The following is a 70,896-nucleotide window of genomic DNA, read 5'->3' as shown; positions in this document are numbered from 1 at the left end:
CGCACAGCTTGGAACCCATTCACTGTTCTATGTAACTGTAGATTACTTAATATCTTTTGTTTTTAAGGTCCATTTTTCAATTACTGTACAAGATTTGTTTCAATTTGATATAGAACTAACTGGTAAAATCTATGTATATATTGATTTCACAGGGCATTAGTGAGGAAGAAAGGAAGGAACAATGTCACTGTGGATGACCTTATTAATGTCATCACCCCTAAGGGCAGAGGTGAATTTAATTTTATATTCCAGCTTTTATAGTTATAGTTTTATTTGCATGTTGAGTAGCACTCTGTTATTAGTCTTGCACCTAGTTACCTCTGATGTCTTGTTCAATGTGTTAAAATCCCTCTCTCTCTAATGGTTACAATATGTTATCCTAAGCATCACCTTTCTGTAGAAGTGGGCCACTGTACAACTTGGTGTTCTAAAATTTATATAAAAATCTAATAATAATATAACATTTTATGGTTGATAAGGTTGTTATGTGTCTGGTTCGTCTACTTGTTTTAAGTCCTCCTACCATTAGCCATGAAAGGGAGACACGGGCCGTTTACCACACTTGTCTACGACTAGTTTGCATGATGATTTGGCACGTAAAAGCCAAAAAAAAAAAAAAAAAGAGAGAGAGAGAGAGAGAGAGAGTAAGAAAAAGAAAAAAGAGAGTAAAATGTTGTATATTCCAGGGGCCTTTGTTCTATGTATTTTGAAAGTTTGAATGTGATGCTTTCATGGTTCTACTTTGAATCTTAGTTCTATTGTATATTTGTATTTTTCATTGGGAAATTCATACAGTTCCAAGCTAGGTTCAGTGGGTAATAGTATGACATGTCTCATAGGAATATAATAGGATATTTAAAGTTAGGTGTCTCAAGGTAAAAATCCTGACTGCTAAGGTGATATCAGCCCCAGTTGTAGCAGTCATATATTTCAATGAGTGAGACATGGATGCTTAATGGGAAAAGGTCAGTCCTTTTATAGTTCATGCAAGTAGGAGGAGCAAGTATTAGAATACATAAAGAGGTGCTTATGATCTATATGTCAGAAGCATCATCTTACTGATTTCTGGATTTTTCTTTATCCTAATAAATTTGAGTTATTAACTTGAGACGAATCCTATGTGTTGTTATGTCTGATATGGTGATGCGTACAAAAAAACTCTAATATAACGGATGGTGTCCGGAAAAATAATTGACCTTGAGATTTTTTATAATGTACACTTATTGCGTGCTTAGTTTCTCAAGTACCCCAAAATTTGCTTTATGGACTACCTCTGACTCCTAAAGATTGTTCAGGTAGAAGTACATAGAGTACGTGTGTTAAATTATTATTATTGTGCACACTGATGTTGTTGTAACAAGTTTAAAACTACCTGTACCACTGACTTCTCCTTGTGAAGTACAAAATAGTTTTATAATCATCCTTCAATTTATGTAAAATTTACATTATGATGTCTATGCAGCTTCTGTTCCTGATTCTGTAAAAGCCGAGCTGTTGCAGCGGATTAGATCTTTTCTTGCATCGGCTTCTCTTTGATTTCATCATGTAGCCGTTGGCAGTTAGCAGTCAACAGTCCTGGGACATGTGTGTGCAAAAATGCTTCTGCCAAGTGTGTCCGAGTTAGTCTGACTTATCAAAAAAAAAGTGTGTCCGAGTTAGTCTGATGTTTGTTTGGAGGATGTTCTCGAATGAATACTTTTGACGGAATGCATTTCAGAACTGTTGGAAAATGCATGTTGCATCTACATATGATGGGAACAGTCAGTCTTCTTCGGTGACAAAGAAAGCAAGATTTGGCATGTTAAGGTTTATTATCAACTTTGTTGACCTACATGGCTTTGAGACTTCAATTATGGCAGAGAAGTGTTATTCTGAATTTACTATTTTTAGTTTGTAAATAAATCATGATAGACATACTGGTTGATCTGTCTAGATATTCAAGGAATTGGATATAGAAGTTGTTGGCAAGGTTTTTGTTAAAATGCTAGTGAGAGTGGCATGAGCAATGAACTTTGGTGATTTATTTTGGTGGTATGAGGAATGAACTTGGGTTATTTATTTTGGGAGAATTTAATTGAAATAAATCAAATTATTTTCTCCAGTTTTGAGCCTTAAAATAGAGCATTTTACAGTTGAATGTGCGTGGCATTTTGCACATGTTTTTTATTCTATTAAAGCATTTTAATGGGCTTTAAATCTTCTGGCAATTATATAAGATTAAAGCCATGTGATGAAATTTACACATGCTAAATTTCACTTATGTGGCTTGCTCTGGAGTATCATGTATTGCTGCTAATAAAGCCTTGGGTCCTTGGAGCTCTATGTGCAGAGCAACTGACCATTTAAAACTCTGGAGCAGAAACTGATGACTTCGGCTTTTTTGATGATTCCTATCAAGAACTATGCTTACTGTTAAAATAAATAAATAAATAAATAAAAATCCACCTCCTCTCTGTGCAACTTTAACTTGGAATGGTTCGGATCATAATCAACTTTTAATAACATGATATTTAATGGTACAAATGTGGCAGCCATAAAAATTTGGAACTAAGATTCTTTTTGTTGGTCTAGTATCTTCAATTTAGTGGTTTTGTATCTTTGATTTAATATTTGTTATTTGGTGATGTGTTTTCCATTTAATTGTACTGAATTATATTATTTTTTATTTATATATATAATTATAGTATTTTTCTATTTTATTTATATATATTAAAAAAAAGTTATAAAAGTATACTCAATTGAGAGAAGATATTCGTTGTATCGTGTACCAGGCTACATACCCGCAATCCGCAAAAAACAAAACATGTTCTCTCAATTAAAGTGTCAAGTGCTTATATTGCACAAGAGTCTTTGATAAACACTATTTATTGAAAAAATATCTCTCTCTTTTTTTTTTTTGAATTCGGAATTTTGGACATTGTAGCATTATATTTGTTTTTAATTCTTTTTTAATTTTTAATGTCACGTCAATAGTAACATTACTCCGTCGCATGGGCCTATATGGTTGGAAAATAATAATAATAATAATAATAATAATATTATGACTATATGGCGAAAAAAATCTTAGGGCTGCATCTAAAATAGTCCCTACGTGCAATGACCATACACGTGTAGAGAAGGAAAGTTGGAAATTCTTAAATAGACCTAGTAGATACGCATACACCGCCTTCACCGCAGACAAGCTTCTCTATTCCTCCTCGGTGTGTGAAACAGAGAGAGACAGACAGAGACAGCGAGAGACAGGAGATGGATTCGGCGCAAAACGATCTAGAGCGGCTGATGCTATTCGAGCATACTCGTCGGACTGCTGAAGCCAGCTACGCTATTAACCCTAACGACGCCGATGTTAGTATCACTCCTCATCTTCTCTGATCTCTCTGTTTTTGTTTTTGTTTTATTTTTTCAATTTAGGTTTCATCTATTATATTCTCTATTATGATGTGCTTTGTAATTTATTTTTTCGCTGACTCTTACACTTTGTTACATTACATGTCTAAATATTTATTACTTCTATAAAAATTTGTGTGGGCACATATATATATATATATATATTATGACTGTTTTTATTTTTATGCTTGGCACTTCACCACTAATGCTCCGCTCTCAGAATACATTAGGTTTTTTTTTTTTTTTTTTTTTTTTTTTTTTCTATGTTTTTAAGTACGAATTTTGTTAGATTGATGATCGATGAGTTTATAAGTAAAACAGGTTGGCGGTACATTAGACATTTATAACAGTTCCTAAGTTGATGTCCCTTTGTATAACTCCACCTTTCTTGATTGGAATTTGGAAAATTTGGTGTCTTGATTATACATGTTATTTGCAGAACCTAACTAAATGGGGAGGGGCATTGCTCGAATTATCCCAATTTGGAGATATAAATGAGTCCAGGAAGATGATTAAAGGTATTTCTATCTGTTTCTCTCACAAAAGTTTTTACCGAGGGGCATGAATTGCAAAAAAATTGTTTGTGAAAATGCTTTCCAGTTTTAAAGGTGGATTCTTTAGTAAATAATGTTTGTGATCTCTGGTAGACTCGAAACGCTTACACTGATGATAGTGGTATATAATTATATATTTGGGTTTTATAATTCAATTCACAGAGTCCATTTCAAAGCTAGAGGAGGCATTGGTAATCAATCCCGCAAAGCATGATGCACTGTGGTGCCTAGGAAATGCCCACACTTCACATGCATTCTTGACTCCCGACCGCGATGCGGCACAGATCCAGTTCAAGAATGCGTCAGAATGTTTCCAAAAAGCAGTAGATGAGGTATCTCTTTTATTTATTTGTTTTTCCTTCTTCAAGTTTTGAATGTTCTACAGATATCATAATTTCTGCATAGTAGAATCTGAGATAATTTCAATGGTGAAATTGTTTACTGCAGCAACCAGGAAATGAGATCTATTGCAAGTCTTTGGAAGCCACAGCCAAGGTATTCACTTCAGCTATTTGCTTGTTTAAGCCTAACCAATTATATATGCTGCAATTTAAAATGGAATTCTGGAGGTCCTCAAACTATTGAATTGGTTTAAATATGTGAATATGGTTGATAGCGCTCTTACCTTTGCATGAAAGTGTTGTTTATTGATTTTCAGACAGACTTCATTTATTGCCAATTGGAAAGTGCAATCGGTCATTTGTCTAAGATTTTGTTTGTAAACATAATTCATTATTTCTTCATGTTTTTGTTGATGTGTAGTTAAGTACCTTCTTTGGCCTTTCGCAGTTTGATATCTGATACATGGGTCATTGACCCCATGTTATTAAAAGTAACTTTTCTATTCTTTTATCTTTTAAAAGAAACAAAGTGACCCATGATTAGATTCTTGTTGGAATTCCAATGGTTTCTTGTTTACTTGTATTTGGATTGGAAAGGGCCCTGATGTTATTAGGATGAGGTAGTTGGGGTGGCATGCATAATTTGAATGAATCAGGCTTGTTATGAGATATAAAAAAATGAATAAGGGTGGGCAATCACGGTTTATGGCTTAATGAGCAGTATAGGAATATTATTTAACATGCATGCATAGTTCACTTCATGCTTAAAATGTCCAACGTCTATTTTAGATTGCCAGTTTAATCCATGTAGGACGGGATGACACATTTGTTATTGATTAACATGGAAATGGGTTAGGGGTTGGGCTTGGGATTAGCTATGCTGATTTTGGTTTGGGGTAGAATATGAACAGCCTGCTGTTTAATTGGTTAAAATATGGTTGGGCCTGTAACAAATTGATTTGAGTGGTGAGGGATGATGGGTCGAAAAAAGTGTCCCGCATAAGCCATAACATTGGAATTTAGGAACGTAGATATAACCTTATATCTTGTGGGGAAGTGCCTGAAGGGTTGCAATTTTGTGTGAATGATGTAATGGAAAAAATGCAAGTTTTTTGTACTAATTTCCTTGACACTCGACGCTCAGATTTCCATCATTTTATAATATCAGCATTAAGCGATTAACTTATTTGATCTTCTTTGGTTTAAATTTGAATTACAATTAAACTATTGCTGATGTCCTTATTGATGCAATCTGCTAGGCTCCAGAATTGCACATGGAGCTACATAAACACGGGTTTGGTCAACAGGCTATGGGTGGAGCTTCTTCTGCTGCTACTAATGCAAAGGTGGGATGTTTTAAGTTTGCTTTTTCTCTTGTTGCAGACTTGCAACCTAATTACAACTTGCATGTTTGAGGATTGCCTTGTGGTTTGCTTGCTTTATGGGTTCCTCTATCCTTGAGGAGACCTATTATGTCTTTGTGATTTCCTTTTTAGGAATGGTGTCTGAACTGTAAGTCCCCTAGTTAATGTCAGAGCAACCATATATACGGACTTCTCAAACTTAATACTATATGGTTCTTTAACTGTCTAATCACTTGAAAATGTTACTGCTTTGCTTTTCTCCTCAAAAGGTTGTTAGATAGCAATAGCATATGCCTAATTCACAATTTGCTTCATGAAGCTTTTACTTCTGTCAAAATTTTCCTTAAAATTGATTGTTTTTGTTTCAGAAGGGGAAGAAGGGTAAGAATAGCGATCTAAAGTATGACATATTTGGGTGGATAATACTTGCTGCTGGAATTGTCGCATGGGTGGGAATGGCCAAGTCTCATGTTCCTCCACCTCCTCCAAGATAAGCCGAAAATTATTTTTTTGTCGTGCATGGATGTTAGTAACATCTGCTGAAGGATGCAATTTTTCAGAGACAGACCAAGCTGATACTTGTAGTGAATTGAAATTTGAGGCATACGTATGACGTCTATATATTAATTTTTACTTGGTAATGTTATTGTGGTGTTAAATTGGATGTTAAGGTTATCTTTAATATGAATTCCTGTTTTTGCTTTACTTGTCTCTTCTTCTTATAGGGCAATTTTGCTGGTTGTCCAGAATATATCTTAATATAAAGGATCTAAAAATTTTGTGAAGTTTCAAACAACACTAGAATGATTTTAGTATGGTGTGTTATCTGAGAAATGAGATTAGTTTGTTTGGAATACCTACTTCTCTTCGAAATAAATTGTTAATTTAAAAAAAAATATATATTATTAGGGGAGAAGCTTCTACCAAATTTCTGTCATGTCGTTGATATGGATCGGTGTGATTTTGTTTTGTTAACCATTTTTCTCCCTTGGTTGATACTTCATACTCACATACTTCCTCCAAGGAATTGTTTGCACCCAAGAGGAAGGATTTAAACCAGTAAAGGCTTTAGCTGGCTCTACCTCTCCAATCATTGCCTTCTTGTTTTCGACCTATTGGAAGAAACACTCCATTGCCTATAGGAGCTATCCACCAATCAATCGAAATTTCAATGATTATGTAAGAGAATCCATTTTTCATTGATTCTTCGATCTTTTTGTGTTCCTTGCTCAATAGCTATTTCCTTCCTTATTCATAGCTACCCAGCTCTAACAAAAGGTAAGCTCCAGAGTCGTCTTTGGGTCACCGACCTTAGACACTCCGCCTTGCGGTCTTTCACTTCCCCTTTTCTGTTGCTACCCAGCCTCTAAGAAATGGTTACAATCCCCGCTGATTGCACGAGCTAGCAGTTTTGTTCGATTTCTCATGTTCCAATTCGACCTAAACTTGCACCAGGGTCAAGTTCTTATCCACTTGAGCTGGTTGATTTTGTTAAAACATTTAAAGTTCAGAGGAAGTAAACTTTGAGAAGTATAATTGCAATGCCACATCATTTGTTGTGTGTGTGTTTTTTTTTTCTTTCCCGGAAGTTACCTTCGTTGTGTTTCGTTGCTAGGCTCCCCGTATAACTTTCGAGTTCTGGAATAAAATTTACCATTGAGAGGTTTCGAATTAGATCACAATCATCATTGAAACCTTGTTCCAGTTAGGATCCGATAGCACATATGTAGATATAAATTCAAACATGATCTCTCGGGAAAATTTCACAATTACAAGAATTTCTCCTAGTAAATCGAGTATGCACAATCTAACAATTATTCTGCCTGTGAAATTTAGATGTAAGCTTTCAAGGGAACATGTTACGACTATAAAACTACATTTGACAAAGGCATATAATGATTCGGATAAGAGGAGTCGTTGATGCAATTATGATACATTTTAGGGAAGGACACTCAAATTTATACAAATATAATATGCAAATGGAAAATAATTTTTGCACGGACTAATTGTTGTTAGACCTAGTTTTTTTAATTGGTCTAAATGTGACAAATAAAGACTTACTTGTATTTAGCATAAATTAAGAATAAAAAACCATCAGGTTAGACAATTCATTGCAAATCTTAGGTGTGTGTATCACTACTCTATAGGAGTGGCAATTTGTATTTGTAGGTCATAATTGTGTCGGGTCGATGTAAGGTATTATACTAAATAGGTAAACCTAAACCTAACTCATTTAATAATCGTGTCAAGAACCCTCAATACTAACCCAACCCGTTTATTAAGCAGGTAAATGTGTTAACCCATTTAATGACCTGTTTATCAAAACGAGACATTTAATATTTAATCAAATACTAAATAATAATAAAAAATTATCACAATTAATCCAAATATTCAAAATAAGAAGAAAAATAATAAAGCATAGACAAAGTTTATGTTGAAATGACTTAAGTATTCATAGTAATTGGGTTTAAATAGAAATATATTACATAGGTCATATTTCCGATTATAACATGTTGAGTTAAATGGGTCATAAACGGGATATACGGGTTGAATTCTTTAATCCTAACCCGACACGGTTAAGTAAACGGGATAATCGTATCGACCCTTTTATGACCCAAATCCGTTTATGCCAAATCCAAACTCTTTTAACTCGTATCGTGTTGTATTTCAGGGGCGACTCAATATAATTTGAGGCCTTAAGCGAAAATTTTAAAAGTGATCTAATATATATATATATAGTCAATCCAATTAATTTTTATTGTCACATAATTGATTTTAGAGTTATACAACTTATACTTAATGAAAAATGAGAGAAAATATGTCAGAAATAAGAAGGAAAAAAAAAAAGAAAAAAAAGGAAAAGAAAAAAAAGATAAAAGTTAAAATAAGAAAATAGCAAGTTAGCAAGTTTTAGGAGCAGATAGAGGGAGAGAGAGAAAAAAACAGAGGTAAGATAAAAGATAAAAATCTTTTGGCCCTATTAAATCTCTATTGATTAGGGTCTAATAAATACAAATAAAAATTTTAAGGAAGTTATAATATAAAAAAATAAAAAATTGAGGCCGGGTAAAGTTTAATTATAGGAAGGAAATAACATTTTAGTAAGGTTATAATATAAACAAATAATTTTTTTTGAAAGTTATAATATAAGGAAATACAAATATAAAACAAAAAATTTAAAATTTAAAATAATGATTTTATTTATAAAACATATTTATTGGAATCTATATGTTTCAATGTCAGCTTTACTAGTTGTAAAAGTCAAAACGTTATGACATCCAAAAGAAGGGTGCTGCTATGTTGCATTAACTCAGATGAGATGATTTATAAGGAAAAAAAAAAAAAAAGGGTTAGTGCACGAGCACTGTCATGGGTAATGCTGTTAGTCTCTGTGTGCATTGCTTAAACTTTTGACAAAAAATAATGGGTGAAATGGGGGGTAATTGAAAAAATAAAATTTCTAAACTACCCTTCCGGCCATTTAAGCCATTGTTTATTTGGACGTAAAAACCTAATTAAATTAACGAAATAATATCACTTACCTCTCACGAGATTAGGCCTAATTACAGATAATATCCCTAACATTTCAAAAATTACATAAACCTCCCTCAAAGTTAGCTCCGTTGTAACACTTCCCCCCTTTGGATGATAGTCAAAGCATCTCCAATGGTAAGATGTTAAATTCGGATGTCAAATCTATATTTTGACAGTACTACAGTATCAAAATGCTACATTTTAACAATTATGCTCCAATGATGCATTTTATGCAAAATGCTATTTTTTGACACAACCACTATTCTTTTTCAACTATCATTCCCACCATTTATATTTGTATCAATAATATTAATATTAAGCACATTCCAAGTCAAGTTGCAGACATTAGAAGGAAACTAAAATTAAACTTAATTAAAAAGAATCAAAAATCTAAAATATCTGGCCAAAAAAGGCCCCAAAAATATTTATATATATATGTATAAATTTATATATTTGATTATATTATTATATAATTTTTTTTTTCTATTTCAAAAATTTATATATATTATATATAGGTGATACCCCTCGAATCCGAGACATGGGTTGATCAAGCCCAAGCCCAAACCCGAGGGAAAATTAGACAATTAATATATAAACCAACACAGAATATAAAAAAAAAATTAAGAATTACATAATAAAGCTGAAAGAACTATTAAATACAAAATCCTCCAAAGTTAAAGATTAATTAAATCCAACTCTCCAAAACCTTCAAAAGTACAACTCGGGAATCCATCTAGTGGACCCCTCAATAAAATCCCAACTGAACATAAAATAATTGGAAATAAAACCAATTCTAAAACATGGAATGAAATCCTACGTCGTCGGTAGAATGAATGACCATCTCTGCTCAGCCCGAACGAGCCCTAAGACTAGAACCGTCCGATACCTGAAAAAAAATATAAGAGTGGGTTAGGCCCACGAACAAGTTCTAATCTAACTGTAATACATACAATGACCCGATACGCATATACATCCTAGATATCTCACAATATCTATCTAGTCCATAAATATATATAGATATCCACACTAAGGGACATTCACGGGACTACAAAGGGGTCTCAACCTGAATAGAAAGCAACATACAAAAACGCACCCAAAGGTGGGCATGAATACCTAGACCTAACAAGGTACACCTTAACCTATCATAGCCAGCTATGCATCCACTGCATACTCGCACCCTAACCAACGAGCCTAAAACTCAAGCTCATCTCGTGGTACCATAACCATATATCTAAAGTCCGTCTACATCCAGAGTATATCATTCAATTATATATTGATCTAACATACGATTTATAATCCAGTTAGTCACTCAACTTATTCAGTTAATATGACTTAACTACAAATAACAGTTAATCCATGTAGTCACTCAGGGCCCGTTTGGCATGCGTTTTGCTTTAGGCGTTTTGTTTTTGGCTAAAACAGAAACAATATTTTTACTATTGGAGTGTTTTGGCAAAAATTGAAAGCACGTTTGGGAACGATGTTTTATTGTGGAAATGTCGGAAACAGAAACATGAAAAACATGTTTGGTAAGCCATGCGTTTCCAGAATTTTGAAAACAAAACATGTTTGGTAACTCCAACGGTTGTAAAAAAAAAAAAAAAAAAAAAAAAAAAAAAACATGTTTGGTTATCATTGTTTTTTATTTATTTTTATAAATTTATTTCTATATAAATAGTCTATATATTTTTAATAAATGTATTAAAATTTGAACACACAAACATATATATATATATATATAACCAAAGTGTAATTACGGAAGCAACTGCTTCAGCGAAAATGTAGAATGTTAATTCTAATAATTGAACTAATAATTTCAACCATTTTGCATATTGTCTTGATCTGAAACTACACTTCAAGTTATTTGAAATTTCCTAGTATAATTTGTTCCTTTAGTGATGATTGTCCATAGGTTTGTGTTTCATTCATTTTGCGCATTAGCGAAAGAAAAAAAAAAAATTACTACATAGCTCTGATAAGAATTTTTGGCTCTTGTAAGTCTGCACTGGTGGATATTCAACTCCAAAATACAAACTCGTGCCTTCTTTTCTGTAAGGAAATGTAAACCCCCACCAAATTACAAACACATATTTTTTGCTACAAAAAAAAAGAAAAAAAAAAGAGACATAAATGAATGAAGAAACACTACAAGAAAAATGACTTTTTACCACGGTAGAAAAGGTTTTCTACCACGGTTTTGAACCGTGGTAGAAACAGCCATGGTAGTAAAGTACAAACTTTCTACCACGGTTTTGCACCGTCTTCTTTCTACTATGATTATGCACCATGGTAAAAAGTGTTATATATATATATATATATATATATATTTTAAAATAGTATAGCCCATTTAAAGTCCCCCCCCCCCCCCCCCCCCCCAGCCTTGCAAGGACCCATAAGCAAACCCTAAATAAATAAAAAATAGCATCATAACCAAAATAATTTACAACTAACTAATAACATCATATATATATAATCAATTTCAAATCATTGTTTTATACAAAAATTAGCCATTTACAAATTTCAAATAAGTACATGATCCACACCTTATATATTTACTTAACCAAAATAAAACAAAAATTCTTCATATCTTCTTGCAATTTCTTCTTGAGCTATACAAAAAATATAGCGGCAACAAAAAAAGTAACGGCAACCGCAACCCGCAATCCTAACTTTGACCTACAAAGATGTAATAGTTGAAGTAAGAGAATGTAAAACAACTTGTAAAGTTTTTAAAATTAAACCAAGCAAAGTAAACATTATAATAAAGGTACATTGAAATGCAAAGAGGCATATTAAAAGACTCATACACATATCAGTAATGTAAAGACTCCTACTCAAGCATTATGATCGTGTTAGGAATTTATTTCAAAAATGCTTAAACACAAACTATTTAGCTACTCATACTCTAGAAAGAGAGAGGCACAAACTATTGTAGTGAATAATTTGATCAAAAACTATTCAATTTATCCAAAGTATGATCCATACAGCATAGGCAGTAGTACTCCTCATATGTCCATTTCTACATAAAGCATGTGTACGCTATATTGACCTTCTTAATTGGTGATGAAAAAAGGGTAATATTGTCATATCCTAAATGCCTTACCAACACAAGTTTAGCTTAAATTTTTCTATTTTATAAAATCTGTTAGAAGTTTATATTGCATCAAATATGTAAATTCTCTTTTGACTAGTCTAAATGTGTCTATATATAGATTATTTGATGAAAAAGTACCACAACATCTCATAAAGAAACTGTGAAAGTTAAAAATTCATCTCATGATACTGTTTATTCGAGCTTAATTGCTTACTTAGAAATGAATCCATTCAATGGTTGGTACCAACTTAGTCCACTTCTCTCTTATTTATCAGCTATTCACTCATTTTAGGGTACATTATGTTAATATCTAGATAATAATTCCCATTTATAAAAAAAAAAAAAAAACAAATGTATTTAATTACAGTTATGAATTTTAGTTAGCCAAAGGTATTTTCTATAGGCCACACACATATGATGTGACCCAGTGACCAATCATTTCAAAATTTTCTGATCTAATATTAAGCATAAGACAAGTGATTTTCATATTTTATTTCTTTTTCTGCATATATATAACTGTACACTTTCTGAAGATTGCATCTTCTTCTCATGGATTTATGTCAAAATGAGTTGTGCTTTAAAAATAGGAGACAGAGTTCATGGCAATTAGCAAATTCGATCAAAAGCATTTTTGTGTAGAATGAAAATTTTGGAATGAGATTAACGAAATTGTAACATCTTTCAAAGATCAGTCAACAACTACCATCAATTTATCAAAATAAATGAATAGACAACCAGCATCAATCAATACCAAAATTACTCAAGTTGTCGAGACAAACTAAATTTCCAAGGATTATTCTTAAAATAAAATTTTCATAACACATAACTGAGTGATAAAAATTATAAAATCTAATTCAAACCACCAAGTTAAATAGAAAAATTAATGTTGGCTAAAAGTTGGAAGATTCCACACTTTTTATAGGGATATTTAGTTAGTTGGTTCCCACTTTCTTAATTCCTATAATACAAAAGTGGGTGTTCCAAACAAGAATATAAAATAAAAATAGAATACAAAAATCTGTAAGTAAAAGCAAAATGAAAGTGAAATCAAATGTGGTTTAGTAAATTCAATGATGTACAATAATTAAAAAAAAATGGTCATGTAACGACCCAAATCCATTAGATCCGGATCATTAAACGGGTCCTTACCCAACCCAGAATCATCCAAGGATATTATGATCATTTCACGTTAAATTTATATATTAGAGTCCAACAAGGACGAGATGGTCATTCATTACACTCTTATTGGTTTGGGACCTAAGGGTAAAATAGTCATTTACTTGAATCACATAATTAATAAAATAAGGTCCGAGCAATAAAGTCTTTTCTATGTTAAAAACATAATTATTTTATTTTAATTGGGTCATAAAGTAAATACCCACAACATTAATTGGGTGCTAAGGAGTAATTAAGGGAAACTAAATTAAAAATATATGGAAAAGGAACCGGTCGACGTGTATTCATCACACGTCAACTGGTTTGGGTCATGTACTGTAACATCACTCACTGCCAGGATACCGGTCGACGTCTGGGGGTATTCACGTCGACTAGTTTGGGACGTGTATAGTGAAAAACTCACTGGATACCGGTCGACGTGTGGAGGTATTCACGTCGACTGGTTTGGGACATAAAGAGTGAAAAACTCACTGTCAGGAAACCGGTCGACGTGTGGGAAACTACACGTCGACTGGTTCAAGCTATACGTCGACTGGTTCACGCTATACGTCAACTGGTTTTGGGTTATCCATACTTGAAATTTCCACTGTCCCATACCCACCAACTTTGGTAACCAATCACCCAATTACCACCATTGCACGTGTACTTATTTATATACAATTCAAAACCCAATACGTTAACAATATTGGTAATAAATATTTTGAATGATGCATAACACGTTCCAAGAAAATGCACCAAGAAGGATTTTCTGAGATTATATTTAATTGCATCCCCAAATACAAGTCCAATACATCATTTCAAGACCGAAATACAAAGTCTCATTTTATACAATTTCTAAAGCATTAAATACAAGAACAAGGCCTCCATAGCCAATATTTACAAAGTTTTAATATAAACAAAATGGAAATGACTTCCTAACTACAACAATGTTAATGGACGTCATTAATTATCGGCTCGTCCCCGCATTCCTGAAAAATGTTAATATTGATAGGGTGTCATACCCCTAGTTTTCAAAAGGATAAAATGGGAATTTAATTTTGATTATCTAAGTGACTTATGTACTTATTTGACTAGTTGTGTTTATTGTATTTGTTTAAATTAATTGATTGATTAATTGTGTGTTTAAATTAATATTATTTAAGTGTGTTTTATTTTATTTTTCATTTGACTTGAAATTTTATGTGTGTTCTGTGTGGTTTTTAATCATAATTATTTATTTATTTTCCTTAATTATGTTTAAGGGTAATTAATTAATTAGTCAGTTAATTTTATTCCAGTTATATGTATAATGAACGTAACTGTTGTGGTCACTTGTTTATTACCATGTTGGGTGATAATTAGGTTTAGGGTGTTATGATTAAGTAATTAGGTAGCCGACTTGTAGTTGGGCTGGACTTAGGGTTAGGATTACTGGTTTTGGGATTAGGGTTTCAGAGGAGTCTATATATAAATAACGATATATGTTGCAAGGGTTTCAGAGGAGTCTATATATATATAACGATATATGTTGCAAGGGTTTTTGGGAGAAAACCCTATTCACGTAGGGGTAATTTAAGAGGAAAAACAGAGATACATAGAGAGGGTTGTATACACTTCAATGTGTATATTCTTGTGTAGTTTGCAAGGGTTAAAATAAAACATTATTCACGTAGTATTAATCTATGAAGCTAAGGAGGAAGAACAGAGGAATGGAACAATGGTCAGAGGTGGGAGCAGTATAAGAGAATTCTGAAACTTAGAGACGATGCGGCTGTAAGGTTTCAAAACGAAATCTAAAGGCAAGTTTCAGACTATCTCTTTCCCCATAAACTTGTGTTCTGTGCATCTTATATAGACTCCAGGAACTTAATTAAACTATTAAAAACGGATTTTATGCATTGCTAGATGATTTCTGAAATCTGTTCTGTGTTTTTAAAGTTTAAACCCGTTGTTGCTTAAACTATTCTGTTGTGAGTTTAATTTCTGTCGTTTGATTTACACTGGAGTATGAGAGGTTCTAGGACTATAAAAACTTAAATAGAATCCAAAGAATGCTACAAAAGTTTGGGATATGACACTGGACTTCGCCAGAAGCGAAGAAGAACTGAATTGGTTGTTTGCATAAACTGTTTTTGTCTTCAAATTAGATTTTTGCCAAACTATTCTTAGGGAAATCAAAGGAGTTTCTAGGAGTATTAGGGCTTAAATTGAACTCTTAAAATCCTTAAGAAACTTAGGACAGACAGTTGGAACTTCTGCCGGAAGCAAAGACGAAGCAGTGAAGCAGAGAGGGGCTCTTAGGGGTGAGAGCCGGCACCTAAATGGTGGGAGCCGGCTCCCATGAAGAGAGAGCCGGCTCTCCATGAGGGGGAGCCGGCTCTAGAAGCCTAGGAGCCGGCTCCAATAAAGGGGAGCCGGCTCCCATGGAAAAAAACCCCTACGGGAGTTTTCTGCAATTTTTCTGAAGTTCAGGGGTTTAAAGGTAATTACTGGAAAGTGATGGGGGGTTTTAAATGATTAAAATTAACTTGTTAAAGCCTTCAAATAGTTGGTTTATGCTAAGGTGCTAAACCTAAATGCATGTCTTAAAACATAAGCTTGTAATAGGCCTACTGCCAAGGAAGGAGGAATGCTTGTTTTGCTAAGTTGTTTTGACAACTTAATTTGGACTGACATTGTAGTTATTGTTAGAATTTATATCAATGATATATTTAGCATAGTTCAGTTCCAGGAATGTTGGTTATGACGTCATGTACCCTTATCTAATAAGCTGCATATTGTCGGGAGTAGTGGAAGATTAGTTGCTAGTTTTGTGTTAGCAAATTAAATGGAACTCATATTAAATACTTTTTGAAGTTTCATATGATGTACTTAAACTTTGGAGTGTCATTATATCCGACACAGAATTTATAATGGGAATTACGTAGATGCCATGAGATTTAATTATAAATTTGCATGCCGTAAAGGATATGGGGGGATTTAAATGCTAGTCATCATTTTAACATTTTAAACGAACTAGTATGGATGTGTTGTTTTGGAATTCTAGTATAATGTGCAGTTTAAAATTATGATATTCATTATATTATGTTATGAAGGATAATTGCTGAACTGTCTTAATTTTCTGTTCTGTCAATTACATGGAAATGGATGGTTTAAATTGTTTATTCTTATTTTAACAATTTAAAAGGAGGATCTATGAATATAATCATATACTGGATGCATGATAGGAGCTTATCTATATCTGATTTCTATTATGTTGGTTCTGGATATACTTGATGTTCATTTTGAGTGTGCATCATGTGTGGATTATATGCATTATATGTACCGGTATGGGACGATGAAATATCAGGGATGGATTAGATCAAAAAGCTAAGTCCTACCCCTTTCATACATACGGAATGGATTAACTAAAATAGTTAAATCCTACATGGATGCATGTCCTGTCAACTAAAACAGTTGAACGACATAACGGATGTTTGTTTTATTTTTCTGCATTAGGAAAAAATTTATATATATTTTTATGGTACCGTGATACGAGCTTGAGTCTCCTGATCACAGTTAGGGTGCGTATATTGCAAAGGTTGAGTAGTTAGATATAGCTAATGTTCCCTGGTAGGTCTAGGTACTTGGCCGCTGAAAAACGTGTTTTATATGTCACCTTCTACCCAGGCTGAACTATGTTATGGGCTAGTGAGCATCCTATAGTGTGTATTTATATATCTATGGACTATTGTAGCTATTGTTGAGCTATCTAGGATGTATCTGCGTATCGGGTTTATGTACGGATTGTAGTAGGATGGAACTTGCATGTGGGCCTGACCCACCTTTATTTTTTAGGTGTTCGTGAGTACCAGGCTTAGGGTTTGATCGTGATGATGCAGATACAGTCACTCACTCTTCCGACTAAATAGGATTTTTCTTTCTGGTTTTAGTTTTGGATTTTATTCTGTAAAGTTTTATCAGTTAAGATTATTAGGGGTCCACTAGTTGGATTCCCGAGTTATACGGATTGGAAAGTTAATTTATATTAAAACTTTTATTTTTGGAGGTTTTACAATTAGAATTCTTTTCAGCATATCATTATTTTATTTTTAATTCAGTTTTATTCCTGCTTATTTATATATTGATTGTCTGGTATCCTTCGGATCTGTGCCCGGACTTGATCACCCGTGGCTCTAGAATCAAGGGTTATCACATAGGGTGAGCTCAACAGCTCAGTAGAGTAAGCGTAAATCACATTCCTAAAAATCCTGTGAACCACAACCAAAGAATATGAATCAAAGAAAAGGGATCATGGGATTGAATCATTTCAACATTCATGGAATTCACAATTTCACAAGTTGTACCATCAAATATGAAATGCAATGTCTCCTTCTTTCTTTCCACATTAACCTTCATCTTCCCAACTCACCCTCATGCCATGAATATACATGTCATATAACCATTCATCATTATACAAGTCATAATTTACATTTAAGTTATCATATTAAACATCCAAACCCATAAATTGATGACATAGATCATACTTCTACATTTTCTCATAGAAAAGTAGCATGCTTGACACAAATACAAGAAACCATCATTTTCTCATCCTTCAACAATTAAGTCATCACAATTCATGCTTAACATCACAACCAAAATTTAAAATAATAATAATAATAATAAGCATGCTTCACAACCTTGAAATTATCATGTAAGGAGGCATATAGAAACTCACTAAAACTATAAGAATTTGTAAGTTAGACTTCCCCTACCTTAAACTAGCAACCAATCAAGTCCTTAGTAAGCTCTAGCTCCAAGCTCCAAACTCAAATCCCACCAAAAGCTTGCAATACTGGTACCAAGACGTAGCCCTTGCAATGTTCTACAATTTGCCAACTATGGCTTAAACCAAATCCTTTCTAGCATGAACAAATTTTTGAGAGAAGGGAGAGAGCAATGTAGAGAGAAAAAAAATATAGAGAAAGGGAACTTGTGGGATGTCTGAAAATGAGGGGAAGAAGGAAAGAAATGGGCCAAATGGAGACACCTCATTGTCTCTAGAATTCTCTAGGTGGATCCAAGAGTCAAAATGACAATAATGCCCCTTAATCTTCTTCATATTACCAACCATGCCATAAAATATCCTCCTCCAATCAATACCACTAATACAACATACATACATGTATAAATATACACTTACACACATGAAATGCCGATAACGCCCATCGGGGCCCGCGTGGCACGCAAAACGAGGCAATGATTAAAATAATGAAGAAAAATCAAATAAATTTAGAAATTAGGAAAAATTGGTAATGTTACAGGTCACTTAAGGCATGTGACCCCTATACACCTCAAAATAGTCACTTAAGGCACGTGACCCCCTATGCACCGCAAAAGAAGAATTACATAAAAAATATATATTATACATATTTCCTGATGCATTGGAATACAAGCTGGATGATCGTGACAAACCTTAGGATATGTTAAACTGTGACAGCTATAGCTAGAATATGAAGTTATAGGTTCTAGCAGTGTCAAATAGAAATAAAGACTAATTGTTTCAGAATAACAGTAAAAAGTATATATGGTTATGCGGAATTCAAATTTGACCAATCATTTCAAACTAAAATATACACGCATAGGAAATATGTAATCTAGAGTTATGAATCCTAGAGATGAAAACCACTTACAAGTTGCATCAAGTGATAAAGCTTAAGGTGTCAGTATACAACACCAATGCCTTCTCATAAACAGGTTTAATTTTGCCAGAAACTAGAAATATATGAGGGTCACTGCAACACTGAACCATAAAATGAAGTTTCATAATTACAAGTATACAAAAAGTGCAAGAATTTGTCTACGTTTTGAAAGCTTCTGAAGCTATAAAACAGCAAAGAGAATAGGAAAAATGCACCTTAACAACAATTTTAACACCAACGAATTCGATCTGTGGATGAGGTTTTATGGCAAACTAATGTGTGGATTCGACGACAACCACATTATGTAAGAAATAATAAAAAAGACCGTAAAAAAATTTCACCAAATAGGATTTAGTTTGCAAAACAAGAATTACAGAACTTGATTAATTGATTGCTTAAAAAAAATTAAAACAAAACCTATACATACAAGTTAGCAGTTGCAGAGAGAGGGCTTGAGAGTTGAGAGACTACTCAATTTCCCAAAATTGAAAAATTGCCCAAAAGAGAGATTACTTAATTTCCCAAAATTGAAAAATTGCTGTGCATATAAAATTATATCTATAATTAAAACAATGCGTATATGGTCTTTCTGGGGATTCCAATTCTCCAATTGAACTTCATTATTTTTAGGAATTTTTCAAAAATAAAAATTAAATATGCGACGAAAATATAATCTAAATCATCACAACTTCAACCCTTTCTTGCAATCAAACTTAAATCGATCACAGACAACTTGAAAACCAACATAAATACGAGACAGGCCCAATCTCCAACAAGCTAAGACAAGAGACATTTGGAAGCAACTTGATTCATTCATAAACAAATAAATAAGCATGATTTTGAAGAAAAATGAACCAAATTGAACCTCAGAAAACTTGCAATTGTGGTATAGGGTTTCAAATCAATGAACTTAAATGTTTAGGAAATAAAAAGGCAAAATTTGCTCAAACCTGCCTTAATCTTCAACGAAGATAACAAAATGGTAAAGATCGGTGGTCAGATTGAGCGAAAACACCATTGAAACCAATGATCGGTCATCGTTTTCAGCCAAACAAGCACGTAGTGTAGAGTCGCCACACAATCGCCACAATCGCTTATACGACGACCCATTTTCGAGCTACAATCGCTTCAGATTCTCCGATTCCTGCCTTGTTCTTCGACCAAGACAACAAAAGAGCGAAGATCAGTGGTTGGTTTGGTGGATTTCAGCCAAACAAGCACACATAGCAGAGTCGCCACAGAATCGCCTCCGCTCGAGCTCTCTAGAAAACCATATAAAATGACTGAAATATTTTACGCATGGTTTATATACGTGTTGCAAGTCTGGTTTAAGTGAGTGTTTTTACTTCCTCCGCTAGAGTGACTATTTGGGCCAACAGTACCCAAAACACGGTAAAACACCAAAATGGTGTTTCAACATTTGACCCAAAAATTAAATCTGTTTTGACACTATTGGCAACAAAGCAGACTGAACCAAACATGTTTTGGGCTAAAAAATTACTACTGAAGCAGGCCTGCAACAAAAACACATGAAGCAAAACAAATACCAAACAGGCCCTCAACTTACTCAGTTGATCTGACCTAAATATAAGTAGGATTTGATATTTACAATCCATTCCCTTATTCCCATAGGGTAGGTTTTAGCGTCCTGAGCTAAACCATTCCTAGCATGCCACCGTTCCATACCGGTGCATACAATCCACCACATCCATGTAAATTACAGAATCTAAATAACAGTTCCGCAATTAAAGTCCAAAACCATAATCCAGTTCAAAACCATAATCCAGGTAATTGCAAAATAGTGTATAGTATTTCAGCAATTAAAATTCGAAACCATAATCCAGTTAATTGCAGAATAGTGTATGATATTTCAACAATTAAAATCCAAAACCATAATCCAGTTCAAAACCATAATCCAGTAAATTGCAGAATAGTATATAATATCCTAGCAATTACTTCCAATTCTCAACTCATGTAATTGCAGAAAACTAATATTTCAGCAATTTTAAATCCAGAGCATGCATAGGTTAAATCTGATAATTAAATGACCTTACTGTGCATTTAAAACAAGATTTAAACTCATGCTATAACCCGTTAAATTAACTAAACGATTAATTTCCCTCCAACCGTTAATCAGCATGCAAAGTGGTTTTATTTCATACTGTTCATTCAACTAATTTAACGGATAACTTATGCAATTCGTGCGAACGACCAAGAGGATGACAGAGTATAATATCCTATAGAAGAACTGTGACGATCCAAAAATTCTAATACAATAATCATCAAATTACATAAAAAAGTCTCCAAGGATCAAAAATAAACACGATGGACAAGAATCCCAAGGAAGCCTCATCAAGAGGTCTTAATAACATCAAAAGTTAAGTATTTAAACCCTTTGTGAAGTATTTAAACCCTTTGTGAAGTATTTAAACCCTTTGTGAAGTCCCAAAACCAATCAGAAAAATCCAATTCGCTCAAACAGTACCGAAAATTAATTCCAGAACGCGCAACAGGAGAGAGACTGCTCTCTAGACTTGGGAGCAGGCTCCCTAAAGCATGGAGCCGGCTCTAAAGGGGTGGGAGCCAGTTCCCACTTCCATGGAGCCGGCTCTCTACTCTCTAAGAGCCTCTGGTCCGTTCTAGTTCCATTTTTGACCATCTGCTTCGACTCTGGCCACTTCCAACCTTTCTGTTTGTTTTTAAAATTGTTCCTAAGAGTCCTAAGTGTGCCCAGTATCATTCTAGACCATTACTTAAATCAGTTTGCATTATTAAGAACCTTAGAACACTCACCGATTAAACATGCTTTAGAAAACAAACACTGAAACCCAAACTTGCATGACTGTAACAGAGTTAATTTAACGCATACACATGATCAATTTTACATATAATAAGCATGCAAGATTCAGTTAATGATCCATTAAAACCCTAGAGACTATCTAGGTATGCACAGAACACAGGCCAACGGGAGAGAGAAAGAAAAGAACTTGCCTGTGATTTCAGTTATGAAATTTCGGCGTCGTCTTTAAGTTTCCGGCAATTACCGAATACCGTCAAGCCTCCTATTGCTCCGACTCTTCCCTTCTCCTAGGTCCGACCTTTAATCCACAGCCGAAACCTTCACTGCAATTGCTCTGTTTTTCTCACAATTACTCTCTGTTTCTCTCAATAACTTTGGTACGTGAATAGAGTTTTTAAAACCCTTGGCAGACTTAAACAGTATACTTATAGGCACGAATAAAACCTAAGTCCAATTGTTAATCTAAGACGGAAAACTAATTAAACCCTAGTCGGCCCATAGAATAAAACTTAATTTATAATCTATGCCAGCTACCAATACGTGACTTCTAAAAGACAAAACCTAATGTGAAACATTATAACATAAACCCTAATTTAAACCAAGTAAAACAAGTAATTCCAACAAAAATACAATTAGTCAATTAAATAAAATAAAAATACCAATAATTCCATTAAACAACACATGTAATGAAATACACAATTAAACACTTAAATAAAAATATATATAACTAAAATAATTAACAATTTAGCAAATAATTAAATAATCACACAAAAATGCAACAAAACCATAATTAAAATGCCGAGACTATCATTTTAAAATTAGGGGTATTACAATATATATATATATATCTATCTATATTATATATATTTGATTATATTATTATTAAAAATATATATATATTTAGGGCAAATCATTTTAGCCTTCCAAATCGCCATATATAGTTTTAGGACAAATCATTTCAGCCTCCTTAATCGCCTCCATCTCTATTCTCGTTCTCTACTCTGAAATTGCCCCCCCCCCCCTCTCTCTCTCTGCAACTGCAAACTACAAAATCAACAAGAATCAGAAGTTCAAAACCCATAACTTTCAGTTTCCATTGCCCGCTATTCCAGTTCGAGTTCGCTGTTCGCAAGCTTCAGCTGCTGTCTCTCAACTCTCAAGCTTGCCCCCCTCTCTCTGTGCAACTGCTAACTTGTACGTATGGGTTTTGTTTTAATTTTTTTTTTTTCTAAATCAACTAATCAAGGTCTGTAATTCTTGTCTTGCAAACTAAATCTTATTTGGTGAAATTTTTTATGATCTTTTTTAAATATATGTATATATAGAATCCAAACGGATCATCGCTGAGGAAATTGCCGGAATTGGAAGCTTTTGCTCTGAAATGGACAAAGGAAGAGACCGATTGAGGGCGAAGAAGTAGAAGTGAGAGAAGAAGAAAAAGTGGAGAAGCAGAGGGCACCGGTTTCTGCCATTGAAGAGACAGATTTTGGCAGAGCGAGAGAAAGAGACATGGCAGGCAACAAAAAAGGCAAATAGCTATTGCTATTTGTTTTGTTAGATTTGGCACCAAAAATAGTAAAGACAAAATTTGACAGGTGATATGGCAACCCGTTGGAAGGCTCAATTTTAACTCACCTTCTATATTTTGAATTGGGCCTATATGGCGGGTGGGTTAGAGATGCTCTCAATGCCGATTTTTAATGACATCAGCCATTTTTTAACATAAAATACCACATTTGCCCTAAGAACAATTACTAAGACACATACATCCTTATTTTTTTATTTAAAATTACTCATATACGCTAATTTTATAAACCATCTCACCACCCACCTCAATCTAGCCTTGGATTTAGAGGCCCATTATCCTCCTAAACAAACCCATCAACCACAAACCCTATAGGATGAACATAAACCAAGGAACAATTTTAAAGTAGCTCCGCGGCCCGCCGGTAAATCCAGTCCTCGCCGACAGATCGCCATCGTGGTCAACAATCCTTGCATCGCCGCCGCTTGCTCACCGCCCAACAGTTCGTCGCCGGCGTGTTTCAGTCATCTTTTCGCCATGTGAGAACGAGTTGTAACCCAACTATTGTACTGTACAACCACGACAAATTTACCCATCCATCTAACGATTCAACAAACATGAAATCGTTTCTCAACTCTGCTGAGTCGTAACCTGTTCCCAGACTCGGTAGCTCAACTATCTCGCTTAGTTCATTCGGTGTCGAAAGTTCCGACATAAACGACGATGACGGTGGTGGCGGAGGGTTGAGGTGGTCCATTGACGCCACCTTGGACATCACGTGGAGATCATGAGGCGGGCCGGATAAGCAACTTGGTGAGTTCGGGTTGCGAAAGTTTCGAGCTAGATCCGTGACTTCTTTCTGGGCTCGCGAATAAAATTTCCATTTGACCCGTGTCCTCATTCGGACCCCTGTGTATAAACCGTGTTTGCTCTATCTCCCCTCATACTTCGTTTCTGATTCGGGCTCTTTTGGATCTGAGTTTTGGTTGGATTTAGATAGCCCAGATGATGAAGAATGTGAGTTTGGTGGTGATGGCGATAACTAGTTGGTACTAGACTCGGTCTCTGGTAGATCACCCATTGTGAATGGGGTGATCTGAACCCAGTTGGTGATGAGTCTGACCTGACTAAATCAGTCATTCTTTGGCTAGAGAAAGAAGTTTCAGATTAATAGAAAGGAAAGAAGTGTTGAATAAAAAGAAAAGAGAAGATCAAATGAGGGTTTATGAATGATTCAGTTATGTATTGTGTGTGTGTGTGTGTAAAATAAGGACAAAATAATTTCTTTGAAAAGGTTCTCTGTGTTCAACAGTTCAAGTAGACCTTGCACCTAAATTCTTTCAAATGAATTGATAAAAGCTGATTGTGGTGGTGGTGATAGAAAAAAAAAGAGAGAGCGAATAGATATTGGACAGGGGGGAGAATGATGGTGTAGGTTTAGAGTTTGGTGGTAAATTTTGTAATTTCGCATTTTGTTAATTTTTTGATTTTCTAGGGTATTTTAGACATTTAACAAACACTTCACCATAATCTAACTCCGGTCACATTAAATGGAGGTTTCTGTAATTTTTGAAACGTTAGGGGTACTGTTTGCAATTAGGCCTAATATCGAGGGAGGTAAGTGATATTATCCCTTAAATTATATACATATGATATATGACTAAATATATACCATGATTTTGCAGTATCGTTCACAGTTACAGTGTAACGGCCTCGAACAAAATCAAACTGGCCGATACGGGTCACATATCGAACTTGAAATATGGTCGCGTATTGGCTGATACGTCGTATATTGGACAATACGGCGAACCGTTAATTATAAACAATACAAGCGGCTCCCTACTATCGCCGACCACCTACACCTCTGCCTACTACAATATCCCTTTCATTGCAAATTCTCTCTCTCTCTCTCAACCACACCACCCATCAATACTCTCTTTCTTGCTTGTAATTCCTGTGGTTAGTGAGAATCCACAAACAATCCCTTTCTTTCTCGCCTAATTCTTTGTGATTTTCAGAATCAAAATTCAAATGATTTGGCAAAATCAATTTTGGGTTTTGTGTTTAGCCCTAGTCTGAATCTGGGATTTTTGGAGCCACAAAGCAAAAAAAAATCCAAATTATTTGTGCTAGTCACTTTAAGAGAAGAAAAGTATGCCAAGTTACTATAGAAGAAATTGCCAAATCAATTGGGTACTGTTATGGAAATTGAGATTAGTCGATACAATGCCAGAAGAGATGAGGCTGCGAGTGTGAATTAATTGAAGTTGCAATGTCAATTTTGGTAAAGTCGATGCTATCAGTGAGTGATGATAGCTTCGATTTTGCGAGGAATGAGAAGAAAAGCAAGATCGATGATGCAATGAGAAAAGAAGCAAGATCAAAGATGTTGCTATTGCAATGGATTTCCAGTTATTGTGATGCAATTTGAACAGAATAAAGAAGAAAAAGTGATGATGTCTACAATTAGGGTTTCAATTGTTGTTTCGATGCAATTTGGCGATGCTGCAATGTGCTCTGTATTGGAAACAGAGCATACAAAACAAAAACTTTGGGCAGAGTTTTAACTAGGTCCCGTTAAGAATTTCTTGGAGATTTATAGACGAATGCGTTCCTTTCCGTAAGGAGATGAACGTGATATATTTACTTTCTCAAATCCATTTCTGGGCGAATAAGAAATTAGCTCCAAAGTAAGGTATTTGATAAGTTTAAGTGGGTATGCAAAATGTGGGAAATGGTTGTCCCACATTGAAAATAAAGTGAAACCAATTGGAGTTTATCTAACTTAAGTTTGGAATTTGGGTTTGGGCCCTAAGGCACCCAGGTTTTTAAGAGGGGCAGAACCTAGGCAAGCTTGGATCCAAGCCATTTACCACACGCGCGCACCCCGTCTAACCATGTCCGGGTCTGGGATTAATTGTAAAGTCCGTTTAATTTTTTATTAAACGAAATTTTGAACTGGCTTGTGTTTGGACTTAATTTATTTTTTGGGCTAGGCTTATATAGATGGGTAGTGTGACTGGTCTAAACCAGTGCATTCAAGGGGTTGCACCTAGTTCGAACAAGTGCTTCTGTTTGAACTTAACCATCACATCCAGTGCATGTGATGGTTTAGGCCACCCAAAAAGGCATCTTGTAGCCTGTAAATACCCCTTGGATCATTTGGCAAAGGGCACCGATTCAGAAACAGTTTTTAGATTTTTGAATTCTTTCTCTCCTTTTGTTTTTCTCTTTTGATCCATACATATATATAGTGTTAGAGTGTCAGTTCGAGTCTGGTTTATAGAGAGAAGTACTTCGCCGTGCCGATTCACCCATTTCTCCGGTTTGCAGTGTTGCTACCGAAAAAAGAAAAGTCGTTGTATTCTGAGAGACAAACGCTACAAAGTCCATCAGTATCATAGTTGAACAAATCTGTCTTAAGGAGATAGAATCCAATTTTAAGCTCGGCCTATTAACATGTTCTTTTATAGTTGGTTTTGTTAGAGAATTTTATATATATATATATATATATATATATATATATATATATATATTATTGTTTATAATAATAATTATAATAAAATATATACATATATATTTTATTTTTCTATATTATTTAAATAATAATACTATAGTATATGGTACATATAGACTATTACAAAAAACATTATGAGTTGAGGAGAAGCGATTGGACCAAATAGCAAGCTCTGGGTGAGTTGAGGAGATGCGATTGGTCCTAATAGAAAGCTCTGGGATGTGATGCGATGTAAACAAGTTGTTGTTATTACGAGAGAATAGAGAACGATGTGATGAGCTTCGATTGGTGATGCGATTAATTCAACATAGTATTATGGAATGGGCTTTGATTGCATATTAGGGTTTAGATTTATGCGAGTAATACGACAGTGAAGAGATTGCCATTTGTTGGTGTCGAAGGAGGTGAGTTTATATATATATTTTCAATGAAAGTTTGGATCTGATTGTTGTGTGTTTGTTTGATGAGATGTTACTGCCGTCAAGTCACCATTGGATGCTTGACCGGTCATAGGTGACCTAGCCGAAGGTGGAGAAGACGATGAATGAATGATGTTAGCATATTGTTAAGGTTCTGTATTGTGTAAGGCTGTGTATTTATTTATTTAAATAATAGAGGTAAGAGAATATTGATCAAAGGAAGGTGTACAATGGTACGTGAATCGTTAAAATACAAATTGTGTTAACTCCCATAGGGGGTGTCAAAGCAATATTGTCACAAGTTTAATTTATGAGCAATAAAGGCAAACTTGAGGGGTCTCAGAGCATTTCACCCAAAAATAAAAGAAATAAAACATAAAAACTTGAAATTGAATATAATAAACTTGCTTGATGTGGTTGAGATTTGATACAAAGATGAGAGGTAGACAATGAGGATTTGCATTACTTTATTTATAAGCCCAATCCAACATTTTTTTTTAAGAGAGTCCAGATCCAACTTTTTTGTAAGATGTCCACATAGGATACCTATAATTCAAATTGGTACTGAGGAGGGAACAAACGCTCATCCGAGCGCTTTCACAGCTGGCTTTCACCTTTCAAATTTTTCAAAAAGATTCTGTCCACGTGGTCACAACGTTTTTACCAATTAATTTTAACAAACAAATAAAAATGAATAACAAAAAGGCCTACTTTTTCAAATGGTCCTTTTCTTTTTTCTAGTTTTAGATATACAACCTCTACTTTAATAAATGCTCACATGTTTTTGTTTTATCAACTTCAAGGGAGTGAAATAAAGATTATTAAATGCCTTCCCTGTTTGATTTTGAGAAATGCTCTTAGCTCAAACTTCTGCCAATGTAAATGCCTACGCTAAATTAGTATTATTAATAATGTCATATATTATATGTACTCATATATATGACTGAGTAGACCTATGAATAATGGTAATTACCATAAAATATATATATTTTTTAGTATTATTAATAATGTCATATATTATATGTACTCATATATATGACTGAGTAGACCTATTAATAATGGTAATTACCATAAAATATATATTTTTTTTGGCCAAAAAAAAGATAAGAAAAAACTATCAAGTAAGAAAGTCATTGAATATCAACCATGGAATGAAATTGATTTTTCAAAAAATATTATTTTATAGAAAATATTAATATTTTGATAAGTGTTATTTTACAATATTAAGTTATCAAATATTAATTATTAGGAATTCAACTATATATTACACAAGAAAAAAAAGTGAAAATGAAAGAAATGTTAAATTATAAACAATCGTGTAATTTAATAGTATCTCCTCACTTTCTAAAGTAAAAAGTATGAGAGTTTAAATTTTTATAAGTGTAAAAAGTGGATATTTGAATACATTTCTTACCTTGAAAAAAAAAAATTTGAAAGAAAATTAAAAATAAAATTAATTTGAATAAATTAAAATTTTATTTAAATTCAAGATTGAATTTAAATCATTTGATCCTTCCAAATATAGTTAAGTAATTTGAATTTGTGATTCAAATAAAAAAATCCTAATAAACAAGGGCCTATAATATCAACCGAAGAAGTGGAGGGGCCATTGAAAATAAAGAGAAAGCAATTTCCCAAGAAGAAACAAAAAGAAAATTTTTCTACTCGCCTCTATATACAAATATAATATACTCGCTTTGTAGTAGCTCTGCAACACCGAATCATGATTCACCGATAACTCGAACGTAGCGGAACAGATCTAAATTATCTAACGCACAGAAGAGCGAGTACTTATTGACGTAAACGAGCTGCGAGTACGAAAGTACTTGCAAATTCAATAGCAAGACAGTCGTCAATTTAGGAAGCAAATTGATGCAAATTTTCTGCAGAAACACTCACAATTTCTTTTTTCTCTCTTCAACCCTCGTTTCTATTTTCTTCGGACAAAAGCATAATTTTCCATTTCTCTCTCTTTTCATTTCCCTCTCCTTTTCTTTTTTCCTCATCTTTGGAGGGAAAAACCTCCAAACACTCAAAACCATTCTCCCTCCGTCTCTCAAATTCAATCGCTGGTAAAACCCTAGAATTTCGTTTTTCCCACACTTCACTACTTCTCTGTTTACTATCTCTTTCACTTCAATGGCTGAATTAACTGTTTTTATCACTTGCAGGAACTTGTAGTAGCTTCGTTTGGTGACTTTCTCTTGCTGATTTGGTCTCAGGTGCGGTACTTTGAACTCATTTTAAGCTTAAATTTGTTGTTATTTGATTGAACTTCATGGTTTGTTACCTACGGTTTTAGGGTTTTGGCTAGTTCTACGAGCACGAGAGTATCGTGAATCAATCATAGTTCTTACTTGTTATCTGGTTATCTATTATCTGTGTTTGAAGTTTTTTGTACTTCGTTTTTGTTGTTTGTGTGATACAACGGCTGAATCTTCGTGCAAAGAGTAAAACTTATATTTTTGAGAAAAATCTTGATTATAGAAGAATTTGATGATGTTTAACCATAGTAAACAACAAATTAGATACATTTCAGAAACTAATAATTATTACAAAAATATTACTTACCCAAAAAAATATACGTAGTATATATTATTATTCCAAAAGTGTTTCTATAATTTTATGTTTTACATTAATTTTTTGAAGCGTACAAAATTAAGGGACATGAAATTTGGGCTCCACAAAAAAGAAAAAAGAAAGAAAGAAAGCCTCTGACACTTCACTTCTTGAATGTGAATATTGAAGGAAGTGGAGTGGCAGAATGTTTTTTAGAGTGCTAATATCATTTCCCAAAATTAATTGAATATATACATATAATATGGTAGGTGATGGTATCTGAAATTTATCATCTACTCTATTATCTGTCATTCTGTCCTGAATACTTTTATGATCCATATGACTCGAATCTATAAATTTAATTTTAAGTGTTAATTGAATGGTTAAAAGTTGATAAATAGAAGCATACATTGAAATCATAGTATGAAAAATCATAATTTTTGGAAAGAGAAAAATAAATAAATATAATATCAATATGAGGAATCTGGGTCCATCACTGATTTTGAAACTCTCTGCTTTATGAATTTTTATATTGAAGTAAAACAACCAACACAAAACAATTTAATACAAAAGGAAAAATTTAATCGTGCCACTGTGGACATATTAAAGATAAGAGAGACATCTGTATAATGAGCAAATTGTTTGCTCATTGAACAATTCACTTGCTCTTACTTGATTTTTCTATTTGGCTCGAGCAAATATCTTTTGAAGAAAAAAATATAGAGTTCCCAATCAAAATTAAAATAATCACCTAGAAAAGTTTTTTGGATCAAGTTTATTTATTTATTAATTTTGATAAGTCGCAGACATGTTTGGGTATAACAGTTCTTTTTCCAACAAAGTAAACAATAAGATCTGATTAAAAAAGAATGTAATTTTCAGACGAGGCCTGAGTGATGGACTTGGGCAAAGGCATTGTATCATAATGGTTGTAAGTATTAAATGTTTTAGGGGTACATTTCTTGCCATTCATAAGTAGAGAAAGGTGGGTGGTTTAGGATTGGAATACGAAATCTGTATCATTTGTACAAAATAGAAATGAAGAGCCAGAAGTTTCTAATTCCAATGTATTTAATGATCTTGCAAAGTAAATTGTTTTTTTTTGACCTGATTTTTACACCATTTTTTGTTCTAGCAATGTAAAAATAAGATCTAATAAAAAGAGATGCAATTATTGGATGAAGGATCGAGGGCAAAGCCATTGCAGTCTCTCAGTATGTTTCTTGGTACGTTTTAAATGGTACCATTTCCTGACAGAAGTACTAATGTTTAGCAGGTATACTATTGTGAAAATCATGGAAGTGATTTCCAACGCAACAATAAACTTCTGATACCAAAAAATGTAGTCAACAAGAACAAAAAGCTTGAATCAGTAGCATTGTAAAGATATCACTATAAACAATGGATCAGTTATTTGTCTTATTTGAATATAATATAAATTATAAACATGATATTTCAGAAAATACAGAACTTTTTGTCTTTTACCCACATTTTTCCTGAACAGATGCTATGGTCGTCTACTCAAATCCTATTTGCTCAAAATAATTAGGAGATTGCATAGGAAGTATCATTCATTCTGAATGATGTTTGGAAAGGAAGAATTTTGATGTTTGTAGAAATTTGTGGTGCTGGAAAATGCTCTTTCTTTTGCAACAAGAATGGTGAAGCTTAAAATTAGAAAATAAAATAAAATAATAGCTTGAAGGAATTAGTGAGGGTAGTGTGGTACACTGGTATTGTTTATAGATATTGCATCTACAAGCCTCACTGCAATTGCGGAAGTAATATATCATTAAGATAAAAGTTCTCTCAGATATACCATTGACTTGCTACTCTTGATTTTCTTAGTTGTCTGCTTAGGAATCTGTTTAACACTTTTATTTTTTTATTACTTGCTTGCATCAGAAGTATTTCCCTCCAATTGTGATTTATTGTGCTTCCTTTGTCTATTATCCAGAGATTTAGGATTAGAATCACTGATTGGCTGTTTGGGAAATGCAGAAGCCTAACTAGTCATGTGTACACTGGCTGGTTTATTTTTATTTTTATGTGTTTGGTAAATACCAACTAAAGATATGGAAGTTCAAAAGAGCAGGATTCCATTGCAATTTTCTGTTCTTTCTCAAACCAGTTAATATTGGTTTTGAACCATACAGCAAAAAGAATATGGAGTGGGCATGTCCCCTTCTTGAAGTATGCATATAGCCCCTAACTTGAGTCATGTCTGGAAATTGCTATATGGGGCTAGTGGAAGATGAGTTTTGCAAGCTTTGATCATTGACAGGGAATAGTTTAGTATTATTTAGTGCTTGAGCCATATGTGTTATTGAGTTATTATGTACTTCATGCCAAACTTCAGATTGGAATTCTTTTGCAGATGATACTGATTTTCATTTTATGTCAGCGGCCATTTCTGTGTATGGTCATGTTTTATATGTAGACCTCTCTGTATGTTTGTTCATTTTAATTTCTGATGATGGTTATTCGTTTCTTCTGTAATGCATTGAGCTTGTTGACTTATTGTTGACCAGTTTGATATTTACCTTTGCAGGATACAAGTTGATGGTTTTTATCAAATACTGCAATCCAGTTATATATTGTTTCCTATTTAGAAGTTTCAACTTGTATTCTTTTATAAATGTAAGACTGGTCAGTTGGATAATTTAATGTTCTTCTGATAGCTGTCATCCAGTCAAAAATATATTTAGAAGAGATCCTTCAGGGAGGGGAATTTTTATTTTAATTTTTTATTAATCTACTAAAGTGGACTAGCTAATTAGTATTTCAAGACTTGGACATTCTTCTCCAAGTTGGAAATGCAAACAAGGAAAAAAGTTACTGCAAGAAATTCTGCTCGAGAGCTTGCCAGTCCAAGGGTTTCTAGGCATCAGAAAAGGATAACCGAAAATGTGCAAGTTGCAGAAAAGAAAGCTATAGAGCTGATCACATCTTCTGCTAGAAAGCAAAAAATTGGTAAGTTGCTCTGCTCTCTTACACTCATTAGTCTATATTATGGTTGTGAGAACAGTTCCTTCTTGGTTTTGGTTCATGTTCAGAACCAGGAGATTCTTTATTCTGAATCTTTCTAATTTAGTGTCTCTATGTGTTTTTTTTCTTCCCCTTAGAAGGGGAAAAGGGAGGGGGGGTCAGGGCAGAAAGATGCCATTAATAACTTTTAGTATATTGCAGTGCTTAGGATCTAAAGTAAATCAAGACATGCATGGCAAACATCTTGTCTGACCCGGAACAACATCCCTCCTCTCCATCCTTGGTCTTATCTTGTGTGTGCAATAGTTCTTCTCAGTGCTGTGCCTCTTAGTGTATTGCATATTGGCAGATACAATTAAATTATTTATTAAGGCTTTAGGATTTTCTTATACTCTTATGTTTTTCTTTCTTTATGCGTGTTAGACATCAGTTCTAGTAATAAAATATGGATGATGCCATACTTCAAACTTTGTTCTAAGTCCTGGTAGGAGTTTTAACATCGTTTCATTGTGTAATTGGTTGATTACCGAAATCTGACATGTTCCAGTCCAAATTGGAAGTTACTTCCTTATCACCTGCATATTGACATTTTTCCCCCTAGTTGATACTCACAAGTCACAACCCAATCCCCCCTCTCAAGGAATTGTTTGCATTCAAGAGGAGCCGAACCTTAGACCTGATGCTTCCTGAGGCACCAGGACCAAGCGCTTACCCACTTGAGCCAACCCCTTGGGTAGGGATGGCAAAATCCCCATACCCGGTGGGTCCCCGCACCACCCCGCCCCTGTTATGGCGGGTTTGGGGATCCATTTATGTAAATGGGAAGGAGATGGAGATTGTATTTGAAACCCCGGCGGGGGACGGAGCGGGGCCGGGGGAGGGTAACCCCGCCCCTCCCCGCCCCGTTTATAGTGCATTTTTACAAAACTGCCCTTACATGTTACAAAATATTACTAAATTACATAAGTATATATGTAATATATTCACTTCTGAAACCTTAGATCTATTCCCTCGCAGCATAGTCGTCGTTGGAAGAATGTTATTTGTTTTGATTGATCATGTTAAAAATTTCCAGACTATTCCAAAAAATGTTATATGTGGTTTTGCTATAAGTTTGATCGGGTTGAAATGATATGTTTTAAATTGTTATAATTGTGCTGAAGCTTTATTAAATTATTAAGTTGAAAAATATTATAGTTGTGTTAATTTTGTTGATGGTGAATTGGAATTTTTAAAAAGTTATGCGGGGCGGGGACGGGGGCTAATGTGGTGGGGCGGGGCGGGGCGGGGACGGGGGAGGGAGTTGAAATTTAAACGGGTATGGGGGTGGGGATGGGGGTAAAAAATTTGACCGGGGATGGGGATGGGGAATGAGATCCTGGCCCCACCCCGCCCCATTGCCATTCCTACCCTTGGGGTTATATTGGGCCATTTTGCAGGCTAAGTTTTTTTTAAAAGTTGGTGGTTGATATAATCATTAAAATCATTATTACCTTGTGTAGCTCCTGCCTACATGTGGGTGTTGGGAGGGGATGAATATAGACAGACCTAACTTTGGGTATTTTTTATTACAAAGTGACTGCTCTCAGATTCGAACCATGTACTTACGCTTGATAGTGCAAGCTGTTATGCTTGCACTAATCAATATTTCCCGGATGACATGACTATTCCTGTTCGTAATTGTGATCTAATTTAGTAATTTCGTGTTGATATGCTTGTCTATTCTTATTTCTCTATTACACTCATGTTGCGTTGGGAGCACCAAATCAGTACCTTGGATTTGGAATTGGAGAAAACTTAGTACAAAGTTTGAGCTAAATTTTTCCCAATTCCAAGCCATCGATTTGGTGCTCCCAAACATAGCATCAGGGTATTGTGTTGTGACATGGATATCACAGTACTGCCTTAAAATAATTCAGGTTTTTAACTAATAACCTAAATACATTAGATTTATAGCGAGGAATGTGTTTACTTTAATTAATTGTTTCTATAAGATTAGTTTAGCATGATTCTTTCTTGTATTTTTTTGCTTAACTTAATCTTGTCCAAGAAATTGTTGGATCCTGCTATTTAACCTTTTGTATAATCACAAAGGGATTCATATAAATGTTTATTCCTGCTTTAACTTTCAGCTGGCACTCATCCAAAGAAAAGTGTGGAGCATGTTGCTGCAACAAATTTGAATACTAGATTTGGATTGGTGGATGATGATGCTTCCGCTGCTTGTTTGGGTGCCGAGACTCATGACACAATTAGTGGCCATATAATGAACCATGAGGTAATTGTTCATACATTTTTTTTCTTTTTGATTGACAAGTCACTGAAAAGCGTCAAAGGGGGACAAAAATATATTTGTAAAGATAAAGATACAGTAAGATTGTAGTTGTTGTATGCATTATAATAATCTTTTCAATATTTGTCGAGCTTCATTGTGCAACTCTTAGAATTGAAATTGAAAAAAATAATTGAAGTTATATTGTTGAAATGCATAACAGTTTTAATATACATTTTCTTAGCAGTGTCTATATTTCTATCCTATATTTTAAGATTTTTTTATTTGGCCTATCTGTGTCTGTGTTACTCTGGTCATGCTATCAAGGTAAGATGCTATGTTGTTAAGATGCAAGATGACCAAATTTAATTGAAATGAGATTGTTGAGATGGTTAAGTGGCAAGATATGGAAGAATGGAATAAAAAATGACCTGTGCGGTTTTTTTGGTGGCGCCAATTGGGGAAAAGATAGAGAACATTGGTCTAGATAGTTTCATCATGTGCAAAGAAAACGAGTGACCTCAATTTTAAGGAATGTTATAGTTCAGGTTGAAGGTGTTATAAGGAGTGTGGAAGAAGCTTGAATGATGCAGGGATGGCGTACTGGAATATGAGAAAAGGATTGGGTGCTATTGCCATTTATATGAATGTGAGATAATATAACATACATAGAGCAGAATAACCTGATATATCTGTAGCAGAACCATTCTTAGCTGGGATAAGGCCTTTCTAATTAGCACATTTTCCTTTTATGTTCCATGGTGGTTGTCCTTTCTGAAATATTAATCAGTTTAATTTGACTTGAAGGCTCATAATGTGTTCCACTTTGTTGATACCACTTTGTTACATTGCAAATTAAGGATGGATAAAAAATCTCCTAGTTTGTTGAAAATCAAGGCATATAGAATGATGAAGTCAAGTGTTTCTGACTTCATTTAGAGGAACCTAAACTTACTTGAAGGAGTTATGATCCTTGCAAGGATTCTATTGGTATGGGGGAAGACCAAACTTTATACCGCATATCATGATTAGAAAGCTTGTTAATGTCTTTTAAATCTATTATTCGGTAAACCTGCATGCCGATCAATTAAGTTGTGTTTGCTTCCTACTATCTGATTTTTCTTGGGCAAAGTAATCTAATTAAGATCTACACTCATCTGCACTTCGCATAACTCAATCAGCCACACTTGATTGCAATCTGTCAGGAGTCATGACATTAATTAAGCCTCATTGTGTAAATTTAGAATCATGACATGAGGTCGCGAATATAAGAATTTTTGGAAATGTTAATGTTGGACAAACTAATTTTCCTTTATATGTTCAAGACTGTTTGTAATTGTTTTTTTTTTCATATTGCAGGGGTGTGATGATGGAACTGCCCATCACGTGTTAGAAACTATATTTTCTCCTTCCTTTCACATTTCTAAAACAGTAGGAGGGGAAATTGCAAACGGAGGTAGATAATGAAGTTGATGTTTTTCAAATGATGTGGTTTTGTTTCTCAGCCACTCCCAGTGAGATATGTAGTTGAATTTCTGTATTACTTATTGTATTTATGTTTGCTTCCATTATTTCCCAGTTGATTTCATCAAATTCTTCCAGAGCAGTGACCAGTATTTTCAGTATTGTGGAAAAGAGAACTTACAGGTTGATATGCTAAACTGTCATGTTACACAAGAAGATAATTCCTCTTTGGACACGACTTCAATGAATATGACACATCCTGGTAATATGGAAGTGGATGCAATTAATTCATCTACTATTTAAAAAGGTAGAAATTTGGTTGGGTTCTTTCCTTAGTTTTGAATGCTTTGAACTCATATTGTAAAGCAGATTTTGGAGCCGGCTTGTCATCTGAAGTTCCCACTATATACCTTTCCATGAAGAACTCAAAACTGGAATGCATTGATGAACATGGTCAAGATCACATGTCAACACAAGTTTGTGCGGAGGAAGATGAATACGAACAATTTGATGACTTTGATCCATACTTATTCATAAAGAATTTGCCGGCTTTGTCATCGGTTGTCCCAACTTTTCGGCCCATGCTGCTACCTAAACAGACGCGGAGTTGCCCTCCTACTACTCTTGTTTTGGACTTGGATGGTACGAATATATGACCTAGTGTACTAGCCATGCATCAATTTTATATTGGTTGATTAAATTGACTTGAGTAATGATTTTAAAAATATGGATACTTTCTCCGTTGTTCGTTCTTTTGGTCTTTTGTGGCATGTTGCCTACCTCTTGTTTTCAACTGTACCCATAAACCGAATCCTGTTTGACGCTACTTCTCTCTATAACATATATATGATATATAAATTATATATCATATATATATGTATACATATATCTATATATATTAGGTGCATAACAAAAAGGTTCAATCTGAGAACCTAAACTAAGACCACTTTGGTCCTGCATCCAGTAAATGTAGAATGGAGTGAATTCAGTTTGGTCATGGTTCTGGATGTCAGGTAAACCAACTAACCCAAGGACTGATAGAAGCTCTGTTATGCATCAGATAACTTAGGAGTGAAACATGTTTCCTGACACTTCATAAAATGACTCCTTACTTTGTCATGGCACATGTTGTGAGGAACTTGTTTCTTGGCTTGTTCTTTGGGTCTCTTTATCCCATCATATGGTCACTACTTGGCATATAATGCCCATATTAAGAATTCCAAGAGCCAAATTTTCTGTTCTATGATGTAAGCTGGCATATTCACAGTATGATCAGTTGTGTATTATTATTTTAAAAATTTTATTTTAGTAAAACTGAGTTGTGGACTGAACTAACTATCCATTTTGGTTTGGAACTGACTGATCTTGGTCAGTTCAATTTTGGTTTTGGTGCCAAGTGCCAACCCAAACCAGACTGTCAATGTGCACCTTTTCTCTCGCATATATATTTATATGTGTATACACACACATATAAATTCAGTGCATGCATTTTCAAAATTTTTCAGCTTTTGTAGTCCTGATGAGAACTTGATATTTGTTTACACTTCCAACTGCTGAATGCTATGATGGTAATTGTGCTGCTGTTATTGTTCATGCATTTCGAGCTATGTATCCTAATATATATATATATATATATATTGATTATATATTTTGGAAATTATCACAGGTGTAAACTTAAGTCTTAATACTCTCCACTTTAGTAGGGAATTGGAGGACATAGCAGCATTACTGGTTCTTGATCTCCACATCACAATTTAGTTTGAAACTGAAATTCAAAACTAGTGCTCATGATACATGCATAAATATGATTTATATATGTGTATGTGTATAATGTAAAAAAAGCGTGCGATAATTTTATTAGCTAACCTTGTCTTGTGGTTTATTATACTTGTTTAATATTATGGAGTTGCTCTGATATCTATATGTGGATGCTTCTCAGATATTGATATAAATATAGCCTATAGAATCATTGAGAGTGACTTCTATTATTTGACAGAGACCTTAGTGCACTCTACATTAGAACCCTGTGATGATTCAGATTTCACCTTTCCTGTGAATTATAACATGGAGGAGCATACGGTCTACGTTCGATGTCGTCCTTATCTCAAAGATTTCATGGAGAGGGTTGCCGGCCTTTTTGAGATTATTGTATTTACTGCCAGTCAAAGCATTTATGCCGAGCAACTTCTCAATTTGCTAGATCCAAAGAGGAGGATATTTCGGCATCGTGTTTATCGCGAGTCCTGTGTTTTTGTGGAGGGGAATTACCTCAAGGATCTGTCAGTTCTTGGCCGTGACTTAGCACGAGTCATTATAATTGATAATTCTCCACAGGTATCTTTGCATGAATTCTCTCTTTTACACATATTTAGAAGTGTGCTTTGTTATTGGAATCTCTTGTTTTAATTTTATTCTGTCTACATTGCTGGTCTGTCCCACTATTTGACTCGTATTAGACTGAGTTGGTAGTACTTCTACAACATGGTGATTTATGACCATGTATATGAGCTTATGAATGATTTATATGCAATTGATGGTAAAAGGCATGAATTTCAGTGGAAGCTGCCTACTTTGCTTTTTAGTATAAGTTAATATAGGATGCATGGAAGATATCATTACGGACTGACCCTTCCCTTCTAGTCAGTTGCTTAATTTTCCTTCTCTGGTGTTCAACCACCCATTCAATTATTCTTATCATAAAGACAGCCTTGGCGAATTTTATGGTAGTGTGTGCTTGCTGATTTTGGATGGCCCTTTCAGCAGATGGACTGGCACCCCTTGAACAGTATGGTTGATCAGGTTTAACTACGATAAAATAGTTAAACAATTGATGCCATCACAACATTGTATGGATTGTCTGAACAAGATGATGAAATATTCAATATCAATAGTCTTTTATCATGATATGGTTACATCTGTTCGCTTGTGTTCACTGAAGTATGAAAAGCTTTTAGTTTTTTTTTCCTTTTTCTAACAATGTTGGTTCTATTTTTAGGCGTTTGGGTTCCAAGTGGACAATGGAATACCAATTGAGAGCTGGTTTGAGGACCGTTCTGATCAAGAATTGCTTTTATTGCTTCCATTTCTGGAGAGCTTAGTTGGAGTTGAAGATGTTCGGCCACTGATTGCAAAGAAGTTCAACCTTGGAGAAAAAATTGCTGCAGCTGTTTGCCCTTTGAACTCTAATACAGGAAATCCTTTTCAAAGATGACTTTGCGATGCGAGTTCTACAGTTCCTGAGAAATGCAAATTGCCTTTGCTTGTGTTTTAGACTTTACTTTTTGGGAGGGATGTCATTATCTTGGTTGAGAAATTGTTCACAAGACTGATTTGGGGTTATAACAGTTTTAAGTTTTGGGGCAAAAGATGATTGCAGGTGTATTCAATAATAATTGTTTAAACCTTTTCTGAGAAAATGGTTCACTAGAACACATGATATGTAAATCTCTGAACTAGGTTATCTTGGGAATCAAAATTCTATTGTTCCTGGCATATGATTTTGGTTATCCATGATCTTCTTTGTCATCTACAAATATAATTTGTAGTTGTGTAAGTGTCACTGGCTGCAGTTATTTCTTTTGCTTGTGGATTAAGTGTGTCTGTGTTTTTTTTGTTTTTGTTTTAAATTCAAAGGGTTAACTTTATTCTCTTATTTCCTTTTTAGTCTTGTAACTCATCCATCCAACACACAAAATTGCGCAGGGACATGATGTCGTAACTGCAATTTGAAATTCTTAAATGAAGCAGTCTGAGCAGTCCGTTCAGTTGGCTTAGTTTAAATATTTTTCTTTTGTTTTTGTTTGGTGGGTATCATTTTACATTGTAAAGCCAAGTAGTTTGTTATTGGTGTTTTTCCATACTCACTCAAATTTAACTGTTGACAAATAGCTGATTTTGTGATAATAGGCCTTGTATGGTAGTTGTATGACTACATTACAGCAGCAATAGCATATGATATCATAAATCAATTCATCGTAATATGTGGTTTTGGAAGGAGGCCATCTATCATACAAAAGTCTCCTTAGTCCAAAGGACCAAAAGCTAAATGGAAAGGGAGAGAGAGCGGAGAAATAAGTAAGCTTATATTTATATACATGATCAATAAACTAATAAATACGTAAAAATCACGATGGATTTAGCTCTAATGATTTTTCTTCACCCTTCCAAGTGACAGGTTTAGCAATGGTGTGTACCTACCAAAAGTAAAATAAAATAAAATACACAAAAAAAAAAAAAAACGAAGTTAATTTTTTGATTACACCCCTTCACTTTCTTGTTGGATACTTTTAACCCAACCAATAAAATATTTCTTTTCAGTGCATAACTTTTTTGTTTTTTCTTTATCATAGCTTTTCATTTTTTCTTAACAATAATTTCTGACGGGACTTTAACAACTAATTCACTTTTGTTTACCTCACGAAAATCTATTTGAACCTCTGCCCTTGGTTCTCAGGGTGTGAAAAAATACCATCATCCTTGCCATATTTCATTTTTTATGAATTTTCAAGGGAAGAAAAAAAACAAGAAGTTCCATTTTCGTGGGCCATAAGCTCGTCCGTCACCGTGACTTACCAAGACGTTTGAAAACCAACGTTGCTACTAGAACTTTCTCTTCCAGCAAAACCTCCAGTCCGGTAATAAGAGAGTACAAGACTCTCATCTCTCCGATTCGTTCAGTCCTCTCTCAAACACAAAGCACGCAGACAATGATGCTACCCAACGCTCCCAAAGACCAAACTAACCCTTCTCTTTATCCAAATTACAAAATCCAACCACCACCAACGCGATTCGCGTTGCTCAATTTCACCATAGTTCAGTTGAGTTCTAACCATGGTTCAAATTCACGCCTATACATACACACCTCCTCAACCCCTCCTCTCCCGCCACTTTCCTCATTTCTTCCATTCCACTTTTTAATCTGAAAATTTTCAAAACCAAATTCCCCTCTCTCTCTCTCTCTCTCTCTCTCTCTCTCAAGTCTGTAAACATGGTGAGCTTTTATTTCTAGTTCACATTAGCACATTCTTCGCCTTCAATTGTTTCTTATCATCTGGAATTACAGTGTGATTTTCTCGGAATTTTCAGGTCGTTGCACAGAGAGTGAAGGAATCGGAGATCACCGAACAGGACTCGCTTCTCCTTGTAATCAGTCATCCGATTTTTCATCTTATCTGCTTTTGATTCTCTTTCATATATGATCGCAGTAGCAGAGATGAATGAAACTCTGTTTTTCTGCTTTTACTCGTTGTTTTAGGATGGAATCATGGATCTAGATTCTTAGTTTTTAAATTTCTCTAACCCGGATCATTGCATCGATGCATTCATATTAGATAGATTCTGAACTTCGTTTCTTCTGTAATTAGTCGGTACATTTTTCTTTAATTCAACTGTTTCATATTATAATTCAGAGAATTACGTTCTTCAAATTTTTCATTCTCTACTCGTATAATTGCATCTATGTATTCAACTTAGATAGATTCTGGTGTTCGTTTTCTCTGGTAATTAATCGGTACATTTTTTTCCCTGCGTTAATCGGTACATTTCTCTTTAATTCAATTGTTTCTTATGATTCAGAGAATTACGACCTTCAATTTTTCATATAAGAAGAAAACAAAGTATTGCAGCGGTTTCTGTTTGAACATAATTCTGGTAGCAACAATAAGCTCATATATTTAAATTTCTAATTAACTGGAGAATTGCAAGGTCGACTGGTGAAATTATTTCAATGATGATGCAGCGTTAATTTGATTCTTTTGGATCTGATTTCTTAGAAGAATGGCTCTGGTGAAGAACTAACGATTATTAATGGGATCCTAAGGTTACAGTGCATGTTGTAAAGAGTTCGAATCCGTGTCTTCTTTTTTTATTTTGTTCCTATTTATGTTCTAAAATGTGTCTTGATTTGGTTGTTATTGATTTAATTTGTGTGAAGTAAACAGAAATAATTTGATTCCTCATGAATTAGTTAGATTTTAGAGGCTATGATGAATAAAATCATCAATGATGTATAAATGACTCACTGAATTCATTATTTTCTGATATGTTTAGTTACTTAGCGTTGATCTTTACGTTTTCTACTGGTTTAACCTAACACAGACAAGGAACCTACTACGAATAGCTATTTTCAATATCAGTTACATCCGAGGCCTTTTTCCTGAGAAGTATTTCAATGATAAGTCTGTTCCTGCCTTAGGTAAGCTCTTTTTTAATCAAATATTCGTTTAATTTTCTCTATATTTAAGTTTTTAGCTGGTGAATTTATTTTTCTTTATTCTGATATCACAACAGATATAAAGATCAAGAAGCTAATGCCAATGGACGCAGAGTCACGAAGACTGATTGATTGGATGGAGAAAGGCATGTTGAAATTACGAGCTGAGGAACTTCTAACTTTTGTAGTTTTTAGTAGCTTCTTATTTCTCTCTCTGTTGCAGGTGTTTATGATGCGTTGCAGAAAAAATACCTGAAAACGCTTCTATTCTGTGTGTGTGAAGCAATAGAAGGTCCAATGATTGAGGAATATGCATGTGAGATTCATATAAACTCATTTCTCTTGAAATATCTGTAACATGAAGTGTAAGCTTGCATTAGACTAATAATATTATGCACTTCTGGTGGTTGATCAGAATAGGATCTGGACTAGTTAGAGCGAAAGGCTTGATTACACCTGCTAAACTTATTATTTTTTTTTTCCCACTTCATAGAATGGGCATAGATATGTTTTTTCTTCTTCCTTATAAGCATTACAAGTTATAGTGTGGCATATGTTGGTATGACAATGACCGGTTTACTGAATAAACTTACTGAACGTCTTGTGATAATTGTGCTCCATGGTAATGCCTGTGCAAATTATTCTGTGGTTAAGTATATATCTTAAAATTTTTCTGGGATATTATTAGTGCATTAAGTACTAAGGGGAGTCTTTTTTGCAGTTTCTTTCAGTTATTCTAATTCTGATAGCCAAGAGGTTTCAATGAATATCCATCGCACTGGAAACAAGAAGCAGGGAGGAACATTCAAGTGTAACTCCATGACTGAAGTTACTCCCAATCAGATGAGGTACTTCTGTTGAACTGACTCTGTCTAAGTTGACTTTCAATTTATTGTTGATTGGATTTTGAAATACAGATATATCTAGAGTTCCTGATGCAAATGTTAATTTTCAGGAGTTCTGCTTGTAAAATGGTCCGCACACTGATTCAGTTGATGAGAACTCTGGATAGGATGCCAGAAGAGGTAATATTTCCAGATTGTAGGAGGGTTACTAGATATTATTCAAATATTGCATGCATTTTGTATTTGGACAACTAAAGGTTCTCAAAGATGGTGGACTAAATCGCTTTTGACAGTAAGACAACTGTTTTTTTTTTCAGCGCACTATACTGATGAAACTCCTCTACTATGACGATGTAACGGTATGCCCATTAACTAGGTTTTGTGTACCTTCTTTAGCTACTTGTATCCCTTTATAATCTTTATTCTATTCATTTATATCATTGATTTGCCAAACAAGGCTGAGAAAAATTAAAAAAAATGGTCAGAAAATCGATAATCAACTGGTTTTAACTAGTATGTGCTTATGAACTCCATACATGTGGAACTTTTGTGGTGTTTTATCTCAGCTAACCATCGGTAATGTCATTTGGAAATTCCTTACTGTTAGAGTTGTATGTTATTTGAGCTGTATCACTACTGGAACTGGAAATGCTATAGACATCGTTAGGTCATCTAAATGTTACAGATTGTTGAATGTTTGGGTTCCTCACCAGTTAATGCATTTTAGAATCCATCTCTTTTCTCCCATAGCATTTTGCCAAGTAGAAGTTAGGTAACATAATTTCTTGATCTTGCAGCCAGTGGATTATGAGCCTCCATTCTTCAGAGGCTGCACAGAGGAAGAAGCTCATAATCCTTGGACAAAAAATCCTTTGAAAATGGAGGTTGGGAATGTCAACAGCAAGCATTTTGTGTTAGCTCTCAAGGTTAGGGATGAAGATTGCTGGAAAAGCAAGATACTTGGATACTTAAATTCAAAATTTTCATTTTTTTTTTTACAAAAGAAAAAAAAGCATTTAATTATTAATATTATTATTTTTCTTTTTGTAATTGATAACCTCTTCAGGTTAAAAGTGTGCTTGATCCTTGTGAGGATGAAAATGATGACATTCCAAACGATGATGTGAGCTTGGGGGCTGATTCTGTACAGAGAGACAACTCTTCAGAATCTGACAGTGAGGTAACGTGTCAATATTACTGTTATTCTTATTCTCTCTGAGCTTCAGCTAAGAGTTTGATTACGTTAAATACATTTCAATTTTTTTAACTCAATCCAGGCTAGTCATTCACAAGACAAATACGTAGTTGCACCAGCAGGTAAGTGCATGTTCTTTGTTTGCTTTTGTGATCTCACTGTATATTTTTATGTCTCCAATACTTTCTGAAGTTTGAATTATAAATAGTAACTGTTCTTTTGACAGAGAAGCAACCGGGTGAAGATGATGCTGGCATGGTTGATGAAGGTAACATTTCAGGTACAAAAAAGCCATATAATAGACTCCTACACTAGAATGAGTTCAAGGAATATTATATAAATCACAATCTGCTACCCAATATGTAGAAGATACTCAGGATCCAGCAGAAGATGAGCAACAATTAGGCCGCGTAAGGGACTGGATCAGCTGTCACCACCTTGACACTGTTGAACTCACTGATGTTCTCTCAAATTTCCCTGACATCTCAGTTGTAAGGACTTTTCTTTATCTGGTTAAATAGTCTTAAAGATGAGTAATTCTTCAATTGGCTATTTACAATTAATCTTGAATTCCAAAGTTTCCAACATTTGCAATCTTATGATATTGATATGAATTTTTAATTATGGCAGGTTTTGACTGAAGGTAAATGGAGGATCTGATTAATATTAATGACTATCAAATAACGCGTCAACTACTGCACCATTTTACCTTTAGAACAAATTTTTATCTGTTTGATTTGTTTTTACTGGCTTTCAGAAATTATGGAAAAGCTTATTGAGGAAGGCATTATATGTAAAAATGGAACTGACAGTTACACCATTAACAAGCAAAAGGTTGTTTATTTCTTTGCATTCTTGGTTTGAACATTAACTCCTAATCTCATTATTGTGCGTGACTTATAATCCCAATCATTTTGACTAAACTTCAATCTTAGAAATCCGACTATGAATTTGATGCTGTAAAAGAAGAAAAGGATGGCCAAGCAATCGCAGGTGGCAACAAAGCTCGGCAGGGTATGAATGAAGATCACATGTACATGAAGGTGAGTTTCATTAACTTTGGTAATTTGTATATTTAAGCAATTCCTTTTTCTAATAAAACATTTCATGTCTAACTAGTGTGTGTATATGTGTATATATATATATATATATATACATATTAGTTTTAAATCATAGTTCTATGTTTATATTTATAGAATTTTTTTAATTTCCCTTTGGTTTCTGTTTATCCTTATGTTTGGTGGGATTTTAGAGCTGCGTACTTCAAGTGTTTTTATTTTACCTAATCATTTGCCTCAAGTATAGAAACTAGAACCAGTAATTTTAAGAGGTCTACATAATTTGATATTTCTATGGGTACTTTGATATCTTAAAATTTACTGATTACGAATTTTGGAAATTAATTTGGTCACGAAAGATTATGACTGGTCAGCAGAATGAGATTGTGGAGAGTCAATTTATCAGATGTTTTAGTTTTATGAATCAGATTTTCTTTTGGCTAGTCAGAAAATGATCCTGGCAATATTTGCTTGAGTCCACACTACAGCAAAGGTAGCTGGTGTTGTGTTAATTTCTGCATTGCACATTTATGATCACGTTTTCTGATTACAGGCCTTGTATCACGCGCTTCCAATGAACTACATATCTGTTGCAAAGCTTCAGAGCAAGCTTGAAGGAGAAGCTAACCAGAATACTGTGCGCAAGCTAATTGATAAAATGGCCCGAGATGGATTTGTTGAATGCAAAAGCAACCGCAGGCTAGGTATATATAGTTGAACTACAAATTTTGTTCATCTATTCATTTATTTTTTGTGCTTGGTATCATTTGGCAAAGTAAATTGTTTTCATCAACTTTTGTCATTTTTTTGCCATAGGCAAGCGTGTGATCCATTCTGACCTGACTGAGAAAAAGCTAATTGAAATCAAGAAAGCTTTGGACATTGATGATATGGTGAAAATAATACTTTTTTTTTGGGAGCATAATTGCACATCTTCAATTTTATTTAGTATTTATTTATTCCTCTGTACAGTTTTTTTGAAAATCTATTGAATTGAACAGGATATGGATATCATTGAATCACAATACCAGACCAACCATACAAAATTTCAGACAAAGGGTACCTGACCAAACACTTCTAGACTTGTTATTCAATAATTACCGGTTCCTCTAATTGACAGTTGATATTAAGGATTCTTTTACTAAAGTAAGGATTTTTTTAAATTTTTTTTTACTATCAGGAATCAACCAAAAGGACTTGTCTACCTGCGGTGCATTCCACTCCATTGGATCAGATCTCACACGCACAAAAGGCAGATCTGATGCACATCAAAATGGCTCTATGAGGAGTGAGCAGACTGTTTCGAAGACACGGGAGCACGGAAATACCCCCATGAGCAGGGCTGAGGTTGGTTTATCGAGTAGTGAAATGCCTCCTTTTACTTTATAGCAAAGGATTCTGATTTATTGTCACTGTAAAATAATTGTGGTGATTGCACAGCCAGTTGCTTCGAGAGAGAGTTTTGTGCCAGGGAATGAGAATGGCAGAGGAAATGGAAGCGCCAATCAACGCGATGGGTTTGACACAGTTATCTGTAGCAGGTCCACCCAAGACAAGAGGTCGAGGAAAGCAAGCACGGTATGCTTCACATTTATCTTCATAGCTTGACTTAAAAAGTATTTTTCTACCCTCTTTGAAGGCAATGCTCAAAAGCCTTTTTCTTCACAAATCTTTTTTCCCCCATCTTATAGGTTAAGGAGCCTATCCTCCAGTACATGAAGCGCCAGAAATCTCAAGCTCCCTGAAATGCCTTGGAATGTGACCTTTCTTAATCAATTCCTGTAGTCGCTTTACACTCGTGCTAGTTAAATATGTAGAAACTTTTAGTTCAGTCATATTTTGGAGAAAATGTAAAAATTATGACAATTCACATTCCTTCCCAAAACCTGTGAAGGTCAAATCTTTATGCAATACACTTGCACTTGAAATAGGGCTATCATTTTAAAGATGGCTTATGAAATATGTGTCAATATAATTGAAGGAATAGATCCTTTTTATGCCAGATTTCTTCCCTTCTGAAGCCAAGTTGATGCATGACTGATTCCCATGAAAATGTGGAGGCACCTCCAGTTCGGATAATGAGTTGAACCTGCTCTTAGCAGTTTCGGTTTGTTTTTTTTTTTTGGCTGTTTCTACAAATACGTTTTTAAGAACACCGGATCTTGTTCGTGACCTCCTAAAAACTTGAATGAAGCAGGAGATATGTGAAATGAATGGTATGCTTGGGTGGAATCTTGTGTATGCTAATGGTGATTGTATGAGAGTAAACAATACCTAACGAGGAAGGTGACTTCCTAACTTTTCTGTTAAGGCTGAATATAGGTGTGACTGACCTAATCGATCATCACAACTCTGTATCCCACATTAAGAGGCTAGAAAAAGCTAAGCAGGGGCTCTCCATCTCTCGAAAGGTTGTTTGCATGGTAAGCCTTGCCTTTTCTGTTTGGCTCGTCCCAATTGTATCAACTTCCACTATGCATCATAAGAAAATATCTTGTCTAGATCTGATTACTTCAGTTGTGGAGCTTTATTTCCAAGTGTATTCTATATAAGACCATAAAGCAAAGTGGCCAAAAAAATTTATCTACTCCGTAACTCTTTATTTTACTATTTTATTTTCTTCCTACTTTTCTCTTCAACTCTTTTCCTCTAGCCAAACGATGGAGCCTGCCTCTCTTCCCACCTTCCAGTCTACCAAACGAAGCAAAAAGGGTAGTAGTCTACTTTTTCTACCAAACAAATGTCGGTTGCTTTTACTCCATTTGATTATGGCCACAAGTATTCAAAGGTTACTCTACTTTTCTAAAACACACTTATCTGATTAAATTTACCAGAACAAGAACACCATAATAAGTAGGTCTACGATATTTTCAAACCCCTCTCCAAACTATGTCCGACTTTCCGTGTCCTTCCCAACGGTTCTACCGTTTCCAGAAGAATCCGTTCGTTGCTATTGGCTGAGACTTAAGTAGCTTTGGAATCTCTTCAGGGCCCACTTCATTGGACACGTGGTTTCACGTCCACCGTCCAATCTCACCAGCATCTCACATGGCACAACCAGAAGCTTCGTCACCATTCTCTCTCATGTATAAATATGTACTTGCTATATTCATGATATTTCGCTCACTCGCAGCTAGCAAGAGAAAAAACACGAAGAAGAGAGAACTACGAGAGCGTTTTGCTTCGAGATCACGAAAAGGCGTCGAATAAGGTATGTGAGTGTCTCGTGCTTCGTTTTGTGATCTCTACTGCTATGTGATTTTGAATCTTCTGATATAGTTAATCAACATTTTCTGATTGATTGACCGATTCGTGTGTTTATACAGATGGAAATGGAGAACAAGGGTCGAGAACTGAAGCACCTAGGGTTTGTGAGGATGATTGCGATCCACGCTGTGGTATGCGTTTCGAATTTGTACGAATACGCCAAGGGGAACTCAGGGCCCTTGAAATCGACTGTCGGAACTGTTGAGAATATTGTAGCGACTGTGGTTTCGCCTGTTTACGAGAAATTCAAAAGTACCCCTGGTGATGTGCTTGTTTTCCTTGATGAGAAGGTACTGTTTATACTTCTGTTCTTGTTGATCTTGTATAGTTTAGCTGGATCATAATTTACAAGACTGTTTTCAATTGAGTGGAGTATATAATTTTGATTGTTATTCTATTTTAGTAGCATTTTATATTGATTATGTTATGCTGTAGAGTTTATGGAGGAATAAAGAAACTCTCAAATTCATGAATCGAGTTGATCTCATGAATAATTGATTACAACAGATATGTACAACACACACACACACACACACACACACACCATTTACTATAAAGAACTCTATTTGTGTTTTTGCAAGTTGTATGCGATTGCTTGAGAGCGCTCTTCCTTAGCTTCTTTTTCAATGTTGTACTTTCTTCTGTTTTTCATTTCAACAATTTCAACTTACCAACCAAAAATAATAATTTGTGATTGCTTGAGAGTGCGCTCGCTTAGCTTCTTTTTCATTATTGTATTCTCTCTCTCCTTTTTTTTTTTTCATTTTAATTATTTCAACTTGCCAACCAAAAATAATAATAACAATAAATGAAATAGTTACTTGATAAGTACAGCTGTTCAGCTTTATAGAATTTATGAGGTAGTTTGTAAAATGTCGGTATGATAATTCTTGGGACCTTCTATATTCATATTCATATGTGGAGCAGGTAAAGCAATTTAATTGTGTGGTGGTTGGCATTAGTGTTTGACAAATACCCATCATTCTTCATTACCCCTCTTTTTCTGTTTTCACTTTAAAATAGGGAGACTGACTGTCTTAGCTAAGGGGCACAAATTTAGCATCCTTGTAGATCAATGAAAGTTACGAATTTTTGTTAGAGGATCTTGTTGTTAATTGGATTGCAAATTAAAGCGGTAGGCTAATTCATGAAACCTAGTATCATGGTGGTGATTGCAGTTTGTTTGGATCTTGTTTTTTAGTGTTGAACTTATTGTTTCTTTTTGTATACCTTTTCGAATGACAATGTCGAATCATTTTGTTGACTTATATTATCACATGATCTCGTCTCTGGAGACTGTAGGGAGTTTAAATCTTGTATTCATAAATGCATTCCCATTGAATTGGCATTGTGAGTGGCCCATGTGTTATAGGTGTTAGTTGGATCTACCAGTTTGACAATACCACAATCACAACGTGTACTCCGTAATTCAAGTTTACGACGTACTCTGACACATATTGCATGATGAGAAATTCGGCTGTACAATGTGGGATAATGAAATGAGAGGATTTTGTTTTTTGATTCAATTTTAGTGTTTAAGCATTTCGAATTGTGTTGTCAATTGCAGGTGGATGAAGGGACAATGAAGTTTGATGAGCATGCTCCGCCTTTGGCGAAGCAGGTTGTTAGCCAAGCCCAGTGTGTTGCCCGCAAGACATCAGAGGTAGCTCAAGTCTTAGTGCATGAGGCTCTGGTTGGTGGTCCGTATGCAGCCATTCACTATGCTGGCACACTGTACAAGGAATTGCTCGTGAATGGGTCGGTGAGAGTGTGGTATGGAGTGAATCAGATTCCTCCCTTTCATGCGGTAGCAGAGATGGTTGTCCCCACTGCTGGCCGCTGGTCGGAGAAGTACAATAAGACGATTGCAGACATGACTGCGAAAGGTCATACACTCTTCAGCTATTTTCCTTTAGTCCCTATTGATGAGATGACCAAGGCCTATAAGCAGGTTGAGACAGCAAAGAAAGGAGATGCAACTGCTTGCGCTGAACCCCAAACAGAGATGAATTAGGAGATGTCTATAGTCTGGTAATATTCTAGTGTGTGGCGTTTGAAGAAATGTGGATATCTAGTACCTAAATGAAATCTGACTAAACTCTCTCTTAGAGGTATCTGAAATCTCTTCTACATGTTTGTCAGGTGGTTTTGATTTGCTGTAATTATACGTTTTTGTTTGTGTTTACAAATATGAACTGGAAAATGTTCTTAGCACAAAGCCATGGGCTTGGTTGGTAATTGTTGACAGTCTTAGAAATCATGTTATGTTTTTCAAAAGTTTGTTAAAATATACTAATTTGTTATACAAAATTGAAAGCAGTGTTTAGGGCATGTTGATTTAGGGAAGAAAAATACAACAAATGTGTCTATATATATATATATAAATGCATATATATGTTTTCACACGAGTCCGATCTTTTTCTTGATTTTGAATCAGATGTTTCTGTTAGTTGGATTCCGATTGCTGTTTTCTCAGTACATGTGTTCGCTGGAGAGTTGAAATTTTCTAGTAGCATACTGGGTTGTGGTCATTATCTTTGAAATTTGTTGTGTGAGATGCTCTCTACATTTAGTTTAGGTATTTAGGTTTGTACATCACTTCTACATTTAAAAACGTTTACTCAACTCTTCTGCAGCAAATAAATCTAAAAAGATAAAATTATGCCAATGATATAATTAATTGAGAATTTCCTTGTTCACAGCAGCTATCTTGGATTCTTAATGTGCTTGTGCTATCAATCAAACCTGCATTTTATTTTTCTTTATCCATTTTAAAGCAGCTCGGAACAGCATTCACAAGAGAAGCACAAACTCAAAACAGGAGTATCTCTAGTAGAATAATGATGATAAAACTTACTAGAAATAATAATGAAACAATGATTAAATATGCCCAAAACAGGGCAAGCCAAACAAAAATTTACAGTAACAGAGATGTTTAGTAAAATGACATTAGCATAATTCTAGACATGACCAAAAACAAACCTTAGAACAGACTTAAGCCAGGAAAAAGATCAACACAGCTTCTTGATTGGATTGTTAGTTGGGGTTTTCACATACTAATCATGTCTTTTGGAAGTGCTAATTAGTTCAGTAATGTGCTGCTGGTACAAATTTAGTGCACTATTGAGAGACACATGCTCTACATGTGTAAATCAAATAGGGCTAAAGATAGATATTTGTGGGAGACATCAAATACGAAAAGAGCACGTAACAGCAGCATCAAAGGGTAGAAATGAGCTTATGAATATTTAACAAAAAATATCTTCAAGGAAACCTCCAATACAAAGGGGACACAACCAAATCTCAATAAACAGACCACCGTATTCACTTATTACAGAGATGCTCACATTACTGATAAAAGAAAAGCTTCCTCATCACCCTTTTCACTCCATTTCCGTTAGAAAGCTCCAAATCAGTCTGCTGATGACTGCTAACCTTCCTGCATCAATGAAACAGTATTAAGAATTTTATATCGTAGTCCTGATTTGTTTCCAAATTTCTCTCAAAAGTACACAAAAGCCTAGCTTTTATGGATTTTTACACACCTCCAAAAGCTCACTTCAGTATGTAACAAATAAAAAAGCAGTTTTTTAAACCAACCAGAAAATATCAAGATAAAACAATCATGGGCCGAGATTATGAGGCAGAAAAAAAGTGAATATATATGCGCGTGCACATATATATATATTACAAAGATCTTCATTAGCAGGGCACTGCTAATGGTCTCAAATGGTCTTATGCCACATGTTACATCTTCAGCTTTGGCTGGTGCATCACTAATGACATGTGTATTGCCATAGAAACACATACACTCACTTCCACCCCACCTGGGAGCTTGGCCTCTATCTAACATGTAAATAGAATAAATTGAAGGAAAAAAAACAATAAGATTCCAAAGTACACAGACAAAACAAATTACTTCATCATAACTGTTGAAAGAGGTTATATTAGAATTATTTCATTTACAACAAAAAACTGTTCCAACAAAACAAACTAAGCTGCAGTCAGGAGAGCCAAATCTCAGAGGCCACCCCGATGAGACGACAAAAAGCAAATGGAGGTGGAAGCAATAATCAAAATTTAACTGCTACATCACCAAACAAGAATATACATGTAAATTGTTAAGAATGTATTTAGTTTCCATTAACTAATTAGTTACACAAGTATCACAAATGCTAGATTTATAGTGCTTTCACATTTCCGGTATTCATTTTAGATTATGATTTAGATACTGCTTTAAAAAAAATGTAACATTTAACAAATATTTAAAAATACATAGTAGAACTATACTTGAGAGATCTTAAAATGCAACATAAAACAATTATATAATTTTTTTGAAGTGAATAAAGTAAAGCTCAAGCTCATGTCTCAGAGACAGCTAACATTGTTAAATGTAAATTGTTACCTGTAACAGATCATATTAAGTTTTCATTACTTAATTAGTTAAACAAGTATCACAAATGATATATTTATAGTGCTCTTACATTTCCGCTATTCATTTTAGAATATGGTTTAGACAATGAAATGCACTGTCTAACGAATATTTAACAACACAAATACTTGAGCCCTTACAATGCAACATAACACAATTACCCTTTTTCCTTTTTTCTTTTCTTTTTTTTTTTTAAAACATTCAACGCAAAATTCAAGTTCATGTTTCACAAACTGCGACTTTGTTCCAGGAATCATAAGGCTCGTGAATTTAGGCATTATAATTTTCAAAATCAAACAAATGCGAGGAAATAATTCAAATTTTAACAGTTCGAAAACAAGTCAAAAAATCCATCAACTGTAACCACTTACATATGTATATATATATATATACACACACATACAGAAAAGTACACACAGATATGAGAATGAAAGCTTACAAATTAGTTGGTGATATCTTGGAGGAGATCATCGTAGGGGTCCCTACGGCCAGGCACTTGGCTAATCTGAGCATCCCAAAAGAGCTGAGCGTTGTGGCGGTCAAACGTCCAGAAACCGTACGGACGGAGAGGAAGGCTCCACATCTCCTTCGTCTTCTTGCACTGATCCTTCCTATGATACAGCTGCTCTCTGAACTTCCGATCTCTCTCTTTCGGATCCTCCATCAATCTCAGCACCAAATTCTCAGCGAACTCCATTATAAACCCCATCTCCGATGCGATGTTTTCTCTATCTGAAACAAATTACAATTTGGGGAAAACTGAAACCCTAGAAGTCTGTATGAATCGAAATCCAAACCCTATATCTCAATATCGACCTTCAAACACAGCAAGAAAATAAATCGAATTCAAAGAAAATAAATCGAACATTGATCACATCAGAGAAAAGAATTACCTGCTAGAATCTGATCGAAACTGTGTGAGACACTGCGTGTTTCGGGAAGGACAAATGGCACTGTTTTATGCAATATACAGGTTTTAAAAAAAGTTGCTACTACATAGATTGAGAGAAGTACGAAGTGTTAAATTGGATTGTACATTTGGGCTTTACTGCGTGGATTGAACATTAGGCCTTTCAGTAAAGCCAGACATATGGCTTGGGAAATCGGGGCCTGAATTATTACAGATTAGCCCTAAGTGTTGTTTGGGCCCTAATAAGGACAAAACTGGCCCATCATCGCCCCCTCAAAAAAAAAAAAAAAACCCATTTTATATACCGAATATGCCCAAAAAAACTCATGCCAAAAAAAACTCTTGGCCTTGGGCTATTTAAGAGGCGAGTATGTCCTTAATTTAAATAAATATTACATTCTCTTTATTTTTTTATAGAAGTATTAATATATTTAAGTTATAGTTAAATTAAGAAAGCAGACAAATTGAAAGATAAATAGATGATTTCATTTAGGTATATATACATATAAATATATGTACGCATTTGTGTGAATTACCCCATTGAAGGAGAAGTGAGAATCAACATTAAATTATTTTTGTCTCTCCAATTTTCTTTTATCTTTTGTTATATATATATATATATATATATATATATATATATATATATATTATCTTATGATAAACAAGAAATTAACTATCTATTAATTAAATTATTCAAACATGCAGATCATTAATTTCCTCATCATCTGCCACAAAATTGCCACATCATTCATTTCCTCATCTAATAATTTGTGATATTTAGCATTTTTCAAAAAAAAAAATCATACATTTTCAAAATTAATCAAATAAGGACATTTTAAAATTTGAATATTAAAATACCTAAATGCCCTTAAAGCAAAAAAATAAATAATGTTTATTATATTCACAAATTTTTTTAAGGTTATTTTGGGGGTTTACACAGTAAAAAAAAAAAAAACTGTGAATTGTTTGATGTGATGTTACGTTCTTTGCTGACTAAAAAAGTCGTGATTATGCTGGTGTGGTGTGTGGGTATGGGGAGGGTGGGAAGCATGGATTGCCATATATTGGGATATATCTCTTATGAGAGTGTTCTTATTCTCCACAATTGGAGTGGGAGGAGAAAATGGTAATTGTTCCAGAATTAGAGATCGTGTTACCCATTACAATCAATTAATTATATTCTAATCTAATCTCTACCTTATATGCAAAAGGCTAACAAAGCTGTCAGTTGTGCCCAGAAATTACAGCCCATGGAACCTTGGTTTTAATCTACTCTCTTTTTTCTTTTATTTTTTCTGTTTTTGTGCAAAGTTGACATTTGATTCCCAAATTTCCTTTCGGTGTTGCACCTCTTTTGGGGAATCAAACAAAGCATTCTAAAATTGGAGAATTCAACGCTGGAACCAATAAAGCTTTTTAGTAGGTCATCCAAACAAGTCCCACTCTGTCACCATAAAGAGAATCTAATTATATATTTAAATCAGATTTATATAATTTGATTTCAAATTGATTTTGCACTTAATACACCAAATGCAGGAATACAGATCACGACCCAACTAATTTAGGATATGTCATATATAGGTTGACCTCTCAATAGAATCTCAAAAGCAGTTAGTAGTAGTGTATAATTTCATGTCTTCTGTTGTGATGTTTTGTGTTTGGTCTGTGGTTCACTGACATCCTCAACCACATTAGCTGAAAACCCAACCAATGGGTTCAAATGTGAATGGGTTCTGGACCACTTATCCCTCAACCATATCAACTGAAAACCCCACCAATGGCCTCAAATGTGAATGGGTTCTGGACCACTTATCAGTGCCTAGTTTTTTCATACAGCATTTGGATGAAAATACAAATAATAATGATGATAAAACATAGAATAAGTGCACTCTCACTATCAGATCCGCGTAAAAATATGCATAATATATATATACACACACACACATATGATTAGCACCGTTAGTTCGGATTAGAATCCTCTATTGTACAATACTAAATTCTAGTTTCATAATTTCGTATTAGATTTGAAAAGATTGTTGAAATCTACAAATAAAAAGACAAATTGAACTTATTTTTCAATTTCTCATCAATTGTTGAAAACAATTTCTTTTGTTAATTAATTACACACTGTTTTGTAATGGATTTCAGACGAGGCATAAAGTTACCCAAACAACCACATTACATTCTCCCATCCACTTGCAAATGCATAGTGCAACTCCCACTATTCCTTTCCCCCATTCTTTGCTTCCTTTGTCTTAGTCAATCGCCTACTTTGTCTCACCCTTTTTGACCAACACATTTACAGCCACAGCCGAAAAGAAGAGCAGATGGAGAGGAAAATTGTGACCATCATCATTACAAATCACCTAGGATCCTCCTCCTACCTTTACCATTCTGCTTCACAACTGGGCTTTTTTTTTTTTTTTTTTTGAAGAGTTTAACCTCACCTATCTTTTAAAATTTGAAATATTTTCTTTGACAATATTAGAATGCTTTCTCTTCACGCCACAAACTAAGACAAATCTTAGCTACAAATCTGATCATCTCTTACCCAATAATACTGTTATGTTATTTAATCACTTGCTCAAAACTGTACGTACACATTAACAAAGTTATCAAGAGAAATAAAGAAATTTAATTGAGAGAATACACGTCTTAAAATCGACCATTATCTTCTGATTTTTTTTCTTCTTTAAAACTGGCAGATGTTACAAAATGTAGGAAGAAGGAATTAAGATTGAAATGAAATGAGCAATTTAATTTAAGGAAATTACAGTTTTTTAATTTAAGGAAAATTCAAGGTAGCCAGCCAAATTGGCCTATTAATGAACTCTTCAAAACCCTGTACAACTTAACCGATCACCATAATTGATGCTGAATTCAATTTTCCACCTAAACTGTCCCGACTATTCTCTTTCTAGAGCTTTCAAGGCTCACGCGCCGTTGCCGTCACAGTCACAGTCACAGTCACTGTCTCCGTCACCGCCGTTTAACTCTCAACCATTGCATCTCCATCCTCACCAACACCACCTCCATTGCCGTCACCGTTATTGTTGCCGTAATCTCCGTCCTCGTCGAGCCACCTCTCTATGGGTGCGCACTCCACCTTGTGGCGCACCTTCCAATCCAGCGCCTGACACGCGCGAGAGCAGTAGTTCACTGCGCCACAAACCGAACACCGACGGTACTCATGCCTCCTCGTCTCGGGCCGTCCACACCCGGCGTGCGAGCACATTCGGAGCCCCGGACCCGGATAGCCACCCCGAGCAGCGAACCACTCGGTCAAAAACTGGCTAGCCGGGTGGGCTTCAGGGGCAGGAACGTTGCACCCGAAATCACTCAGTAACGGACATCCCGAGCTGGTCACGAACCGGTTTTGCGAGAGTGGATTCCACGTCAGCAACGAGGCCGTGGCTGAGGGAGGGATGGAGCGAACGGCGGCGAGCTCGCGAGCGTTGGCTTGGACGAGGAAACGGCGTCCCTCGGCAATGTTCTGGCGAACGCCGTAGCCGTCTTGAAGGCAGTGGCCGAGCTCACGAAGCGCGTCGACGTGGCCAAGGAAGGCGGCTCGCGCGCACAGTGCCACGCCGGCACGTAGGTCCTTGTCGTTCTTGGAGCCACCGCTGCCGTTGAACTGAATCACGGCGAGCGAGTACAACGACGGCGCGTGAGAGCTAATCGCGGCCTTGGCCATCAGCGATGCTCCGCTTCCTCGGTTTTGTAAGCAGTAGAAACGAATCTGTTTAAAGAATAAACCACATGAGTCCATCAATTCATAAATGGCGATCATAAACTGAATGCTATTTATATGGGGAATGTTGAGACTGATCAGTATATATATATATATATATATATATGCATGCGTTTATACAGTTAATATAGAAGATACTGACCATGCCGAGAGTGTAGCAGGCTTCAACGTTTCCGGAATCGGCGCAATGTTTCAAGAATCGGTGAGCGGAGTCGGACCACTTCTTAGCTTCAACGGAAAACGTTTTGGAAGAAGCTTTGGATAATACAAGGGAATGGAGGCCTAAGCCGTTTAATCTTTTGCACCTGTTTTCAATACAATCACCAGAGTTAGCTTCCAACTCCTGTCAGTGATAAAATTTAAAAAACTATTCAAAACAAAATTTTGTTTATTGAAAAAAATGAGAAAAACAAATTCTTCTTCTTGTTTTGATTATATACATAGATCGGAAGAAAATTGAATAATGAAGAAGAATTAAAATTGGAAGAATGAGATCAAATATGATTAAAAACATTGTTTTTTATTGAAACGGTGTCAGAATCATCGCCGGAAACATTGATTTCCGGCGAGAACAGAGGAAATGGGAGAGAGCAATTGAGAAGCGCACACAGTCACATACGTTATCAAAACGTTGATAAAATCAGCTGGACAAGCAGCGGTGGAGCTAAGTTTGCAGAGAATAGAAAGAACGAGATCATCCGGCAATGAATCGAACAAATCACAGTCTCCGGCGGTCTTCAAACGTTTCCGGCGATTCCTCTGTTGTTGTTCTCTGGCGAAAACTCCCCTTTTGATGACTTCTCTCTCGTCCAAACACATGTCCACTCTCGGATAACAAGTCCCTCTCCTTGTTCTCATCTCTTTATAGATAAGCTAGACTAGATAGAGAGCACTGTGATCTTTATATATAAAAGAGCAAGATCGAACAAGAGGCTTTATATCAAACGGACCAACTAAAACGACACAGCCCAAATCTAAATAAATAACCCAGGGATGGAGTACTTATTACCAAAATAGCCTCCCAAGTCGGTCAAACGGCGCTGACCAGATCCTTCCGTCCGTCGTCGTCGATTGCTTTCTCTCTCCACTACAAAATGCCTCTCCTTTGTCGCTCTCATCTCCAAGATTGACGACTATATCTGTATATATATATATATAGATCTAGAGAGAGAAAGAGAGAGCATCATCATAATCTCATATTTAATTATGTTGGTTCAGGAGGGAGCTGTTTTTCTCTCTCCACTCTCGCTAAAATTTTACTGGGTTTGTTTTGAAAGCGGTTAATTTTGTTGTAAGCAAGCAACTAACTTCGGTTAAATTTTCCGAAATACCACGGAGTTGAACAAGCCAATCACCTATAAACATTTTTATTATCGCACGTGCAAAACACTGCTGCTTAATCAAGTCTTATAGATTGGCGTTTGTGTTAAACGCGCTTTATGTGCATGGAAGAAAGATTAGCCTTGAATGAAATTTAGGTAATTGCTCTCTTTGATGCCCTAAGCACAGGAGGTCAAAAGATGATTCGTAACATAGAGGGATTGAGTTACTCTTGTTTGTTTTACTTGCCTATTTTAGTTTTTTTTTTTTTTTTTTTTTTTTTTTTTTTTTTTTTTTTAATTCCTTTTCTATCCTTGGTTTTGTTTGTTTTCTCTTTTAATCACTCACTCCTTAAAACATTTTTACAAACTAGAATTATTTGCTAACAAAAATCAAATTGAAAGTTAATTTTATGGTACAGTAAGTCACTTTTTTTTTTTTTTTTTACCCTTTTTGACACTGATCAAGTTATTTTTCAAGTTTTTACATTTTGGGGTGAGGTAGAAATAGAAAGTAATGAACATGTTAAATTATTATGATGTCTCTTTTAGATCATATTTTATTATTCATAGAACAAATTACAATATCTTATAATAATAAATTCTCTTATTAAATTTCAATCAATATTTGAAAGATCGGGAGACTACAAATAACTATGTAGGTTGACTGGTTATAATTTTTTTTCTTGACAAAAAATATTTGATTCTATTCATTAATTTGCATCAATTATGAGTCGCTTAAGTATTGTTTAGGGTCTTCCGTGATAAAAAACAATGAGTGGGTATTTCATGATAGAAAATGCTCAAAACCAATATATTTCTTAAATTAATGTTTGAATCTTAATGACTCTACTTGTGCAGCTATTTACATTTAAAAGGTCTCTTCTAAGTTTTGGAACAACCCTTCACTTTTGAGACCTCGGAAAAGACCAAACTTGATCCAAAATATTCACTTTGGATATGACCAAATGGTTTACTCATTGAATTTTGGAACTTAGTAAGTCTAAGGTCTGGGGTTCGACTCTCAGTAAGTATTTTTTGTGGCTAATATTCGCTGTCCCTACAGTAACTTACCCGTTCCGGTGGGGAGGTGCCCTTTCGAATCCTCGAAAATTAGTCGGGTTGTTGAGGGACCTTAAGCGTTTATGCAATCCCGGACACCCCGAATTAACTAAAAAAAAAAAGACTTGATCCAAAATGGATTACTTAATCATTAATATATATAAAAATTCGTATTGTATTATTAGTTATAGTATATAATTATACAGAGAACTGCAAGCATACATATATAGAAGACAATTGATTATGATATCACAAAAAAGCTATTTTAATAATAATAATAATAATAATAATAATATTATTATTATTATTATTATGATTATTTTTTTATTATTATTATTTTTTTTAGGGCTTGTCCATGCACTGTCCTTACTCATCAACATCTCCATATCCCATGTTCCATTTTTTTAGACAATTATATTTATATATAAATTGGAAGTTATTTTATTATTCTTCTCATTTAGTCATGCGCCATATTAGCAAACTTCCCTTGAATATAATTGAGATCTAACCATGGACACATTTGCATTAATACTTCATAATAATAATCAGATGCTACCATGTAATTGATGCACATTCTATTAACCGCTTGTTCAACATTTACAAGATGTTTTCAGTCTAGATATTTGGAGTTTAAACACTAAATTGCAAAAATATTTGGAGACCCCAAAATTACTACTAAGGTTCTTATTTGAAAGGAGCAGAGATAGATCTTGTCAAAACATATTAAATCTATTTTTTTTCTTTTTTTTCTTTTTTTTGCACCACTAAATTTTCTCAATTAATATACTAAAAGTTAATTACTATTTAACTGTATCATTCAAATTATATTGGTTAATTACACTGACACTTCCTCAAGTTTAATTAAATATCATATTAAAACACTTTTCAAATATTACTATCACTCACACCCCCAAATTACTAATCTGTCAATGACACAGTCAAAATGGGTGCAAAATGACATTTTTACCCTCAATTTTTTTTTTATGCCTTTTAATATAAAACATCATAATTGTATAAGGACAAAATTACCCACATCAATTATCCAACAACACCAACGCCCTCACTTAATATACATTTTATAATTATATACATATGAAGAATTAGTATGTGTGAAGAATTAAGCAATCTATTTTTTGGATTTTACTTATCTATTTTTTGGATTTAGTTGAATTTATTGTAGAATTATATATATATATATATAGACACACACATATATTCCAATGGATATTTTGGTCACTTAATATGTGTCAAATGGGGATAGAAATGTCATTTTATACATCAAACAATCATTTAGAAGCTCAACACAAAGTCAAAGGGTAATAATGCCTTTTTTACATTTAGGAAAAAAAATAATGTCTTTTTACATGTACAAAAGTAACTTTTGGGATGTGAGTGAAAAATGGATCAAATATTTACAATGTGAATGATAGTTATTTTCAAAAAATATTTCAATGTGAGATTTGACCAAACCTGACGGGACATTAGTGTAATTAATCCAAAATAGTAAATTGGGTAAATTATATTACCCTTCCCTTAGGAGATTTGGGATTATACATTATTGTTAGACCGGTCAACATTTAATACTTTGACCAGGCACGGACCCAATGTGGGACCAGTGGGGGTATCAACCCCCACTGAATTTTTTATATTTTCATTTTATTCCTTAATTTGATTTGAATTTATAAAGATGCCCCCACTAAAATTACAATTTGCCCCCCACTGAAATTTATTTATTTTATTTTTTTTGTATTTTATACTTTAAATTTTTAAGAATTTATGAAAATTCTCCCACTAATATTACAATTCGACCCCATTGATTTTTTTATTATTATTTTTTTTTGCATTTTATACTTTACATTTTTTAAAATTTATGAAAAAACTCAATTGAAATTATAAAAATGAAACTACTATATAAGTTTGCCCTCACAAATTAAAAGTATGCCCCCTTTCACAAATTTTTTGGGTCCGTCACTGACTTTGACTTTTCCTAAACTTGTTCATAGGCGGTCGAAAAGTGATTTTTGAATGCGAAAGTAAATACATTATTACGTGTTACAGAAGTATAAGTCAAAATTGTCATTTATAAATTTGATCAACATATTTATTGAAAAGAAAATATTAGAGGAGTCTTTTAAAAAATATATATATATTAAAGGAATTGTTGAGCAAAATGCTAAAGAAGTCGTTACACACATGCTTCAAATAGAAGATGCCAAAATTAAGGATAGCAATTTCCTCCGACCTAGCGGGTTTCCGCCTCGCCTCCGACCCAGCTCCTAATGGGGTGGATTTAGTGGCCCTTAAATGGGTTTGGGAAGAGTATGGTAAAATAATTGAAAACCCGAAGTGGGTTTGGGGCGGGGCGGATTTAGTGAGACCCCGCCCCGATTATATATGTATCTTTTACTTTTATATATATATATATATATATATATAATATATTTTATATTTTTAAGACTTTTGTTACTTTATTGGAAGTGTTTGTTAATATATTAATATTCAATACTTAATAATTAAAAAGTTGTGCCAGCTTATTTATCAGCCCAATTTGAATACATTGGGCTAGATTTTTATTTTTATTTTATTTTATTTTTTTATTTTTTATTTTTTTTTACATTATAATAAAAGTGGCATAACCTGGCCTACCATCACCGCACCCCGCAATTAAATGGAGTACATGAGGTGGAGTCGGTATTTTTGTCTACCGAAGTAGGGGTGGAGATTGTATAACAATTACAAACACGTTCCGGAGTAGGGGTGGAGTTGGTACGATAAATTTTCTAACAGGGCGGAGTAGGATTTAGTCAAACCCATCCCAACTCCGCCCTGTTACCATCCCTAGCCAAAAATAATAAGAGTACTGCTATTTCATCCAATTTAAAAAAAAAAACCAATATATTACGACTTTTACGTGGATGTCACTGTATGGACTACTTTAAAATATAAATATATCAAGATAACTGTAAACAAAAGTTGAAAGATCATTTTTTCTCTCTAACCAAATAAAACAATAATACATCATTTATTCACATCCTCTCGTGGAACGCCGTGAAACTACAATAATATCTTTTTTCCAACCTACCATCAAAATTACTTTCTGAACAGGCAATACAAAGAACAAACCAGGCAATACAATATTGAATCCCGGGAAAATCATTTTCTCTCTCTACCCAAATAAAGCAATAATGCATTATCAGTCCACATCCACTCATGGAACACCGTGAAACTACAATAACATATCTTTTTCGACCGACCATCAAAATTACTTTCTGAACAGGCAATACAAAGAAAAAAATCAGGCAATACAATGAATCCCAATAATCCTTGATATATAATAAAAAACATGCAATGACCCCTACAGATTAAATAAGTGCTTAGTATTTATTATCACGTCTTTTTATTCCTCATGTTTCTTTCTTCTTTTTTATTTAATGATTTTTCAGATGACAGAAAAGAAAAAAAATTCCATTGGAGTCTCTCACTGGAAAAAGAATTTTGTAAAGATATATATATATATATATATATATATATATATATATAGGGTTAAGTGCAAAAAAAAAACCCCTGATATATAGGGTTTGTGCAAAACTAGTACTTATTTTTTGAAAATGTGCACGTTAGTCCATAAAATTAAAAAAAGGTGCAAATAAGCCCCTATGACCACTTTTTGACAAAAACTAAATATGAAAACCCTATTTTACCCTTTTGATTCCCATTTTTCCCCTCACTAATATGTGCATATAAACCCCTTATATGGCTCGGCTCGCTGGTATGGGCTGAACGGCTCGGCTCGCTGGTACTGGCTGAACGGCTCGGCTCGCTGGAGATGTGATCGGATTTTTGTCGAAAAATTCACCGAAATCGGATTTTCGCAGGAGAAGATGCGTGGAGCACATGAGATCTACGTGCAGAACTTTAGGTGGTGCGTGTAACGTCGTCTGTGGCTTTTATTTGCAGCGTCGTGTTCGTTTTGGTCTTGTGGATCTTATTATGAAAAATGTGGTTTTGATCACGTTTAATTTCTGCGTTGTTGCTTGCCAAATCCATTTCCCCAACGCCATCCGGCTGGTTCAGCTCCAACCACTGCAAGTGGACCGGCGTCTCCTGCGACTCCTCCGGCCGAGTCTTCAACATTAACCTCTCCTCCAAATATCTCTCTAGTTTATCTCTCTAACGAAACCAGTTCTTTGTCCCTTTACCCTCTCTCTCCAACCTCGCATGGCCTATCATCGGACGGTCGTGATTCGCTTAGGGAAATCGGGTTACGACTGGCCGAGTTAGCCCGACCTGTCAATGTTCGGTTCACGTTTCGCGTAGTAGCGACTTCACGGCTCGATGACGTGAAACCGTGGATGTTACAAGTGAACCCAAAAGAAACCTTGGCTGTGAATTCCATCATGCAGCTCCATCGGCTACTAGCGTCAGACGACTCTATCCCCGGGTCCCCGATCGACAATGTTCCCAGGTGGATCCAGAACTTGAATTCGAAAATAATGATGGTTGTTGAGCAAAAAGCAAACTACAACCAACCTGGATTCTTGGAGCGGTTCACAGAAGCTCTATATTATTATTCAACAATGTTCGACTCGCTTAAGGCTTGTTCAGCTCAGTCGGAAAAGGTTTTGGGCAAGATATACATAAAGAGGGAGATATGTAATGTGGTGTGTTGTGAAGGTTTGGCTAGGGTAGAAAGACATGGGCCGTTAGCCCAGTGGAGGGGTCAGAGCATTGCACTTGGGTTTAAGTGCATTCAAGCAAGCCAATTCTTTTTTTGATAAGTGGATAAAAAGGGTCATTTTACATGACCTATATTTATAATTATTAATTTATTCAACTGCAGTGAGGGTATTATCGTCATTTTTATACCACACATGGACCTATTTGTACCAAATTGATAGTATAGGAGGTTTTTTTACCACACATACTGTTTTGCACTATATCGATAGTAGAAGGGGTTTTTTTGCACTTAACCCATACATACATACATATATATATATATATGGTGAAGAAAACACTAAAAGGGTATTTTTGTCTGAAAAATGTAATGCATTTAATATGTGATGAGAGAGATTTGGAACAACTATTCGTATATTGCCACGTCAAAAGTAGATTTTTCTATCGTATGAAAGTACCGTCAAATTTATCATTTTCCAAATAATAAACATCAAAACAATCTACCACATGTAATTTGCTGAAATGTCAAAAGGAGATTAATTTAAATTACCTTAACAAATTTGGGTTATAGGTGGTTGTACTTTAGATTGGGTAATCTTAGCATAACTAAGAGCATCTCCAATGCTAAAAGCTATTTTCGCGTGCTAAATCTATATTTTGACAGGTGCTACAGTGTCAAAATGCTACATTTTAGCAATTCTGCTCTAATGGTGCATTTCATGCAAAATGCTATTTTTTGACACAATCACCATTCTTTTTCAATTACCATTCTCACCATTCATATTTGCATCAGTAATATTAATATTAGGCACATTCCAAGTCAAGTTGTAGACATTAGAAGGAAACTAAAATTAAACCTAATTAAAAAGAAACAAAAATATAAAATATCTGGTCAAAAAATGACCAATATATATATATATTTGATTATATTATTATATAATTTTTTTATGTAAATTTTTTTTTTCTTTTTCGGAAATTCATATATATATATATGTATATTATATATATTTGAGTATATTATTATTAAAAATATATATATTTTTAGGGCAAATCATTTCAGCCTCCCCAATCGCCTCCATCTCTATTTTCGTTCTCAACTCTGAACTCCCCCTCTCTCTCTATCTCTCTCTCTGCAACTGCAAACTATAAAATCTACAAGAATTGGAAGTTGAAAACTCATATATTTCAGTTTATCTATCTGTCTGCAAGAATCAAAAGATTAAACCCATATCAGCATATCATTTCAGATTGTTCAAAAACCCATATCTTTCAGTTTACATCGCTCGCTGTTCCAGTTCGAGTTCGCCATTCGCAAGGTTCAGCCGCTCTCTCAACTCTCAAGCTTGGCTTCTCTTTCTCTGCAACTGCTAAATTGTATGTATGGGTTTTGTTTTAATTTTTTTTCTAAACCAACTAATCAAGGTCTGTAATTCTTATTTTGTAAACTAAATCCTATTTGGTGAAATTTTTTATGATTTCTTTTAAATATGTATATATATATAGACGAATTTGGGTTAAAATTATATATATATGTGTTGAAATTATATATATGTGTGTGTGTGTGTGTGTGTGTGTGTGTGGAATAACTTTTGGATTGAGATTATATCTTTTTATTGGAACAACTTTTGGATTGAGATTATATATGTGTGAGTGTGTGATACCCCTCGGATCCGAGACACGGGTTGATCAGGCCCAGGCCCAAACCCGAGGGAATATCAAACAATTAAAGTATTTTAAAACGAACACAAAATATAAAAAAAATTAAGAATTTAAATAACCAAGCTGAAAGAATTATGAACTGTAAAATCTTCCAAATAATACTGAATAATAAAACTCCAAATCTTCAAAACCTCCAAGAGTACAACTTGGGAATCCATCTAGTGGACCCCTAAACAAAAATCCCAACTGAACTAAATACGGAAAGTAAAACAAACTAGAATATCGAGATAAGCACTACGTAAGCAAATGAATGAGAGACTATTTTCGACAAGCACGATCAAGCTCTAAGGTTGGAACCGTCCTGTACCTAAAAAGAATGAAAGAGTGGGTCAGGCCACGAACAAGTTCTAATCTAACTGCAATCCATACAGTGACCCAATACGTAGATACATACTAGATAATTCGCAATATCTATCTAGTCCATAAATATGTATATATATCCACACTAAGGAACATTCACTGGACTACATTGGGGTCTCAATCTGAATAGAAGGCAACATACGAAAACGCACCCAAAGGTGGGCATGAGTACGTAAACCTAACAGGGAATACCTCAAATTATCATAGTCAGCTATGCGTCCACTGCATATACGCATTTTAACCAACGACTCAAACTCATATCATGGTACCATAATCATATATCTAAAGTCCGTCCAAAACCATAGCATGTCACTCAATTGTTCATTGATCTGACGTACGAATAATAATCCAGTTAGTCACTCAGCTTATTTAGTTGATATGACTAAACCACAACCAACAAACAAATCCATATAGTCTCTCAACTTACCTAGTTGATTTGACTCAAATATAATTAGGATTCAATATTTTACAATCCTTTCCTTTATTCCAATGGGGTAGGTTTTAGCATTTTGAGCTAAACTATCCTAGTATGCCACCATCCCATACCGGTGCATACGATTCACAACATCCATATAAATTACAGAACCTAAATAAACAGTTCAGCAATTAAAATCCAGAACCATCATCCAGTTGAAATTACAAAATGGTGTTTAATATATCAGCAATTAAAACCTATGCCTTAATCCAAGTAAATGCAGAAAAGAGATTACTATTTCAACAATTAAAATCCAAATATGCATAGATCAAGTCTGATAAATAAATGACCCTACTGTGCATCTACAACAAGATTTTACATCATGTTATAGTTCCTTAAATTGCTAAATTAAAATTAGACAATTAAATCCTTTCCATTTGTAAACAGCATGCAAAGTAAACTTCCATACAGTTAAATCTATTAGCATAAAGGTATAAGTTGATTGATTTAAAACAGTTTAATACAATAGCCATAAATTAACCATTATGTTAATTTTATCCCAAACCTAGCATATTATTGTATATTATGCATTCCAGTTAATTGTCGTGTCCCAGAAATTCATTAAAAATTATTTAACCAGGCCCAACCATCCCTAGATACCAACTCCTGTGCTTACATCCTACACTGGACAACATAACCAATGGTTACAAGAACCGATTGATGTAAAATTTGTAGGTGTTAATTGGTTGGCCTAAACCGGTTGATGTATAATCCTAAGTGTCAACTGGTTTATACAAACCAGTTGATATAAAAGTCCTAGATGTTAATCGGTTTATAAGTGTTGACTGTTTCTTGTAGATGTCAACTGGTTTAACAACCAGTTGACGTTTTGCCTCCAGGTGTCGACCGGTTTCAGCCAATCGGTCAACCGAATCACCAAGGTGTCGACCGGTTCATGCAAACCGGTCGACGTGTAGCCTAAACCGGGTGACTGAACTGTGACAATTCATCTTCCACGGCTCCGGCAACTACGTCTTCCTCTATTAAGGGACCTAAAGCTACTACTTTAAGTTCAGAACAACCCTAAACCTTATATGAACCTCTTATGCATAATGTAAACAAATATAATCAAGAATGATGCAAGAAAATTCAAAGTTAACCAAACATATGCACATATTCATAATTTACTGTAATTCATCTTTTAGGCATGTATACGTGATTAATTTTACTGATTAATGATCCTGGAATTGTCTTAGATATACACAGAACACGGATCAAAGGGAAGGAGATAGAATTAGAACTTGCCTGTGATTTCAGTTATAAAACCTCGACGTTGTCTCTAAGTTTCTGGCAATAGTGAATACCGTCAAGCCTCCCACTACCCCGGCTCTAATCCACAATCAACTCTTTGGTCCTCTCTGTTTTCCTTTCAAGCCGCTCTCTGTTTCTCTCTGCCTCCAGTATGTGACTAGGGTTCTTAACAAAACCCTTGGCAGACCCCTACTATTTTATACATAGGCTTAAGAAATATAAACCCTAATTCTAATTTAATTGAAGAGACAGAAAACAAACAGACCCTTATATATCTAAGGCGGCTCTATTAAAATGTGACCTTAACGACAACAGAACCCTAATAAACAATTGGAACAATTAAAATGAATTCAATTAAACAAACCAATTACTGTAAATAAAATAAACAAGACCATTTATCCATTCCATTAAAGACAAATAGAAACACAATTAAATAAAACACACAAATAAACAATTAAACAAATATTACTCAATTAATTCAAATGATAAACACAAATAAACAAATATTACTCAATTAATTCAAATGATAAACACAAATAAACAAATAAAAATACACTTAAATAATTCATTAAAATACCAGGACTGTCCTTTTAAAATTAGGGGTATTACAGCATGCGTGTGTGTTGATACAGAGAGAGAAGGATTGTCAAAAAAAATTGGCAGCTCCTATATCTGAGAGGAAATTTGACATTCTTAAAATTTGAGAGTCCAAATGAAAGGTCATTGGACAGCCCACTTTTTACACCTTTGTCAAATTTTGAATTTAGCAGAAGTCAAAAGGCTTTACTAAGAGCATCTCCAATGGGGCTGTCATATGGGCTGACAATTCAAAATATAGCAAGTTGGCTTAAAAATAGGCTCTCCAATGCAATGTTATTTTGGCTGTTATTTTTTAACTTTGCTATTTCTTATGCCAATTGTAGCACAAGAAATAGCAGTAGCTATTTATGTGAGTGAGAGAGAGAGAGAGAGAGGGGGGGGGGGGGGTTTCAGATATATATATATATATTTTAAAAAGATTATAAAAAATTTCACCAAATAGGATTTAGTTTGCAAAACAAGAATTACATACCTTGATTACAGAAAAAAAAAAAAAAGAATTACAGACCTTGATCATAAAATAGAATTACAGAAAAAAAAATTAAAACAAAACCCATACATACAAGTTAGCAGTTGCAGAGAAAGAGATGGGAGCAAGCTTGAGACAGCAGCTGAAGCTTGCGAACGCGAACCCAAACTGGAACAGCGGGATATGGAAACTGAAATATATGGGTTTTGATTTTTTGAACAATCTGAAATGATATGGTCGATATGGGTTTTGATATAGCTAATAGGTTTTGGATTTTTGATTCTTGCAGACAGTAAGATAAAGTTAAATATATGGGTTTTGAATATTTGATTCTTGTAGATTTTGTAGTTTGCGGTGGCAGAGAGAGAGAGAAGGGCAATTTCAGAGTTGTGAACGAGTGAATAGAGATGGAGGCGATTTGTGAGGCTGAAATGATTTGCCCTAAAACTATATATATTTGGGAGGCTAAAATGATTTGCCCTAATATATATATATATATATATATATATAATATTAATATAATCAAATATATATAATATACATACATACATATATATATATATTATTTATATAAATTTCCAGAAAAGATAAAAATATTATATAAAAAAATTTATATAATAATAATCAACTATATAAATTTATAC

At 34.5% G+C, this 70,896-nt stretch overlaps 7 protein-coding genes across 10 annotated transcripts in view; 5 read left to right on the top strand and 2 right to left on the bottom strand.

The window, feature by feature from the left end:
• The window catches only part of LOC132276221 (transcription and mRNA export factor ENY2-like), a 3,239-nt gene extending 1,185 nt beyond the window's left edge, over nt 1-2,054 (top strand). The window contains exons 4-5 of the mRNA XM_059777558.1: nt 153-229; nt 1,463-2,054. Coding sequence (XP_059633541.1) covers nt 153-229; nt 1,463-1,536 — 151 coding nt within the window. The 3' untranslated portion in view covers nt 1,537-2,054. The remainder of the gene's footprint in view (nt 1-152; nt 230-1,462) is intronic.
• Nucleotides 2,055-3,151: 1,097 nt separating this feature from the next.
• Nucleotides 3,152-6,351, top strand: LOC132276219 (mitochondrial import receptor subunit TOM20-like). The gene is made up of 6 exons (XM_059777557.1): nt 3,152-3,345; nt 3,827-3,905; nt 4,104-4,273; nt 4,389-4,436; nt 5,542-5,628; nt 6,015-6,351. Exons 1-6 carry the CDS (start codon nt 3,247-3,249, stop codon nt 6,138-6,140), a joined length of 609 nt encoding a protein of 202 aa, XP_059633540.1. The 5' UTR covers nt 3,152-3,246; the 3' UTR covers nt 6,141-6,351.
• Nucleotides 6,352-29,222: 22,871 nt separating this feature from the next.
• Nucleotides 29,223-40,146, top strand: LOC132276215 (uncharacterized). 3 transcript variants are annotated; one of them, XM_059777551.1, is made up of 10 exons: nt 29,223-29,443; nt 29,543-29,593; nt 31,066-31,156; nt 32,482-32,903; nt 35,051-35,196; nt 36,550-36,646; nt 36,770-36,916; nt 37,021-37,296; nt 38,651-38,988; nt 39,650-40,146. In XM_059777551.1, the coding sequence occupies exons 4-10, from the start codon at nt 32,747-32,749 to the stop codon at nt 39,863-39,865; spliced, it is 1,377 nt and encodes a 458-aa protein (XP_059633534.1). In that variant the 5' UTR covers nt 29,223-29,443; nt 29,543-29,593; nt 31,066-31,156; nt 32,482-32,746; the 3' UTR covers nt 39,866-40,146. The 3 variants fall into 3 exon arrangements, with proteins under 3 accessions (XP_059633534.1, XP_059633533.1, XP_059633535.1); XM_059777550.1 differs by lacking the exon at nt 31,066-31,156; XM_059777552.1 differs by lacking the exon at nt 31,066-31,156 and having other exon boundaries at nt 29,228-29,443; nt 37,024-37,296.
• Nucleotides 40,147-41,077: 931 nt separating this feature from the next.
• On the top strand, nt 41,078-47,965 carry LOC132276218 (meiosis-specific protein ASY1). Its single transcript, XM_059777556.1, has 22 exons — nt 41,078-41,644; nt 41,740-41,796; nt 42,751-42,847; nt 42,943-43,011; nt 43,089-43,181; nt 43,587-43,713; nt 43,821-43,890; nt 44,028-44,069; nt 44,508-44,636; nt 44,777-44,890; nt 44,988-45,027; nt 45,132-45,173; nt 45,272-45,396; nt 45,536-45,548; nt 45,663-45,739; nt 45,841-45,948; nt 46,517-46,667; nt 46,780-46,856; nt 46,965-47,022; nt 47,144-47,310; nt 47,404-47,541; nt 47,655-47,965. The coding sequence occupies exons 1-22, from the start codon at nt 41,642-41,644 to the stop codon at nt 47,706-47,708; spliced, it is 1,851 nt and encodes a 616-aa protein (XP_059633539.1). The 5' UTR covers nt 41,078-41,641; the 3' UTR covers nt 47,709-47,965.
• Nucleotides 47,966-49,015: 1,050 nt separating this feature from the next.
• LOC132276216 (REF/SRPP-like protein At1g67360) lies at nt 49,016-51,540 on the top strand. The gene is made up of 3 exons (XM_059777553.1): nt 49,016-49,174; nt 49,290-49,520; nt 50,798-51,540. The coding sequence occupies exons 2-3, from the start codon at nt 49,290-49,292 to the stop codon at nt 51,242-51,244; spliced, it is 678 nt and encodes a 225-aa protein (XP_059633536.1). The 5' UTR covers nt 49,016-49,174; the 3' UTR covers nt 51,245-51,540.
• Nucleotides 51,541-52,451: 911 nt separating this feature from the next.
• LOC132276217 (uncharacterized) lies at nt 52,452-54,705 on the bottom strand. 2 transcript variants are annotated; one of them, XM_059777554.1, is made up of 3 exons: nt 54,556-54,705; nt 54,102-54,394; nt 52,452-52,669 (listed from the first exon to the last, which is right to left on the bottom strand). In XM_059777554.1, exon 2 carries the CDS (start codon nt 54,369-54,371, stop codon nt 54,105-54,107), a length of 267 nt encoding a protein of 88 aa, XP_059633537.1. In that variant the 5' UTR covers nt 54,372-54,394; nt 54,556-54,705; the 3' UTR covers nt 52,452-52,669; nt 54,102-54,104. The 2 variants fall into 2 exon arrangements, with proteins under 2 accessions (XP_059633537.1, XP_059633538.1); XM_059777555.1 differs by having other exon boundaries at nt 52,452-52,665.
• Nucleotides 54,706-57,303: 2,598 nt separating this feature from the next.
• LOC132276214 (F-box protein At1g67340) lies at nt 57,304-59,273 on the bottom strand. Its single transcript, XM_059777548.1, has 3 exons — nt 58,943-59,273; nt 58,466-58,628; nt 57,304-58,311 (listed from the first exon to the last, which is right to left on the bottom strand). The coding sequence occupies exons 1-3, from the start codon at nt 59,179-59,181 to the stop codon at nt 57,562-57,564; spliced, it is 1,152 nt and encodes a 383-aa protein (XP_059633531.1). The 5' UTR covers nt 59,182-59,273; the 3' UTR covers nt 57,304-57,561.
• Nucleotides 59,274-70,896: the final 11,623 nt, after the last annotated feature.

This window comes from Cornus florida, unplaced genomic scaffold, assembly GCF_030987335.1.
Source record: "Cornus florida cultivar Cherokee Brave unplaced genomic scaffold, ASM3098733v1 CherokeeBrave_3.0.0_Hap2_Chr10, whole genome shotgun sequence".
Lineage (NCBI taxonomy): Eukaryota > Viridiplantae > Streptophyta > Magnoliopsida > Cornales > Cornaceae > Cornus > Cornus florida.
The sequence above is the reverse complement of the archived record's forward strand: the minus strand, read 5'-3'. Positions and strand labels throughout refer to the sequence as shown.

What these genes read in the sequence shown, in the direction of transcription:
- LOC132276219 (XM_059777557.1), top strand. Translation starts at nt 3,247, where the DNA reads ATGGATTCGGCGCAAAACGATCTAGAGCGGCTGATGCTATTCGAGCAT. An exon ending in GTCCAGGAAGATGATTAAAG is followed by an intron (nt 3,906 to 4,103) that starts GTATTTCTATCT and finishes TTCAATTCACAG; the next exon opens with AGTCCATTTCAAAGCTAGAG. An exon ending in CTTTGGAAGCCACAGCCAAG is followed by an intron (nt 4,437 to 5,541) that starts GTATTCACTTCA and finishes GCAATCTGCTAG; the next exon opens with GCTCCAGAATTGCACATGGA.
- LOC132276215 (XM_059777550.1), top strand. Translation starts at nt 32,747, where the DNA reads ATGCAAACAAGGAAAAAAGTTACTGCAAGAAATTCTGCTCGAGAGCTT. An exon ending in AGGGGAAATTGCAAACGGAG is followed by an intron (nt 36,647 to 36,769) that starts GTAGATAATGAA and finishes ATTATTTCCCAG; the next exon opens with TTGATTTCATCAAATTCTTC. An exon ending in TCTTGTTTTGGACTTGGATG is followed by an intron (nt 37,297 to 38,650) that starts GTACGAATATAT and finishes ATTATTTGACAG; the next exon opens with AGACCTTAGTGCACTCTACA.
- LOC132276218 (XM_059777556.1), top strand. An exon ending in ATTTTGTGTTAGCTCTCAAG is followed by an intron (nt 44,637 to 44,776) that starts GTTAGGGATGAA and finishes TAACCTCTTCAG; the next exon opens with GTTAAAAGTGTGCTTGATCC. An exon ending in TACAAAATTTCAGACAAAGG is followed by an intron (nt 47,023 to 47,143) that starts GTACCTGACCAA and finishes TTTTACTATCAG; the next exon opens with GAATCAACCAAAAGGACTTG.
- LOC132276216 (XM_059777553.1), top strand. Translation starts at nt 49,290, where the DNA reads ATGGAAATGGAGAACAAGGGTCGAGAACTGAAGCACCTAGGGTTTGTG. An exon ending in TTGTTTTCCTTGATGAGAAG is followed by an intron (nt 49,521 to 50,797) that starts GTACTGTTTATA and finishes TGTCAATTGCAG; the next exon opens with GTGGATGAAGGGACAATGAA.
- LOC132276217 (XM_059777554.1), bottom strand. Translation starts at nt 54,371, where the DNA reads ATGGGGTTTATAATGGAGTTCGCTGAGAATTTGGTGCTGAGATTGATG.
- LOC132276214 (XM_059777548.1), bottom strand. Translation starts at nt 59,181, where the DNA reads ATGAGAACAAGGAGAGGGACTTGTTATCCGAGAGTGGACATGTGTTTG. An exon ending in TTTATCAACGTTTTGATAAC is followed by an intron (nt 58,629 to 58,942) that starts GTATGTGACTGT and finishes TATTGAAAACAG; the next exon opens with GTGCAAAAGATTAAACGGCT. An exon ending in CCTGCTACACTCTCGGCATG is followed by an intron (nt 58,312 to 58,465) that starts GTCAGTATCTTC and finishes TTCTTTAAACAG; the next exon opens with ATTCGTTTCTACTGCTTACA.